The sequence below is a fragment of the Pristis pectinata genome, chromosome 4, assembly GCF_009764475.1.
Source record: "Pristis pectinata isolate sPriPec2 chromosome 4, sPriPec2.1.pri, whole genome shotgun sequence".
Classification (NCBI taxonomy): Eukaryota; Metazoa; Chordata; class Chondrichthyes; order Rhinopristiformes; family Pristidae; genus Pristis; species Pristis pectinata.
The window spans coordinates 58,607,034-58,679,122 of NC_067408.1; the positions used below are offsets into that span (position 1 = coordinate 58,607,034).

The 72,089-nt window shown below is 44.6% G+C and overlaps 1 protein-coding gene across 1 annotated transcript; it reads left to right on the top strand.

Moving 5' to 3' along the window:
• The first annotated feature begins 16,126 nt into the window (after window positions 1-16,126).
• LOC127569636 (hexokinase-2-like) lies at window positions 16,127-58,337 on the top strand. The gene is given in 11 exon segments (XM_052014436.1): window positions 16,127-16,312; window positions 21,363-21,534; window positions 26,325-26,473; window positions 36,168-36,284; window positions 36,418-36,513; window positions 43,943-44,042; window positions 44,374-44,523; window positions 44,526-44,562; window positions 50,790-50,887; window positions 50,890-50,941; window positions 57,928-58,337. Coding segments are annotated over 11 exon segments (1,455 nt in total). The 3' UTR covers window positions 58,226-58,337.
• Window positions 58,338-72,089: the final 13,752 nt, after the last annotated feature.

Sequence of the window (72,089 nt, forward strand, 5' to 3'; positions counted from 1 at the left end):
GAAGCCGTACTGCTTGCAGACACATCCACTGAGTCCTGCGCCAGGACGCTCATCGCAAACTGGATCGCCAGGTTCGGCCTCCCTAGGGACATCACCTCTGACAGGGGAGCGCAGTTCACGTCTGGTTTGTGGACAGCACTGGCGCAGCTCCTGGGCACCCAGCTGCACCACACCACAGCATACCACCCCCAGTCCAACGGTTTGGTCGAACAGTTCCACCGGCATCTCAAGTCGGCCTTAATGGCACGCCTCAGGGGCCCCAGCTGGACAGACGAGCTTCCCTGGGTTTTACTGGGCATCCACACAGCCCCCAAGGAAGACCTGGGCACCTCCTCGGCGGAATTGGTCTATGACGCTCCCCTGACAGTCCCGGGCGAGTTCGTACTAGGGGCCCGAGGTCCGGAGGAAACTCCAGCAGAGGTGCTCACGAGGCTGCAGGACAAGGTAGGGACCCTGGCACCGGTCCCGACCTCCAGGCTTGGTCCCACACCAGCCTTCACCCCTAAAGACCTCCGGGACTGTGAGTACGTTTTTATTCGCAGGGGCATGCACAAGTCACCTCTACAGCAGCCGTATGAAGGACCCTTCAAAGTGATCCGGCACAACGGATCTACGCGTGTCGTGGAGGTGGGTGGCCGGGAAGAGACTTTTACGGTGGACCGCCTCAAACCGGCGCATTTGGACATTGGTCAGCCAGTGAGGGTACCTGCACTGCGCCGGCATGGCCAGCCACCTGGGCAAGCCACATGGACTGGGGGCTCCACTCCCCCGATGGACGCTTCTGGGGGTGGGGGGGGGGGGGGGGGGTGGTGTGGTGGCCCGCACACACAGGGTTCGAACCGCCATCGGGAGCCGCGGGCACATGCGCGGAAATGCGTTTTGAACAACCCGCTCGGGGTGGACCTTCTGGGAACGGTCTGACGTCACGTTCACTTCATGGATCGTGAGGGTTTTTGATTAGAGAGTTTGGCGCGCTTTTTGGTGTGTAAGTAAAGAGTCTTGAGTTCAGCACTCGCTGCCTCCGTGTCGTTCTTCGTAGTGCGTTGCATCCAGCTACAAACTGTCATTATTGTTATCCCGAGCTCTTTGTATTTTATGTATAATTATTAATATTATGTACATCAATTTGAATTAATTTGAAATTCAATAAAAAGATTGAAAAAGAAAGAAGAGAGAGGGTAGTGGTTGATGGGACATTCTGGCTGGAGATCCGTGACTGCTGGTGTTCCACAGGGTTCCATACTGGGACCTCTTATATAAATGAGTTGGAAAGGCAGATGGGTGGGTTAGTAAGTTTGCAGATAACACAGAGATTGGTGGCATTGGTGGACAGTGTTGAAGATTTGGGGGGAGAAACGGCAGGTGCAGTTTAATCCGGGTGTGTGAGGTGTTGCATTTTGAGAGCTCAAATGTAAAGGGATCACTGTTAATGACAAGACCCTTAACAGTGTTGATATACAGGGGGATCTTGGGGTCCAAGTCCATAGCTGCCTGAAAGTGGTCACACAAATTGATAGGGTGGTAAAGAAGGTGTATGGCTTGCTTGCCTTTATTAGTCAAACCACCTTTGATAACCTTCCTCACTACTGACAACTCCACCAATTTTATGTCATATGCTAACTTGCATATGACACAAAATAGTGCTTCTTCATTTTTGTCCAAATCATTTATATATATCACAATCAACAGAGATCCCGGCACTGATCCTTACTCTGAGAGCTCATGAACACAAGAAATTTCATTGCAATAGTCACAGACTCCAGTCAGAATAATACTACTCCACCACTACCCTCTGTCTTCTATAGCCAAGCCAATTTTGAACACAATCTACCAAGACTCCATGGATCCCATGTGCCTTAATCTTCTGGATCAGCCAACCATGAAGGACCTTGTCAAGTGCTTTATAAAATCCATGTAGACAATATCCACAGCTCTACCCTCATCAATTATCTTTGTCACCTCCTCGAAAAACTCAATTAAGTGAGTAAGACACGACTTGTCCCACACAAAGTCATGCTGACTGTCCCTAATAAGTCCATGCTTAACCATAAAAATCTTCTTTCATAATTTTCCTGCCTCTATGTAAGGCATACCAGCCTATAATTTCCTGGTTTGTCCCCATCACCCTCCTTAAACAAAAGAATAACATTGGCCTTTCTCCAATCTTCTGGGACCTCACCTGTGGCTAAAGAGGACACAAAGATCTCTGTCCAAGCCCAGCAAACTCCTCTCTTGCCTCTCTCAAAAATCTGGGGTATATCCCATCAGGCCCTGGGGACTTATCCACCTTAATGTTCTTCAAAAGACCCAACACTACTTCCCCCTTGATATTGACATGCCCTAGAATATCAGCATATCCCTCCCTGATATCACTACCCTCCATGTTCTTCTACTTGGTAAATACCGATGTAAATCGCTTGTTTAGTACCTCACCCATTTTTCCGGCTCCAGGCATAAACTCCCTCTTTTGTCCTTGAGTGGTCCTACCCTTTCCCAGGTGACCCTCTTGTTTCCAATGTATGTATAAAATGATTGGAAGTCTCTTCAATCCCACCAACCAAATGCTTAAATAAAGCAACAACACTAGCTACTCGCCAGTCCTCCGGGACCTTGCCTGTGGCTAGAGAGAACACAAAGATCTTGGTCAAGGCCCCAGCAATCTCATCTCTTGCCTCTCTCAATAACCTGTGGTATATTGCATCAGGTCTTAGGGAATTAACCACCTTAATGTTCTTTTAGAGAACCAACACTACCTTCTTCTTTATCTCAAATGCCTTCACATACGAGCATGCTCCACACTGATCTACCTATCCTCCACATCCTTCTGCTTATGGCCCCTTAAGCCTGTGCCCTCTACCTCTTGACTCCCCAACCCTGGGAAAAAGATTGTGTGCATTCACCCCTTAATGATTTTATACACATGTATACACATCTCATGTATGAGATCACCCCTCAGTCTCCTACACTCCAATGTACAAAGTCCCACCTGATCAACCTCTTTCCAGAACCCAGTCCCAGGAGTCCAGCAACATCTTTGTAAATCTCCTCTACACTTTTTTTTCAACATAATGACATCTTTCCTATAGCAGGGTGACTAAAACTGAACACAATATTCCAAATGTGGCTTCACCAATGTCTTGTACTCCTAGATGCCTACTGTTCACTGTGGAAATCCTACCTTGATTTGTCTTCTCAATATCCAATTCCTCTGAAAACTTACAGAGTGATGATCACTGTTTCCAAAATGTTCTCCCAATGAAACATTCATCACCTGGCCAGGCTCATTTCCGAATACAAGTTTAGTTTGACCCTCCTGGATGCACCAAACAAATTCTGCTCCATGTAAGCCTTTAACACTAAAGAAATACCAGTAACTATTTGAGAAATTAAAGTCACCCACTACGACAACCCTGTTGCATTTACATCTTTCCACAATCTGGCTTCATATCTGTTCCTCTATTTCTCACTGGTAATTGGGAGGTCTATAGAGTGATTTCACCTTTCTTATTGCTCAACTCTACTCATACTGCCTCAGTGGATGACCCCGACAGGATGCACTCTCTGAGTGCAACAGTGACATTCTCCCTGATCAATAATGCAACTCCTCCCTCCCACCCCCCTCTTTTATCTCCCTCTTTATCACATCTGAAACTTTGAAACCCTGACAGAACCTTGAGCTGCCAGTCCTGCCTGTCTCTCAACCAAGTCTCTGTAATGGCCACAACATCATTGTTCCATGTACTGATCCATGCTGTAAGTTCATCTGCCTTACCTGTAATACTCTTTGCAGTGAAATAAACACACTTCAGCTATCAGTAACACCCTGGTCATTAACCTGGCCCTGCATGTCCTTTCTTTGAGATTTACTTGACCTAACCTCCACCTTCCCCTCAATCCCTCCACTTGCTGAACTACTGCTCTGGTCCCCATATAAAAGCAGATTGAATATCCTTAGATATTTTAAAAAAGGAAGAGTTAACAAACTGAGAATTGGTCCAATAGAAAGTGCATATGGGGAATTAATACGGAAAATCAGGAGGTTGCAGGTACATTGAACAAATATTTGTTATCAGTCCTCATTCTATGGGATACCTTACATCCTAGAAATAGCTGTAAAGTGGGAATTAGCGGGGAGGGAGGAAGTCAGGAAAATGTCAATCTGGGGGAAGTGGGACTGAGTAAATTATGGCGGCGAAAGTGTGACGAGGAATTGCAGAGCTGTGTAACGTTTAGGGATTGGGGTTTACCACTGTACGATTCACTAAAGGCTGGAAGCAGGTGGGGCAGATCAGTTTCAAATGTCTGACCTCTTATACTGAGAGCATATTTCTTCATTTTCCAGATGAGGATAACGCCTCCCGACTGCAATGAGGTTACAACAAACACCATTCAGCAGAGGCTGATCTCACTCCATCTCCCCTCTCAGAATATCAGCCGAGGTGCACACTGACCTGCTCCAGGTGAACCCTCCTTTGGGACCAGAGACTAAAACTCACACATTACACCAAAGGCCGGTGAAATCGAGCAAGAGCTGGATGTTCTGGCGGAGCCTTGTTTATTCTCCTCAGAACCATTTCCCCTTCCCACTTTGCACATCTACTCATCTCTCACCACTTAAAATACAATTCTTCGTCAATTCTACTCAATTTCGCGACTGTCTAACACGCCAATGAGCTGTTGCGGGTTCTCTCTGCCGTCCCACCCGCTGTTCGTGCAGAACCCGGGCAGATTACCTTGGGAGGGGCGAGTCTGTTCGATCGCCGATAAATGAAGTTGCAGTCAGTGGAGTGGAAGCTCAGACAGATCCAGGTAAGGTTCGTTCACCCCCGGTCCTCGAGTTTGACCACAGCCTTGGTTTTGCATTAAATGGCGCCAGTCACAGCCACAGGCCGCGCTGTGGACGTCACAGGTGATCCCGGGTTCCGAGCACCCGCCTCTTCCGCCTTCTGGCTCTGGCACGGCCGCCCGCCCACTGTCCCCCACCCCTCAGCTCTCTCCCGGCACTGCCTGTGCGGGTCCCCCGCAAGGCACAGGGACACCTCCCCCGGGGCCACAGCCTCAGGGTGTCCCCGGGACAGAGCGGGGCTCCCTCGGCAGTGCCCCGCAGTAGGGATCTGCTGGGATTCCGCTGCATCCAGCAGTTATTGCCAAAGGACGGGGTTAAACAGCAATAACTGCCCTACATTGGGAGCTCGGCATCACACCCTGCCCGGTGCCCTCCGCAGAATGGGAAGGCGCAAAGTTCGACAGGGAGGGTGCGGAGAGGGTGTTCTCAGCTCAGATCCCCGGACACGATGTCAGAAGGACGGCACTGAGCGGAGGAGACATTTCCCACTCAGGGTGGGTGAAGCTTTGGACCGACACAGAGACAGTGGGTTCCTGGACCTGGAGGGGATTCAGGGGTGTGGGACAGTAACACGTCACACAACACTCGGACAACAGAGTTCATATTTCAACTGGAAGCTCCGCAACTCCTGGGATCAAACCGGGAAGAGATGAGGAAATGACGTTGAAGACTGGGAGAGTCAGTTCATGAGCTGCCTATCCGCTCCTGCCCCGTGTCTTGTGTGGTGACGCATCGCCAATGTTACTGGACTGAGAATTTATTCAGCTGAGGCAAGAAACACACAGCTGGAGGGACTTCGCAGGTCTGGCCGCATCTGTGGAGGCAGAGGGATGGTCGACATTTCGAGTGGAGTCCCTGCATCAGGACTGTTCGTATTTTGCTGATCTGGAGTCTCTTATGTCTCCAGCTGAATGCACTTGAAAGTTAATCAGTTTCAGATCAGTGCGAGGCAATGGAGGAGAGTCCGGGAGGTCAGGGTAAACCTCGAGTTGCATAGACAGTCGGTCAAGGCAAACAAGGGAAGCATTTCGGACACCGGGATCCTAACACAGAACATAGAGCGGTACAGCACAGGAACAGGCCCTTCAGCCCACAATCTCTTTGCCGACCATGGTGCCAAATTAAACTAACTCCGTTTGGCTGCACGTCGTCTACATCCCTTCATTTCCTGTAAGAGAGGCATAGATTGACAGCCAGTATCTTTTATTCCCAGGGTCGAAATGTCTAATACCAAAGGACATGCATTTAGGGTGAGGGGGGGTAAGTTCAAAGGAGATGTGCCGGGCAAGTTTTTTTTACACAGAGTAGTTGGTGCCTGGAATGTTCTGCCAGGGGTAGTGATGGAGGCAGATAGGACAGAGGTGGTTAACAGGCTCTTAGATACTTAGATACATGAATGTGCAGAGAATGGAGGGATATGGACCATGGCAGAAGGGATTAAGTGTCACTAGCTTAATTAGTTCAGCACAACATCCTGGGCTGAAGGGCCTGTTCCTGTGCTGTACTGTTCCATGTTCATGTGCTTGTATAAATCCGTCTTAAGCTCCATTGCCATGTCTTTGTGCTATCCACTTGTGTTGCCTTTTTCAGGGAGCGATGGATTTGGACCCTAAGATCCCTCTGTACATCAATGCTCCGAAGGGTTCTTATATACTTTCCCCTTTACATTTGACCTCCCAAAGTGCAACACACCTCACACTTGAATGTATTGAATTCCATCTGCCACTTCTCTGCCCACACCTGCAACTGATCTACCCTCTGAGTGAAGAAGTTTCCCCTCAGATTCCCCTTAAATATTTCACCTAAACTTATGTCCTGTAGTTCTAGTCTCACCCAACCTTACAGAAAAATGCCTGTATGCATTCACCCTATCTATACCCCTCATAATTTTGTATACCTCTATAAGATCTCCCCTCACTCTCCTGCGCTCCAGGGAACAAAGTCCTAACCTATTCACCCTTTCCCTATAACTCAGGTCCTCAAGTCCCAGCAACATCCTTGTAAATTTTCTCTGCACTCTTCCAAGCTTATTGATAATTTTCCTGTAGGTAGGTGACCAGAACTGCACACGATACTCCAAATTCGGCCTCACCAACATCTTGTACAACTTCAACATAACATTCTAACTCCTGTACTCAATGCCCTGATTTGTGAAGGCCAAAATGCCAAAAGCTCTCTTAATGACCCTACCTACCTGTGATGTCACTTTCAAGGAACTATGGATCTGTATTCCTAGGTCCTTTGTTCTACTGCACACCTCAGCGCCCTGTGTAAGTCTTAACTTGGTTTGTCCTCCCAAAGTGCAACACCTCACACTTGCCTGCGTTGGATTCCATCTGCCATTTTTCAGCCCATTTTCCTAGCTGATCAAGATCACACTGCAAGCTTTGATAGCCTTCCTCGCTGTCCACTATGCCCCCAGTCTTGGTGTCACCCACAAAATTGCTGATCCAGTTTACCACATTATCATCTGAATCATTAATATAAGTGATAAACAGCAACGGACCCAGCACCAATCCTTGCAGCGCACCACTAGTCACAGGCCTCCAATCAGAGAGACAACCATCTGTTACCACACTCTGGCTTCTCCCACTAAGCCAATTTTGAATCCAATTGGCTACTTCACACTGAATGCCAAGCATGCGGGACTTTGTCAAAGACCTTGCAAAAGTCCATGTAGACAACGTGGACTTTTCTTCATTGACCTTCTTGGTAACCTCCTCAAAGAACTCTATAAGATTGGTTAGACATGACCTACCACGCACAAAGCCACATTGACTATCCCTAATCAGGCCCTGTCTATCCAAATACTTATATATCCTGTCCCTTAAATTACCTTCCAATAATTTACCCATGATTGACGTCAGGCTCACTGGCCTATAATTTCCTGGCTTAAACAACGGAACAACATTATCTATCATCCAGTCCTCCAGTACCTCACCCGTGGCTAAGGACATTTTAAATATCTCTGCCGGGGCCCTTGCAATTTCTGCACTAGCCTCCCACGAGGTCCGAGGGGACACCTTGTTTGGCCCTGGGGCAGCCAGCACCTCCTCTTCTGTAATCTGGATATAGTGCATGACCTCACTACCCTTTTACCTCAGTTCTATGGTCTCTGTGTCTGTATCCAGAGTAAATTCAGATGCAAAAAATTAATTTAAGATCTCCCCATCTCAGCTCCATGCATAGATGGCCATGCTGATATCCAAGAGGACCAATTTTATCCCTTTTGCTCTTAATATGGCTATAGAAACCCTTGGGATTCTCTTTCACCCTGTCTGCCAGAGCAAAATCATGTCCTCTTTTTTTGTCTCTCCTGATTCTCTCTCAAGTATTTTCTTGCATTTCTTATATTCCTCAAGTGCCTCATTTGATCCTAACTTCCTGTACCTGATATTTTGCCTCCTCGTTCTTCTTTACTAGGGCCTCAATATTCCTCGATAACCAAGGTTCCCTAAACATGTTAGCCTTGCCTTTTATTCTTACAGGAACATACAGATTCTGCACTCTCAATATTTCACTTTTGAAAGCCTCCCACTTACCAAGCATCTCTGCCTGCCAGATTCCCTTATGATGCCATCAAAATTGGCCTTACACCAATTTAGAATCTCAACCTGAGGACCAGTCCTATCCTTCTCCATAATTATCTTGAAAGTATATGGAATTATGACCACTAGATCCAAAGTGTTCCCCTACGCACACTTCTGTCACCTGTCCTGTCTCATTCCCAAAGAGGAAATCCAGTAATCATGCTCTCTCTAGTTGGGATTTCTCCATATTCATTGAGAAAACTTTCTTGAACACATTTGACAAACGCTATACCATCCAATCATTTACAGTATGGGAGTCCCAGTCAATATATGGAACGTTAAAATCACCTAATATTCACAACCTTATTTTTCTTGCAACTGTCTGCCATCTCTCTGCAAATTTGGTCTTCTAACTCCAACTGACCTTTGGGAGGTCTGTAATATAGTTCCATTAACGTGGTCATCCTTTCTTATTCCTCAGTTCCACCCATATTGCCTCAGTAGACAAGCCCTCCAGTATGTCCTCTGTGAGCACTGCCGTGACATTTTCCCTGATGAGTAATGCCACCCCTCCCCTTTAATACCTCCCTCTCTATCATGTCTAAAACATCAGATCCCCAGAACATTGAGCTGCCAGTCCTGCCCCTCCTGCAACCAAGTCTCACCTTATAACTCATAATTCCATGTGCTGATCCATGCTTTAAGTTCACATGCCTTACCTACAATACTCCTCGCATTGAAATAGACATATATCAGAATATTAGTCCCACCATGCTCATCAACCTGTCGATTTCTGTCTTTGGTTGTAGGCTTAACATCTACTTTCCCCACAGCCACTCCACTTTGCTGTCCTGCCGCTCTGGTTCCACCCCCTGACACACTAATTTAAACCCCCGCCAAGCAGCATGAGCAAATCTTTCTGCAAGGATATTGGTCCCCCTCCAATTCAGGTGCAAACCAATGATCGAAAAATCTGAAGCCCCCCCCTCCTGCACCATCTCATTAGCCACATGTTAAACCGGACTATCTTCCTACTTCTTGGCTCACTAGCACATGGCGGGGGTAGCAATCCTGAGATCACCCCCTGGAGGTCCTGTCTTTTAACTCAGCTCCTAACTTCCTGAACTAGCTTTGCAGGACCTCATCACCCTTCCTACCTATGTCATTGGTACTGATGTGGACCACAATTTCTGGCTGTTCACCCTCCCCATGAGCAAACTTACTAATCCACCCATCTACATTTTCATCCAAGTCATAACAGCAGAGGTCCCAGTACTGACCCCTGTGGAACACCACTGGTCACAGACCTCCAGCCAGAATAACACCCTTCCACCACTACCTTCTGTCTTCTATAGCCAAGGAATTTTGAATTGAATTTATCAAGTCATCATGGATCCCACTGCCCTCCACTCTCCCTCTGCAGACTACCATGAATGCCTTACGAAAGTCCATGTAGACAACATCCGCAGCTCTCATCTATCACCTGCGTCACCTCCTCAAAAAACTGAATCAAGTTAGTAAGACACGACTTGCCCTGCACAAAGCCTTGCTGACTATCCCTAATAACACCATGCTTTTCCAAATGTAAATAAATCCTATTCCTGAGAATCCTCTCTAGCTTCCCTATCGTTGATGTGTGGCTCACTGGCCTATAATTCTTTGAATTATCCCTATCGCCATTCTTAAATGAAGGAACAACATTAGCTACAGTCCTCTGGGACCTCACCTGTAGCAAGAGAAATCTTGGTCAATCTCATCTCAATAACCTGGAGTACATCCCATCTGGCCCTGCGGTCTTATCCAACTTAATGTTCTTCAAGAGACCCAACACTTCCTTCTTCTTGATATTAACATGCCCTAGAACATCAGCACACCCTTCCCTGATCTCACTATCCTCCAGGTCCTTCTCTTTGGTAAATACCATTTAGGACTGCACCAACATCTGCTGACTCCAAGCAAAAATTCGCTCCTTCGTCCTTGAGTGGTCTTAATCTCTCCCTAGTTATCCTCTTGTTTTTAATATGTATAAAATGCCTTGGGATTCTCTTTAATACCACTTGCCAAGGACATTTCATGGCCCCTTTTGGCCTTCCTAATCCCCTGCTTGAGCACATTCCTCCTTTTTTCTAGATTCTTTAAGCGCCCTATCTGATTTCGTCTTCCTTATCCTTACATATGTTTCCTTTTTCTTTTTGACCAAGTTCATTACCTCTTTCATCATCCAAGGTTCCCAAATCTTGCCATCCCTGGCCTTCCTCCTTACTGGAAACATACTGTCGTGAATTCTGACTAGCTGGTCTTCAAACATCTTCCACATGCCAGATGTGGATTTGCCAAATACAGGCACTCCCAATCTACTCTCCCCAGCTCCTCCCTAATATTGTTGTAACTTGCCTTCCCCCAATTTAGCACTTTCCCCTGAGGTCCAGTCTTATCCTTAGGCACTGAAGAAATTCTGGCCGTCTAAGGCTCTTACATGAAGGAAGTCCCAGTCAATATTGGGGAAGTTAAAGTCATCCACTATGACAACCCTGTTGCTTTTACATCTTTCCATAATCAGCTGATATTTCTGTTCATCTACCTCCCTGCTGTAGGAAAGATGCCATTAAGCTGGAAAGAGTGCAGAGGAGATTTATGAGGATGTTGCCAGGACTCGAGGGACCAAATTATGGAGAGAGGTTGAGTAGGTTGGAATGAGGAGTGATCTTATAGATGTGTATAAAATCATGAGAGGCATAGATAAGGTGAATGCCACACAGTCTTTTTCCCAGGGTTGGGGAATCAAGAACTAGAGAGCAGAGGTTGAAGGTGAGAGGGGAAAGATTTAATAGGAACCTGAGGTGCAACTTTTTTACACAGAGGATGTTACGTATATGGAATGAGCTGCCAGAGGAAATGGTTGAGACAGGTACAATAACAACTTTGAACAGGCAGTTGGACAGGTACATGGATAGAAGAGGTTTAGAGGGATATGGGCTAAGTGCAGGCAAATGGGACTAGCTCAGATGGGAATCTTGGTTGTCATGGACCAGTTGGGCTGAAAGGCTTGTTTCCATGCTGTATAACTCCTGTCCCTCTCACAACCAAGTCTCTGTTCTGGCCACAACATCATAGTTCCATGTACTGGTCCAGGCTCTAAGTTTATCTGCCTTATCCATAATACTCCTTGCATTGAGATAAACACACCAGCCCATCAGTCCCTCCATGTTCATTAACCTGTCCCTGTCTGTCTTTACCATCAGTCTTACTTTTCCCAACCTTCCCCTCAGTCTCTCCACCTGTTGCCCTGTTGCTCTGCTTCCCAACCCCCTGCCACACTAGTTTAAACCAAATAGCACTCATGAACCTCCCTTTGAGGATATTAGTTCCCCTGAAGTTTAGTGCAACCTGTCCTTTGAGTCATACAGTTATACAGCATGGAAACAGGCCTTCCTGCACCAGCTTCTTAGCCATACTACTTCTTGCCTCAGTAGCATGTGGCGTGGGGAGTAATCCTGAGATTACCACGCTGGAGGTCCTGTTTTTTCAAACTTTCCACCTAACTCCCTAAATTTTCTTCGAAGGACCTCATTTCTCTTCCTGCCTGTGTCGTTAATACCAACATGGACCACAACTTCTAGGTGCTCATCCTCCCCTTTTAGAATGTCCTGTGCCCACTCAGAGACATCCTTGACCCTGGCACCAAGGAGGCAACATACCTTCCTGGAGACTTACTCGCGGCCACAGAACTGCCTGTCTGTGCCCTTGATTAAAGAGTCCCCTATCATATCACTTGCCTAGATTTTGCCCTCCGCTGCTGTACAACAGAGCCAGTCATGGTGCCACTGATCTGGCTGCTGCTACCATTATCACCTGAGAGGCTATCCCCCCAACAGCATCCAAAACAGTTCACTTGTTTGAGAGAGGGACAACCACAGGAGTCTCCTGCACTACCTGCCTGCCTCTCCTGGCAATCACCAACCTACCTGACTGAACCTGTGGTGTGACCACCTCCCGAAAACTCCTATCTATAACACCTTCTGCCTCCTCTAAGCTCCTCAGAAAGTTCAACTGCCGCTCCAACCGATCCATGCAGTCTGAGAGGAGCTGCAGCTGGACACACTTCCTGCAGATGTACTCGTCAGGGACACTAGACTGCTCCCTGATCTCCCACATCTGTCAGTGGAGCAGACCACTCCACTGACTGACATTGCTGCCTACTTTAATAAACTACTGATCTTTGGAGAAAATGAAAATCCTTACCCCACTGCTGCTCACTTAAGCCCAGTATTCACCAAAGTCCACACTCTAGCTTACCAGCAGCACTTCCAACCTCAACACAGCCCTTCAGAAAATGGCCGGTCCAAAATGGCCGCTCTGCTATAGCCTGCTTCCACTTTTGTTCACTGTTAGGGCAGCTGCTTGTGAAACTAACTACTTACCTGCAATGGACTGTTTAAATCGGTAATTGGTAATTGGGCGGCACGGTAGCGTAGCGATTAGCGCGATGCTATTACAGTGCCAGCAATCGTGGTTCGATTCCCGTCGCTGTCTGTAAGGAGTTTGTACGTTCTCCCGTGGGTTTCCCTCGGGTGCTCCGGTCTCCTCCCACATTGCAAAGACGTACGGGTAGGTTAATTTGGGTTTAAAATGGGCGGCACGGACTCATTGGGCCGGAAGGGCCTGTTACCACGCTGTAAATAAAATTTTAAAAAAATTTAAAAATTTAAAATTTAATTGTCACATGTACCAAGGTACAATGAAAAGCTTTTATTTGCATACCTTCCAGACAGATTATTCCATACATCAGTACCTTGAGGTAGTACAAAGCAAAAAAAAAATGTAGAATATAGGGTTACAGTTAGAGAGAAAGTGCAGTGGAGATAGACAAACGCCAGGCACGGGGTCCCTAATGTCAGACAGGGGGATCCTAACGTCAGACACGGTGATCCTAATGTCAGACACCAGGGTCCTAACATCAGACACTGGGGTCCTACTGTCAGACACTGGGGTCCTAACATCAGACACAACATGAGCCACCTTTCAGAGATACCCACTGTGTTGTTTGGTGATGCACTTGAGGCGGTTCTTGTACAGGCTGTTCCCGCACACTGTACACTTCTTTGCCCTCATCTGCCATCCGAACACACAGTGGTGGTCCGTTTTGCCATGTGGCAATGAGGGAGGTCCTCAGTGGAGGTCTCTTTACACGGGAGTCCTCCCCCTTTACATTGGGGACCTGGGGTGGAAAGTGTTGCATAGAGCTGAACAGTGTAACAGATTCCTAAATCAGTATACAGACTCCCCAGCCACCTGTCATCTCTGTGGCCAGGAGGAGACAGTGTATCATGTATATTTGGAGCGTGAGAGGTTGCAGCCTGTATTTGAGTATCTGAAGGGACTGCTCTTCAAGCTTTGGATGCACTTCAGCCCCACGTTCCTGATCTTTGGTCACCCAGAGCGGAGGGAGGTGGGTCACTCGGGGGATCTCCTGGTTGGTTTGTTCCTGGGCCTGGCCAAGGTGGCCATTCATAGGTCTAGGCAGTGGGCGGTCGAGGGTTCTACCAGAGCTGATTGCCTGCCCCTCTTCCAGGGTTACGTCCATGCCTGTATGTCCCTGGAGACAGAGCATGCAGTATCCATGGGTACACACGGTATCCACGGGTATTCATAATGGCTTTCCAGGACAGATGGGTGCCACAGGGGCTTGAGCGCATTCTGGATAGTGATGACTGTGTTATAATTTAAAACTGTAAATGGAGTGAATTGTGGAATACTGTAATATTGTAATAATGTGATGCTGCTTTCACTGAATAAACCTTCTTTGGAAAAAGAGGAAAAAAGGGTCCTAACATAAAACAGCAAGGCCCTAACGTCAGACACCGGGATCCCAATGTCAGACAAGAGTACAGAGTACATCCCTCTCAGACTACATCCTGGTATCAGTTAGGGAGATGGGCTGAGGAATGGCAAATGGATTTCAACTTAGGTGATGCATTTTGGACAGTCAGACCAGCGTAGAACTTATACAGTGAATGGCAGGGCACTGACAAGTGTTGTGGAACAGAGGGACCTGGGAGTACAAGTGAACAGTTCGCTGAAAGTGTCCTGCGCAAGTAGACAGGGTGGTGAAGGTGGCATTTAGTACGTTGGCCTTCATCAGTCAGGGCATCGAGTTTAGGAGTAGGGACATTACTGTATGTTGCATTTATACTAGTCGTTGGTGAGGCCACACTTGGAGTATTGTGTACAATTTTGGTTGCCCTGTTATAGAAAAGATATTGTCAAGCTGGAGGGGCTGCAGAAGAGATTTACGAGGATGCTGCCTGGACTAGAGGGCCTGAGTTATAGGAAGAGGTTGGCCAGGTTGGAGGTTTCCTTGCCCATGTTTCATCTGATGCCATGAGGGCTGCTTCCTCCCAGCTGTACTATAGATTCACAGAATGGTACAGCACAGAAACAGGCCCTTCAGCCCACCTCATCCATGCTTACCATGATGCCTACCTGCACTAATTCCATTTGCCTGCATTCGGCCTGTATCCCTCTACTCCTTTCCTATCCAAGTACCTGCCAAATGCCTTTTAAGCACTGTAATTATATCTGCCTCCACTACCTCCTCTGGCACCTTGTTCCATATCCCCACCACCACAGTACTACCCCATCTGATGGGTCTGCCCTCCTAATGGACCAGGATGTACCCAGGGATTGTGATGGAGGAGTCTGGCACATTGTGTGTGGGCTATGGTTCTGTGAGAGTGGGTATGTCAGGCTGTACATTGACCATTCTGTGGGACAGCTCTCCCAGTGAAGACTCCAGTCCACAGATGTTAATAGGGAGAACTCTGCAAGGTTCGGTGTGCTGGAAAACCATTGCTGAGCCTGAAATTTTCTCTGGATAGATTCGAGGGGACATTTATTGTGAGAGGATTTGAGTCCAAGAGTAGAAACCTATTACTTCAATTACATGGATGAGAAGGGAAGGTGAACCATTGGAATTCTCTCCCTGGTGTGTGGAGGAATTCTCTCCCTGGTGTGTGGAGGAATTCTCTCCCTGGTGTGTGGGGAAATTCTCTCTCTGGTGTGTGGGGGAATTCTCTTCTCGGTGTGTGGAGGAGTTCTGTCCCTGGAGGTGTGGGGGGGAATTCTCTTCCCAATATGTGGAGGAATTCTCTCCTCGGAGGTGTGTGGAGGAATTGTCTCCCTGGAGGTGTATGGAGGAATTCTCTCCTAGGTGTGTGGAGGAATTCTCTCCCAGGTGTATGGAGGAATTCTCCTCCTGGTGTGTGGGGGAGTTCTCTTCCCAGTATGTGGAGGAATTCTCTCCTTGGAGGTGTGTGGAGGAATTCTCTCTCTGGTGTGTGCGGAGGCTCAGTTACTGAGTTCATTCAAAACAGAAATTGACAGTTTCCCAGATATTAAGGGAATCGAGGGATATGGGTAAGATATAGGACTGAGATCCATGGATGGCTGACTCCTGCTCCAAATTCTTGTTGTGTTCTACAGTAAGGGAAATGTTCAACAGACCAATAAAAGATAACCAAACTGTTAGCCAAGCAGGCATTGCACAAGTCTCATGTGGAGATAGTAGAGGTAATGTTACACATTACTACAATTCAATAATTTGTTGAGGAAAAATAGTGCCCTGGAGGACTTGTCAGATGTCACCTGGTTACAGACAGGAGATGTAGCAAGCCTAACTAATGTACCTGCCTCAACCATTCAGTACAGAGTAAAGTTGTTGCTGCCATGGAGTTGTCATGGAGTTGATATCATGAAAAGAGATTCCATGGTATCTGAGCAGACAGAGAAAAAGATCCAAGGATGTACTCAAAGAAATGCAGTGGCCCCACTGCCTCCTGCCTTACCTGTGGCCCATGACTACTTAAAGTGGAGAAGGAGTGTTCAGGCTGGTGTGAGGGACCTCAAGCCCATGCACTGGGGCAGAGAGGAGATTCAAGTAAGTGGCAGAAGGTGACACCAGCTCACCAAGTACCCACATGCCCACCTCATCAGGCACCTCCTGCCCCATCTGTGGAAGTGGCTATGGGTCCCACACTGGTCTCATCAGTCACCCTTGAACCCTTGAAGCAAGGCATTCTGATCCCAAGAGATTGTCTGACAAAAGGAATAATTCAGGGTAGCTTCTCAGTTGGAATAGAGGATTGGCTGACCAATGGCTAAGTGAGTGTTCAGATTGGTGAGCTGTAACCAATGAGATCAGTGAGGGGCTCCAACTGTTCCCCACCTGTGATGAAGGGAGCGGGTGTTACTGAGCCAACCTTGTTGACGATGTCACACTCAGAGGTGGGCTGGTGAGAGGAATACTTCCTCACATCATCAAAATGAGCATCTGAATCACCAAGGCACAGGAGGTTGTGGAGAAAGTGCTGAGCAATGGCACATGTGTAAATGGGTATTTGATAGTTGACATGGACGTGGTGGGCTGAAGGGCCTGTTTCTGTGCTGTACACTCAAACATAGAAAGAGACCATTTGGCTTATTGAGTCATGTACCCTATATTTTTCCATGTACCCTATATTGCCCACATTCTCATCAACTCTCCCTAATTCTGCCACTCACCTACATAACTACCTACTGTCCTGCACATCTTTGGGGTGTGGAAGGAAACCAGAGCACCCATGGGAAACCCATGCAGTCACAGGGAGAATGTGCAAACTCCACACAGACAACACCCAAGCTCAGGATTGAACCCGGGTTACCGGAGCTGTGAGGCAGCAGCTCTACCAGATGAACCATTGTGCTGCCCTATGCAAAGGAAGTTAGGAGTCTGCAGAGGGAGATGGATCGCTTTAGTGAGAGCGCAAAGTTTAGCTGATGGAACGTAATGTAGAACATAGAACAGTACAGCACAGGAACAGGCCCTTCGGCCTACAATGTTGTGCTGGACTAATTAAATTAGTAATCAAATGCTCAACTAAACTAACCCCTTCTGCCTACACAATGTCCATATCCATCCACTTCCTCACATTCTTGAACACCTCTATTGTATTTGCCTCCATCACCACCCCCAGCAGCACATTCTAGGCACCTCCACTCTCTGTGTAAAAAAACTTGCAACTTGCTCCTTTGAACTTACCCCCTCTCACCTTAAATGCATGCCCTCTAGTATTTGACATTTCGATCCTGGGAAAATGATACTGGCCATTTACTCTATCTATGCCTCTCGTAATCTTATAGACCTCTATCAGGTCTCTCCCGAGCCTCTGCTGCTCCAGAGAAAACAACTCAAGTTTGTCCAACCTCTCCTTATGGCACGTGCCCTCTAATCCAAGCAGCATCCTGGATAACCTCTTCTGCACCCTCTCCAAAGCCTCCACATCCTTCCTATAATGGGGTGAGCAGAACTGCACACTATATTCCAAATGTGGCCTAACTAGAGTTTTATAAAGCTGCAACATAACTTCCCAACTCTTGAACTCAGTTCCTCGACTAATAAAGGCAAGCATGCCATACACCTTCTTTACCACCCTATCAACTTGTGTAGCCTTTTTCAGGGAGCTATGGACTTGGGACCCCAAGAATGTTATGATATCCATTTGGTGGGAAGAATAGAAAAGTAGAAAGCAAATAGAAAAGAGGTCGGCATGGACGTGGAGGGACAAAGCTGAAGGGCCTATTCCTGTGCTGTATGACTGTGATCCATGTCTCTTCTGTGCTCAACCACCCCATAAGAACAGAGGGATCTGCATACCTGAGTGCATGAAACACAGAAGGTTGGCTGCCAGGTCCAGTAAGTAATTAGGAGATCTATGGACCATTGGCCTTAGATGCAAGAAGTATGAGTATACAGGTAGGGAAGTCTTTGGTGAGGCACACTTGGAACACTGTGCATAATCTTAATCTTACTTAATTTTAAAAATTTTTTTAAATTTTAAATTTATTTAAATTTTATTTACAACATGGTAACAGGCCCTTCCGGCCCAACGAGTCCATGCCACCCACTTTAAACCCAAATTAACCTACCCGTATGTCTTTGCAATATGGGAGGAAACCGGAGTTCCCGGAGGAAACCCATGCAGACACGGGAGAATGTACAAACTCCTTACAGACAGCGATGGGAATCGAACCCCAATCGCTGGCGCTGTAATAGCATCGCGCTAAGAAGCAGTGAGAAGATGGTTCTCTTGATTTCCTGGAATTCAGGAGCTACCTTTCCAGGGAGGTTGAGGTACACTGCCTGGAGGTTAGAAGAACAAGAGGTAAGCTCACTGTAAGGTTCTACTGACAATGAAGGGTAAAGGTAAGGAGATGTTTTCCCCTCTGGGATATCCAGAACCAGGGGTGCAATTATAGGGCATAGGGTCACCTGTTGTTGAGGAAGAATTTCTTCTCCCAGGGGTGGTGAACATTTGAATCTCTCTACTGTGGGAAGTTACAAAGGCAGACGCAATGAATATGTTCATGGCAGATGGTCAGGGATTCCAGGGAACTGAGGTCAATGTCAGGTCAGTCACAATCACACTGAATGGCATCCTTTTATATCGGGTTACTTTCACTCCACTGTTGATGAAAATCAAAGAACTTACATCTTGTTGTAATAATGCAGGAGGCCACAGACAGAAAGGTCAGTACTGGTCAGTGAGGGTAAATTAAAGGAGCAGACAACAGGGGCATCATGCAGACTGAGGACGGGTGCTCTGCAAAGTGAAACCAGCCAAGCATTTGGTTTTCTCCCACATAGAGGAGGCCACATTATAAACACTGATTGCAGTACATGGATTGGAAGAAATGCAAGGGTTGTCCAGGCCCCTGGATGGTGGGAAGGGAAGCAGTGAAAGGACGGGTGTTGTATTTCCTGCACTGGTAGAGGGTGAAGAGAGTGCATGTAAGCTTAAGGAAAATCCTAAGACATTTTCTAAGTACAGTATATTAAGGGCAAGTGGGTAGCTGTTGAAAGAGGACGGTCGATTAGAAACCAAAGTAGCAATCTGTTCATGGAGCCAGCAAAGTGGGTGGGTCTTCAATGAATTCTCTCTGACAAAGGGTCCCCAACCTACAATTATTGACTGTTTCTCTTCCCATAGGTGTGGCCTGACCTGCTGAGTATTTCCAGAATGTTTGGTTTTTATTTTGATTTCCAGCATCTGCAGTCTTTTGACTTTCATTAACTTCTCACTTGTATTCAGTGAGGACAAAACAGATTGTAGCTGGCAAATTCAGGGAGCTACATGGTGAAGTTCTAAAACAGGTTACCATTGGAAAGGAAGAACTAATAGATGTCTTTGCGAGTTTAAGAGTTTAAAAGTGGATAACTGCCCAGGGTCTGATGAGATGTATCCCAGGGTACTATGGGAGAGGAGACAACTTGGGCCCTGACAGAAATGTCCCAATCTCCTCTGGCTGTGGATGAGGTGCCATATGACTGGATGACAGAAAATGTGGTTCCTTTGTTCAAGAATGGAAGCAGGGGTGAGCCAGGGTGAGTGGTAGGGAAGTTTCTGGTGATAGTGCTGAGGGACAGGATTAATCTGTATTTGGACAGGCAGGAATTCATCAAAGATAGTTTAGCTTGGCTTTGTTAGGGGAAGATCCTGTCTGACCAATTTGATAGAATTTTTGCAAGAAGTAACTGATGTTGTCGATGTAGTCTAACTGGAAGGTGCTGACAAGGCCCCATGTGAGAGATTGGTCCACAAGGTTAGAGACCATGGCTATTCCCCAGCCCCACCACCTCATCTTTAGTCAATTTTTAATCTTGTCCCACTGAACTTATCTCCTCATACCTCAACTCTGTCCTGTCCCCCCTTGTCCAGTCCCTTCTCATCTACATCCTGAACACCTTGCTGTCCTCCACTATTTGACAATTTCCAATTCCCCGGCCCCACCACATCATCTGCACTAAATTTTGCATCCAGATTACAGCATCTGCTATCTCTTGCGTCTTCAGCACTCTTTCAGATCTGCTTCTGTACCAGTGCAGCACTCCCTCCGATCTGCCCATGCACCAGTGCAGCACTCTCTCAGAACTGTCTATGCACCAGTGCAGCACTCTCTCAGCTGCCCATGCACCAGTGCAGCACTCTCTCAGAACTGCCCATGCACCATTGCAACACTCCCTCAGGACTGCCCCTGCACCAGTGCAGCTCTCCCTCAGATCTGCCCATGCATCAGTGTAGCACTCCCTCAGAACTGCCCATGCACCAGTGCAGCACTCCCTCAGAACTGCCCCTGCATTAGTGCAGCATTCACTCAGATTTCCATGATTTTAGTTGGCCTTCCTGGCTTTGGACTTTGGTGCTCACTCTCACTGGAATGTGAAAGTTTAATTTTTTTGAGATTGAACTTATTTTGAGTTTAAAAATTATATTAGTATTGTCAAAGTATGATAATTATGATAAAGAAAACTGAACATAAATTAAATGCAAATCTGGGCAACGTCGACAAGTAATTATGCCTTCCCTGAGCTGGTGTTGAGGTGGACCATCTTCTACCCCACTGTAATAAGACTATTGAACGGTGGGGTAAGACTATAGGATGAGATGGACTATGATCCCACGATCTACCTTATTGCACTGCACTTTCTCTGTAGCTGTGACACTTTATTCTGTATTGTTATTTTTACCTGTACTACATCAATGCATTCTGTACTAACCCAATGAAACTGCACTGTGTAATGAATTGACCTATACGATCGGTATGCAAGACAAGTTTTTCGCTGTACCTCGGTGCAAGTGACAATAATAAACCAATACCAATACCAATACAATGGCTGTGGGCTCAAAGCCCTGCCCCCAGACCCAGGCACAGAAGTTTCTCCCTGAACTCAAGGTGATACCTTGGGCTAGAACTGATGGAGATTCTTTCCTCAGACCATTTTTATGTCCATATTCCTCGCAGCTTTCATCTTGAAGTGCTACCTTGATTTTGAACCTTTCTCTGCCTTGGTCTTGTACCAGATTCTCAGAGACTGAGACAAAGTGATGATGTAAATTTCTCATCTCCAGGGAAGTACATGGAATACATTCCTCCGCAATGGATGAGGACAGTGCAATGCAATTCAGCAGACTCTCAAGCCATTCAGATTGAGCAAGGAGCAGTTGCTGGAGGTGATGCGCAAGATGAGGGAAGAGATGGATTTGGGGCTAAGGAAAGACTTGCCCCCTGATGTCTCAGTCCACATGTTGCCCACATATGTCTGCTGTCTACCTGATGGCACGGGTGAGCTGTTGTGGATGTCAGATGCAACAAATATTTGTGAACAGTTCAAGGCATCAGTGGTACAACTACTGAAGCAAGTTAGGGCACCAGGAACTGAAGCAGTCAGCTTCCAGCAGACTTCCAGTGCCAGCTAACTCCTGTTAAACGATGTTGGCTCAGGAACCATGAGGGTAGAGTGGGTTGGGGGGGAGGGATTCTGTTTTACAGAAGCAGCTCGGCAGCTGTTGGAGCAGCAGGTCCCTTTCATGTCCGGTGAGTGTATTTAAAAAGTTGTGTGTTTCGCGGGCTTTTCTTTTACAGAAGTAGCCCCAGCAGCCATTGGAGCAGCAGGTCCCTTTCAGGTACAGTGAGTGTATTTAAAAAGCTTAGTAAGTGGAGGGTAACTGAAGGGTTAAACAGAGTGTTGAGTGCTTGATTAGACGGAGTGTGTACTTGAGATAATTGGCAGGGACAAATATAAGGAGGAGTAACTGAAGAGGAGCGGCCAGTGAGGAGCGGCTCAGGGTAGGAGTGGAGCTTGAGGCTTTGGCTCAAGAGGCTGAGGAAGAGCTTGCTCCCTGAGAGGTAAGGCCAGTAAGTTCCTTTAATTTAGTTAATGTAGGAGTAGGTAATGAAGGCAGCAGTTACAGCAGTCGTGTGCTCCGTATGCAGTATGTGGGAAGTCAGGGACAGCACACTTGTCCCTGATGACTACACCTGTAAAAGATGCATTCAGCTGCAGCTCCTGACAAACTGAGTTGGGGAACTGGAGCTGGAGCTGGATGAACTCCGGATCATTCATGAGGCAGAGGCAGAAATAGACAGGAGTTTCAGGGAGATAGTCACCCCTAAAAGTCAGGAGGCAGGTAGCTGGGTGACTGTCAGGAAAGGGAAGGGGTATAGACAGAAAAAGCAGAGCACCCCTGTGGCTGTTCCCATCAACAATAAGTATACCATTTTGGATACTGCTGGTGGGGACGACCTACCAGGGACAAGTTGCAGTGGTCGCGTCTCTGGCACCAAGATGGGACCCTCAGCTCAGAAAGGAAGGAGGGAAAAGGGGGAGAGCAGTAGTGATGGAGGATTCGATAGTTAGGGGGACAGATAGGAGGTTCTGTGGGAGAGATCGAGAATCCCGGATGGTCTGTTGCCTCGCTGGTGCCAGGGTCTGCAATATCTCGGATCGAGTTCTTGAAATTCTCAGGAGGGAGGGTGAGCAGCCAGATGTCGTGGTCCACCTAGGGACCAATGACATGGATAGGAAGGAGGAGGAGGTCCTGCAAAGAGAGTTTTAGGTGCAAAGTTGAAGGACAGGACCTCCAAGGTTGCAATCTCAGGATGCTACCCGTGCCATGAGCTAGTGAGGCTAGAAATAGGAGGATCATGCAGCTAAATACGTGGCTAAGGAAATGGTGCGGGAGGGAGGGCTTCATGTTTCTAGACAATTGGGCTTTGTTCCAGGGAAGGTGGGACCTGTTCCAACAGGATGGTTTGCACCTGAACTGGAGGGCGACTAACATACTTCCAGGTAGGTTTGCTAGTGCTGCTCCGGGGAGTTTAAACTAGATTTGCAGGGGGAGGGGAACCGGAGTGTTAGAGCAGATAGTGAGGTGGAGGAGGATAAAGGTCATGAGAGGACTGCAGGTATAGACAGAGATCAAAGGTTTGTACGTGATAGAAATGTTCTCAGGTGCATCTATTTCAATGCAAGGAGTATTGTAGGTAAGGCAGATGAGTTTAGGGTGTGGATTGGCATGTGGGATTATGACATTATTGCTATTAGTGAGACTTGGATGCAGGAGGGGCAGGACTGGCAGCTTAATGTTCCGGGGTTCTGTTGTTTCAGACGTGATAGAGGGGGAGGGATGAAAGTGGCATTACTAGTCGGAAAATATCACAGCTGTGCATAGACAGGACAGCCCGGAGGGCTTGTCTACAGAGGCCATATGGATTGAGCTGAGGAACAGGAAAGGTGTGGCCACACTAATAGGGTTGTATTATAGACCGCCCAATAATCAGAGAGAATTGGAGGAACAAATCTGTAGTGAGATAGCAAACAGATGTAAGAAACAGAAAGTTGTAATAGTAGGGGATTTTAGCTTTCCACATATTGACTGGGACTCCCACATTGTGAAAGGGCTGGATGGCTTGGAATTTGTCAAATGTGTTCAAGAAAGTTTTCTAAATCAATATATAGAGGTACCAACAAGAGAGAATGCAATACTTGATCTCCTATTAGGGAACCAGACAGGTCAGGTGACAGAAGTATGTGTAGGTGAGCACTTTGGGTCCAGTGACCATAATGTCATTAGTTTCAAGTTAATTATGGATAAGGACAGGTCCTGGTCCTCGAGTTGAGGTTCTAAATCGGAGAAAGGCCAATTTTGTGGAAATGAGAAAGAATCTAGGAAAAGTGGATGGGATAAATTGTTTTCTGGCAAGGATGTGTTCAGTAAGTGGAAGGCCTTCAAAGGCAAAATTTTGAAAGTGCAGAGTTTGCATGTTCCTGCCAGGATTAAAGGCAAAGTTAATAAGCATAGGGAACCTTGGTTTTCAAGGGATATCGGCGATCTGGTTAAGAAAAAGAGAAAGGTGTATAGCAGGTATAGGCAACTAGGAACAAATAAGGTACTTGAAGAGTATAGAAAAGTAAGAAAATATTAAAAAGGAAATCAGCAAGGCAAAAAAGAAGACATGAGGTTGCTTTGGCAGATAATGTGAAGGTAAACTCGAAGGGTTTCTACAAGTATATGAAGAGTAAAAGGATAGTAAGGGACAAAATTGGTCCCCTAGAAGATCAGAGTGGTCGTCTATATGTGGAGCCTCAGGAGATAGAGGAGATCTTAAACAGTTTTTTTGCATCAGTATTTACTCAGGAAACTGCATAGTGTATATGGAAGGAGGGGAAACAAGCAGTAGTGTCATGGAAACATATAGAGATTAAAGAGGAGGAGGTGTCTTGCTGCCTTACAGCGAATAAAGGTAAATAAAATCCCCTGGGCCTGACAAGTTATTTCCCTCAGACCTTGAGAGAGACTAAGTGTAGAAATTGCAGGGGCCCTGGCAGATATATTAAATGTCCTTAGCCACGGGTGCAGTGCCGGAGGATTGGAGGGTAGCTCATGTTGTTCCGTTTTTTAAGAAAGGATCTAACCAGATAATTACAGGCCAGTGAGCCTGACATCAGTAGTAGGTAAATTACTGGAAGGTGTTCTGAGAGATCGGATATACAAGCATGTGGACAACCAAGGGCTGATTAAGGATAGTCAGCATGGCTTTGTGCGTGGTAGATCATGTTTAATGAATCTTGTAGAGTTTTTTTGAGGAGGTTACCAAGAAAGTAGATGAAGGAAAGGCTGTGGATGTTATCTACATGGACTTTAGTAAGGCCTTTGACAAGGTCCCACATGGGAGGTTAGTTCAGAAGGTTCAGTCACTAGGTATCCATGGAAAGGTTGTAAACTGGATTTGAAATTGGCTGTGTGGGAGAAGACAGAGTGGTAGTAGACGATTGTTTCTCAGAGTGGAGGCCTGTGACTAGTGGTGTGCCTCAGGGACCTGTGCTGGGGGCCATTGTTGTTTGTTGTCTATATCAATGATCTGGATGATAATGTGGTAAATTGGATCAGCAAATTTGCTGATGACACTAAGATTGGAGGTGTAGTGGACAGCAAGGAAGGCTTTCAAAGCTTGCAGAGGGATCTGAACCAACTGGAAGAATGGGCCAGAAAATGGCAGATGCAATTTAATGCAGACAAGTGTGAGGTGTTGCATTTTGGAAGAACAAATCAAAGTAGGACATACACGGTAAATGGTAGGGCACTGAGGAGTGCAGAGGAACAAAGGGATCTGGGAGTTCAGATACATAATTCCCTGAAAGTGGCGTCACAGGTAGACAGGGTTATAAAAAAGTCTTTTGGCATCCTGGCATTCATATATCAAAGGATTGAGTATAGGAGTTGGGATGTTATGGCGAGGTTGTATAAGTCATTGGTGAGGCCAAATTTGGAGTATTGTGTGCAGTTCTGGTCACCTAACTGTAGGAAGATTGAAAGAGTGCAGAGGAGATTTACTAGAATGTTGCCAGGTCTTCCGGAGTAGAGTTACAGGGAATGATTGAACAGGTTAGGACTTTATTCCTTGGAGTGCAGAAGAATGAGGGGAGATTTGGTAGAGGTTTACAAAATTATGAGGGGTATAGACAGAGTTAATGCGAGTAGGCTTTTTCCACCTAGATTAGGAGAGAGAAGTATGAGAGGGACATGGCTTTAGGGTGAAAGGGGAAAGGTTTAGGGGGAACATTAGGGGGATCTTCTCACTCAAAGAGTGGTGGGAGTATGGAATGGGCTGCCATCTGATGTAGTAAATGCCGGCTCACTCTTAAGTTTTAAAAATAAATTGGATAGATACATGGACAGAAGGGGTCTGAAGAGTTATGGACTGGCGCAGGCAAATGGGACTAGCGGAATAACACTTCGGCACAGACTAGAAGGGCTGAATGGACTGTTTTCTGTGCTGTAGTGTTCTATGGTTCTATGGATAGGGCCATGAACGTGCCCACGATAGACCCAGCCAGCATTAGATGGACTAGCCCAACAAGTACTGGTTGTGAACTTCACCCTCAGTTTGTGTGGTAAGTGCAAGGAAATGAAGGAAAGGCTGTGGATGTGGATGTTGGGGCAAATGCAAGGAAATGACTGTGTTATGGCAGGGGTTTGGGATGAGGGCTATGATGTTGATCATGAATGGGGCCATGAACTGGGAACCAGACTAGGCTGATTTAAATGTGTTCATTTGATTTGGATCTGCAGAAAAAGGCACCTTCCTGGCCCTGGACCTTGGTGGCAGCAATTTCCGAGTGTTTTTGGTGAAGCTTGGCGATGAGACTGAAAATGGATATCAACAGGAGAGTCAGACCTACAGCCTGAGTCAGGAGGTGATGCAGGGGACTGGAGAACAGGTAGTGCACCAGAGAAGTCCACCTCACTCCCAACATCCTCCACCTAAAGGGACATTTGTCAATGAGAAGGATAAAAGAAACACATCTTTGTGCCTTTTAAATCCCATCCAGTGCATTGCAAAGATTTTAGAGTCTAGGAGATAGTTGTAAAGTATTGTAAAAATAGTTGTAAAATATATTGTAGGAAATGGGTGTGTGGTCTCCTATACACATAAGAATAACAGCATAATATTTCTTCTCTGAATAGAATGAGAGATTAATGATGACCAGGGCACTCTGATTAACCAGCAGGTTATTTCTTGGAATAGGTCCGGAATGGAACTTAAATTGAGATTGAGAGAACATGGATGGATGACTCTCCCAATCATCAGTAGTTGCGATGGACTGACGTTCCATTTGTAAACCTTCGGTTGAACTGAGATCCCAATAACGGCATTTACCATCAGCCATAATTTACCAACATCACAGCTGATCTCCTTAAATTGGCCATTGTCACATCTGGAGACTAAATTCTAGACCATAATCTGAGTGGCTACAACTGACCTGGGTCCTTTCTGCAGTTCCTGGTTTGCTTCCAGCTTCCTTTGTGCACAGTGTATTGTTCTGCAGCATCGGGCCTCCTCCTGTGGAAGAGAGTTACACATGTCAGGCCCTGATGTGACTCCTGAGGGCTGGGTGCTAATCCTTGGTCCTGTTCACTCCATCACTGGCCTGGCCTCTGTTAGATCTGGAGATGATGTTGTCCAGAAGGTTTTTCGAAACAGCCTCCACCCACCTTGAGAACTTGTCCACTATTACCAGAACATTTGAGTATCCTTGGCATTCTGATAGCATAATGTAATCCACTTGTAGGTGGAAAAATGGTCCAGGTGGGGCTGGGGCACTTAATTGTGGTAGCTTTACTGCTGCTCCTGGGTTTGTTATCTGGCATATCATGCATCTTTCCAATGTTTGTCGGGCTTGTGATCTAAACTTTGGATTTCACCACCACTGGGAGAATCTGCTGGTCATCATTTCCACTCCAATGTGTCCTAGGAGGTGTATCTGCTGTGCTAAACAAGGAAGCAATGTGGTTGGGGCTGCCAGTCTGTGACTAGTATCATATCTCTATCCTCTGTCATCGTTCAATTTCCCACCATTCTCTACCCTGGACCACTTTTCATTGTTAGAGCATCAAGCTTGTATTTCTTGAATATCCTGTATGTTTATATGTGACAGAGAATTCAAGTTTGTTCTCACAACTTTAGTTGGTGGATTCTCTTTTTTTTGTTTTATCCCTTTCATTCCTTTCATTGCTTCCCGTGTTGCCCTTTTTGCTGCTTCATCTGCTAATGTATTTCTGCGAATTTCAACTATGACAATTTTGGAGTGGCCTTGACGTTTCAATACAGCCACTTTTGAGGAAATTGTATAACATCCATTAATTCTTGCAACAACTGGCCATTTTTGATTGGGGTTCCTACAGCCGTAAGAAATTCTCTTTGCCTCCATAGATTTCTGAAATCGTGAACAACACCAAAGGCATATCGGGAGTCTGTGTAGATGTTAGCTGATTTTTCTCCTACCGTCTTACAGGCCTCAGTCAGGGCTTTTAGTTCTGCCTGTTGTGCAGAGGTACCAGGAGCCATACATTCTGATACCAGCACTTCGGTTTCAGAGACAAGTCTAACAGCCAATCTAACTCCTCCTTCAATCATCAAGGAGCCATCTGTGAACAGGATCAGATCCGGGTTTGGTAGAGGCATTTCTTTGTGGTAGTTTGCATCTTTATGGCATGTCATTATTTTTGCGCAGTCACGGTCATTTTTGTCTTTCAACCATATTGGGTGGTTTGTTAGTTCAGGTTTGACCAACTTCATTAGATTCCAGGCAACCTTACCCATCACAAACTTAAGGGTGGAGTTTACGGTCAACGGAACATCCATTCTAAGGAGGGGTTGCGAGATGTCTCCCATTCAAAATTGTGTTTTTTGTAGATGAGGACCAACCTGCACTTCAACTGATCTGGTTGTGGTTCAAGTAACTTTCTGTCCTCCAGCACCATATGCATATCTGCAAATATTGGTCAGTGGTACTTTGTATTTTTGGGCAATGGTTTTGGTTACACATGTTAGCTCAGCTCTGGTATGTAATAAGAATTCAACACAATCAGCAGTGTAACATATAAACCGTCTGTTTTATAGCTTTATCAGGGCAAGCAAAAGGCTGCCGGAAAGGAGTTTGTCATTTTTTTGAGCTTGAGACTGCTTCCAAAAGTTGCTTTTATTGATCAATAGTCAGTTGATGAAACTGTACTGTCAGGTCAGGGTCTTCTGACACTGGTGGAGCCGATGGTTGAGCCTGTTTCCATTGACTACCTTGTTTTCTGGCCCTACAACTTTTAGCCCAATGTCTAATTCTACCACAATAGTGACATGCTCCTTTAGGGACTTGGTCTCGCTTCTGTTGTTGGTCAATGAGTTGCCCCGCCTGTAATGCTCTTAATGGAACTTCCATGTCTCGTTCCACTTTGGTTAGTGATATCCACTAACTGGCTTCATTCAAATTTGATTTTGTTACCCTAACCATCTGGCAACATCTGGCTTCAGGCCATCCATAAAAGTTGACTTCAGTGGACCATAGACAAATCGCTCTATGTTATCTTCATTTACCGTTGGAACTCCTAAGTGGTTCAACCACACTTTTCTGAAGCATTCCTCATATTCAGGGACATCCTCAGGGTTCTTCTGCTTGTGGCTGATGACCTTTCCCCAGTCTGTTGGTGTTGGGGTTTGTTCATGCAACTACATCTTAATAGCATTCCAACTACCTTGCAGAATTTGCTTATCCTCTCCGATGTCCGCATCTAACTTGATGAGGAGATAACATAGTGGCCAGAATTTGGATGCCATCATATGGGTGCAGGTCATATATATTCTTAAAACACAGAAGTTCAGTCCAGATCTTTGAACGTCCTTTTGTAGGATGTGGGACCTCTTTGGACCATCTATGAATCTTCTTAGGTTCAGCAGATTTGTGAGAAAACACTTGTCTTCTTTCATAGGATTTGCTATCATTCCTGCGCAGCTTCACTTGCTTGGTCTTTGATGGAGTCAGTTGAGGCCTGGCTGCCAGTCCTATTTTCTCATTGTTGTCATCGTCACTTAAATCACTAGAGATCGCTGTAGCATCTGTGTCGTGTCCATTCTGCAATCCTGCTAACTTCGGATAGAGGCACTGCTTTGGATTGGTGCAGGAGGTGTATCCCAAAGAGGAGGATCAGTGACAGGACCACACCTCTGAGAACCTCGCTGTGCCTCTCCACACTGTCTCAGTTTGTCTCTGAGCTTTGTATACTTCACTTTGATCCTATCACACTTCTTTTGTTTTCTCACTTGTTCAGTTAGTGTACAGATTTGCTCTTTAGACATTTCACAGTCTTTATTATGCTGACTTTGTAACTGAACAGGTTCTCTCTTTTTTAGTTGTGATAAGACTGCTAACATGATCCAGTTTTCTTCTCTCCCTCACGCATTCTCTAGATCTTACCCCATGCCTTTTTAATATCATCGAACAGCCAAATTCCTTTAGACTCAGCAATGATGGTATATTTCATTCTGATTTCTTCACCTGTCTTATCCAGTTGGAATACTTTGTTTAGATAAGAATACAAACTCAGTCATCTGTTCATATGTAGCAACTGGAGGTTCAGTTCCCTCTTTTCTCTCTTAGCTTTTCTTCTCTAATTTGACCATGGCTTTGATTCTCCTCCTCCTACATGTGTAGATATAGAACAATTGTTTGCTTACTGGTGGCTGGTAGCCTGAATCAATAGATAATACAATTGAAATTCAAATGAACTGTACACAGCCAAATAGATTATGCCAAATCATCAAATTAATAGACCGTGCACAGCCAAACATACTGTTTAACTTCACCTAAGATAGAGCAGAGTAGAGGAGCTGATCCCCGGGTTTTAACTTCACTCTTAGACTTCCTGTAAATAGTGTATTGAGGCAAGAACTAGGTGCTTCTTTGACGATTAGGAAAGTAAGAAGGAAGGTCTTAACTCCTGTTAAATATGCACACTAGAATGTTCTATCTTTTCCTGATGCCAAGTTGTTAGATCTGAAGATGATGTTGTCTAAAGGTTCTTCAGAAGTAAAGAATGAGGAGTAAATCTTATGGTTACGGCCATTTTATTAGACGTTCATCACTAGACAATAGACAATAGGAGCTGAATTAGACCATTCGGCCCTTCGAGTCTGCACCGCCATTTTGAGATCATGGCTGATCCTCAACAATCAATATCCTGTTCCTGCCTTGTCCCCATATCCCTTGATTCCCCTATCTATAAGAAACCTATCTAGCTCCTTCTTGAAAGTGCCCAGAGAATTGGCCTTCACTGCCCTCTGAGGCAGTGCATTCCACAAATTCACAACCCTCTGGGAGAAGAAGTTTTTCCTCACCTCTGTCCTAAATGGCCTAGCCCTTATTCTTAAATCATGCCCCCTGGTCCTGGACTTCCCCAACATCTGGAACATATTTCCTGTCTCTATCTTGTCCAATCCCTTAATAATCCTGTATGTTTCAATCAGATCCCCTCTCAATCTTCTCAATTCCAGCGTGTGCAATCCCAGTCTCTCCAACCTCTCAGCATAAGACAGTCCCGACATCCCCAGAATTAACCTCGTAAACCTACGCTGCACACCCTCTATAGCCAGGATATCCTTCCTTAACCCTGGAGACCAAAACTGTACACAATACTCAAGGAGTGGTCTCACCAGGGCCCTGTACAAATGCAAAAGAATCTCTGCTTTTGTACTCAATTCCCCTTGTAATACAGGCCAACATTCCATTAACCTTCATCACTGCCTGCTGCACTTGCTCATTCATTTTCAGTGACTGATGAACAAGGACTCCTAGATCCCTTTGTATTTCCCCCTTACCTAACTCCACACCATTCAGATAATAATCCGCCTTCCTGTTCCTGCTCCCAAAGTGGATAACCTCACACTTATCCACATTAAACTTCATCTGCCAAGTATCTGCCCACTTAGCCAACCTATCCAAATCACCTTGAATTCTCCTAACTTCCTCTACACATGTCGCATTGCCACCCAACTTTGTATCATCAGCAAACTTGCAAGTGTTATTCACAATGCCTTCATCAAAATCATCAACATAGATCGTAAACATCTGCGGTCCCAGCACCGAGCCCTGTGGCACCCCACTAGTCACGGCCTGCCATTCTGAGAAACATCCATTCACCCCTACCCTTTGTTTCCTATCCACCAACCAGTTTTCTATCCATGTTAATACCCGACCACCAATTCCATGAGCCCTAATTTTACCCACCAATCTCCTGTGCGGCACTTTATCAAATGCCTTCTGAAAGTCGAGGTATTCAACATCCACTGAATCTCCCTCGTCTATTTCCTGGTTACATCCGCAAAAAACTCCAGTAGATTAGTCAAGCATGATTTGCCCTTGGTAAATCCATGTTGACTCGACCCAATCCTATCATTGCTATCCAAATATGCCGCTATTTCATCCTTAATAATGGACTCTAGCATCTTCCCCACCACACATGTTAGGCTAACTGGACGATAGTTCCCCGTTTTCTCCATCCCTCCTTTCTTAAAAAGTGGGAAAACATTGGCCATTCTCCAATCCTCAGGAACCGACCCCGAATCTAAGGAACATCGGAAAATGATCACCAATGCATCCACAATTTCTAGAGCCACCCCCTTTAGTACCCTGGGATGCAGACCATCTGGACCTGGGGATTTGTCAGTCTTCAGCCCCATTAGTCTACCCATCACCATTTCTTTCCTAATGTCAATCCACTTCAGTTCCTCTGTCACCCTCTGCCTTTTGTCCATCCTTACCTCTGGGAGATTTCTTACATCTTCCCCCGTGAAGACAGATCCAAAGTACTTATTAAATTTGACTGCCATCTCCTTGTTTCCCATAATAATTTCACCCGATTCGGTCTTCAAGGGCCCAACATTGTTCCTAACTAACTTCTTTCCCTTCACATACTTAAAAAAGCTTTTGCTATCCTCCTTAATATTCCTGGATAGCTTGCCTTCGTACCTCATTTTTTCTTCACGAATTACCTTTTAAATTCTGCTGCACCTTAAAAATTTCCCAATCTTCTATCTTCCCACTCCGCTTGGCTCTGCCATACTTCTTCCTTTTTAACACAATGCTATCTCTGACTTCCTTTGTCAGCCACGGTGGCCCCTTTCCCCTCTTTGAGTCTTTCCTTCTCTGGGGAATAAACTGATCCTGCACCTTGTGCATTATTCCCAAGAATACCTGCCATTGCTGTTCCACTGACAATTCTGCTAGGATGCCCGCCCAGTCAACTTTAGCCAGCTCCTCCCTCATGGCTCCATAGCCTCCTTTGTTCAACTGCAAAATTGACCCTTCTGATTTGCCCTTTTCCCTCTCCAATTGCAGATAAAAACTTATCATGTTATGGTCACTACCTCCCAATGGCTCCTTTACTTCGAGTTCTCTTATCAAATCCTGCTCATTACACAGCACTAAATCCAGAATAGCCCTCTCCCTGGTTGGCTCTCGTACCAGCTGCTCTAAGAATGCATCCCGGAGGCACTCTATAAACTCCCTTTCCTGGGGTCTAGTACCAGCCGGATTTTCCCAGTCCACTTGCATATTGAAATCCCCCATAATTACTGTGACATTACCCTTGCCACATGCCAACATTAACTCACCATTCAGCTTGCACCCAATATCCACCGATCGGAGGCCTGTAGATAACACCCATTAGGGTCTTTTTGCCCTTACAGTTCCTCAGTTCTGTCCACACTGACTCTACTTCTCCTGATTCAATGTCCCCCCTTGCAAGGAACTGAATTTCATTCCTCACCAACAGGGCCACCCCACCCCCTCTGCCCACCTTCCTGTCCTTGAAAATTCATTTCCCAGGTCTGATCTCCCTGCAGCCATGTCTCCGTTATCCCAGCAACATCATACTTACCCATTTGTATCTGAGCTTCAAGCTCGCCTACCTTATTCCTGACACTCCTGATCATCGTACAGGTCAGAGTGGGTCAGCCTGTACCAGCAAGCTAGGCAAGTAAAAAGAAGTAACAAAGAACTGGACCACATGCCCTCCCTTTAGTGGCCTTCTCTACATTGGTGAGACCAAATGCAGACTAGGTGACCATTTCACAGAATACCTGTGCTCTGTCCGTAACTGCAACCTGCATCTTCCCATTGCCAATCTCTTTAACTCCCCCTCCCATGCTATCATTGATATGACAGTCCTCAGCCTCCTCCACTGCTGGGAGAATTCCAAGTGCAAACTGGAGGAACAGCATCTCATTTGCTGTCTTGGAACCTTGCAGCCTAATGGCATGAATATTGAATTCTCCCACTTGAGGTAATCCCCACCCCCCCTTCCCCACAACCCCCCACCATGCTTCTTCTCTTCTTCCCTTTCCTAGCCTTTTTTACCTCTCTCTTCTTACCTTTTACCTATCCCCTAGCGGATCTGCTTTCCCCTCCTCCCCCACAACTGACTATCACTATCTCCTACCTACATCTACCTGTGCCCACCCGCCTCCCTCTTTTGTCCACCTATCACTGCTCTGCCTTCCCCTCCAATATATTGGTCTTCCCCTTTACCTATCTTCAGTCCTGAAGTCAGGTCCTGATCCGAAAAGTTGACCGCCTGCTTTTCTCCATGGATGCTGCCTGGCCTACTGAGTTCCTCCAGCATCATCGTGTTTTTCATCTGGATTCCAGCATCTGCAGTCCTTTATTTCTCTGCTCTCCTTTATACTGCAAACTGGTCTAAACTTGTTTAGATAAGGAAACCTGTGAACAGGTACTGTCTGAGTCACACTTCAGCTTTGCAGACAAACAATCTACAGTAGAACCAAATATACTGCAAGTTACCAAAAGCTTACAGACAAACAGGTGATTATACAAACATATTAGCAAGCATAAAGAAAGCTAAAACTACAAGGAAAAACACAATAAAACAACAATCTGGACACTAATCCAACACCTCCATCCACTGGGAATAGTTTTGCTCTCTTTTTACCAAAACTGATTTCCTTAATATCTTGAGTCATTAATTAAATCCCCCTTATCCCAAGTTCAAGAGAGCACCATCCTACTTGTATAATTCATTAGAGATTGGTAAATCAATGCTATGGCCCAACTGAGGGGAATATGACCTCCCTCAGCCATTGTCTCAAAACTGCTCATTGTCTGCAGCCTAATTCTAATTCCCTCTACTCAGCCCACCAGTGATAAGCCCTCCACTAGCTTCAGGGTGAGGGGGGAAGGTTTAAAGGAGATGTGAGGGGCAAGTTTTTTACACAGAGAGTGGTGGATGCCTGGAATAGGCTGCCAGGGGGAGTGGTGCAAGTGTGATGGATCTTCACTATCCAGGCCCTGGAGGCTTACCTCAGCCTTGTTACAAGTCACTGTCCAGGGATCAAGGAGCTTATTAGTCGAAGAAACAGTTCCCAAGAATTAGTGTGCCTTTCAGCAGAAACAAACAGTCCAAGGTTTTTGTCGCTAAATAATTTGAAGTCCTAATTTGTGCTCTTTGCTCATCCCGTTTATCTAGTCTTAGTGGGAGCTGTCTTGTGCCATGTGAGGTGGGGCAACTGGGCATCGGGGGAAGCAGGAGCATATATTTTCTTTGCTCACTGTTGGTTTCTACCCTGACATAAATTGGTAAATTGGTTTATTATTGTCACAAGTACCAAAGTGCGGTGAAAAACTTTGTTTTGCATGTGATCCATACAGATCATTTCATCACATCAGTACATGAGGTAGTACAAGGGAAAACAATAACAAAATGCAGAATAAAGTGTTACAGTTGCAGAGAAAGTGCAGTGCAGGTAGATAATAAGGCCATAATGTGAGTTCAAGAGTATATTGGGTGCTGAGCAAATGAAAGCGCTCCATTGGCTCTACTTCTTCAGAAGGCTAAGGAAATTTGGCATGTCTCCATTGACCCTCACCAATTTTTATAGATGCACCTATCCAGATGCATCATGGCTTGGTATGGGAACTGCTCTGCCCAAGATCTCAAGAAATTGTGGACACAGCTCAGCACATCATGGAAACCAGCCTCTCCTCCATGGACTCTATGTACACCTCTTACTGCCTTGGTAAAGCAGCCAGCATAATCAAAGACCCCACCCACCCCAGACATTCTCTCTTTTCCCCCTTCCCACCTGGAAGAAGATACAAAAGCCTGAAAGATGCTCTCTTGACCTCACAATCTACCTCATCATGGCCTTGCACCACTGCATTTTCTCTGTAACTGTAACATGATATTCTGCATTCTGTTATTGTCAGAGTCAGGATCAGAATCAGGTTTATTATCACTGGCATATGTAGTGAAAGTTGTTGTTTTGTGGCAGCAGTACAGTGCAAGACATAAAAATTACTATGTCACGTTACTTTGGGAGGTGCACACAAAACAGTGCCTTTTTTTGTGTTCCCTTGTACTACCTCAATGTACTTATGATATGAAATGATCTGTATGGATGGCATGCAAAACAAATTTTTTCACTGCACCTCGGTATATGTGACAATAATAAAGCAATTACCAATTCTCCTTCCTCCCACTGCCTGGTCCCCAGAGCTCCTGAGCTGCTCCGATGTTTTGTTCCGTCCGATGGTTCTGAAGGAAGCTCTAACCTTTGCTGTTTTGTAGCTTTTCGATTATATTGCAGACTGCTTGGTGAGGTTCCTGCTGAAGAAAAAGGTCAGGGATCACCTTCCCCTGGGATTTACCTTCTCCTTCCCCTGCCATCTGACCAGTTTACATCAGGTGAGACTTAAGCTGTTCATCATTCCAATCCAGCCAGCATTGTTCAGTTTTTTGCTCTGTCTGGCAAACAAATTGACTCAGTAGAATGGTAACGTGGCCATATTTGATCACTGCTTATGGTTTTGCCCTGCAGGGCATCCTGTTGAAGTGGACCAAAGGATTCAGTGCTTTAGATTGTGTTGGACGAGATGTGGTGCAGCTTCTGCAAGCAGCCATTCAACGCAGAAAGGTAACACATCTCAGCCCAAGAGTTGCAGTTTAGAGACACAGCTGATTGATCCCTGTCACCTGGAAATGCTCTCCAAAGCCCAAGCAATGTGGTCGACATTTTCCAGGGCTTGGAAGCAGCCAGCAAGCTTCTCTGGCCCAGGCAGCCCTGGGTGAGACTCTGCTCCATGCCTAGCCTGACTTTGTCGCCTGCAACTGCCACCCATATGGGATGGACCGTGCAGGTTCACTTGGTGACTGTGTAACGCACAGAAAAGAGAATGTTGTAATGGAGGTGGAACCAATTGAGAGGTGTACCTTATAATGAAAATGGAACAGTACAGCACAATGTCTGTGCCGACCATGATGCCACTTTAAAGTAATCCCATCTGCCTGCACATGGTCTGTGTCCCTCCATTCTCTGGCTGTTCATGTGTATGTCTAAATGCCTCTCAAACATTGCTATTGTATCTGCTTCCACCACTGTCCCTGGCAGCACATTCCAGGCACCCACCATGCTATCTGTAAAATAAAACTTACCTTGTAAAGGCATGACAGAGGAGGGGGAGTTGCCTTTTGATGAAGGAGAACATAACAATGGTCCTCAGAGAGGATATTCCTGGGGGATCATCCAGTGAGGCCGTATGGGTAGAAATTAGAAACAAGAAGGGGATGGTCACTCTGATGGGACTGTATTAGAGGCCTCCCAATAGTCAGGAAGAATTAGTGGAACAGATGTGCAGGGAAATCACAGGTAGCTGTAAGAACAACAAGGTAGCATTAATGAGAGATTTTAACTTCCCAGTATTGATTGGGTTCCATAGTGCAAAGGGCTTGGATAGGGTGGGATATGTTAAATATGTCCAAGAAAGTTTCTGTAATCATTTATATATATATATATATATCTATATATCTATATCTATCTATATATATATATATATATATATATATATCTATCTATATCAATCTATCTATCTATCTATCTATCTATCTATCTATCTATCTATATATATATATATATATATATATATATATATATATATATACATATATATAAAAAAGGGCCCTGGTAGAGAGGGTGCAACAAGGTAGCTCAAGTGACTGAAGAGTCAGTGGGGGAGCACTTTAGGTCCAGTGACTGTGATTCTATTAGTTTTAAAATAGTTATAGAGAAAGATAGGACTGGTCCTAAACCGGGGCAGGGTTAATTTTGGAGGCATTAGATGGGATTTTGCAGAGGTCATTGGGTGAGACTGTTTGCAGGTAAAGGATGACTGGTAAGTGGAGGCTTTTAAAAGTGGGATTTCAAGAGTCCAGGGCAGCCTGCTCCTGTTAGGGTGAAGGGCAAGGCTGGCAAGTTTAGAGAACCTTAGTTGATGGGAGATATTTAAGCTCTGGTCAGGAAAAAGGAGGCATACATCAGGATTAGGTAGTCAGACCAAGTGAATCCCTCAACGAGTATAGGAAGTACAGGAGTACACTTAAAATATAAATCAGGGCAAAAAGAGGGCATGAGATGGATATGACAGGCAAGATTAAATAAGATCCAAGAGATTCTGCAGGTATATTAAGAATAAAAGAGTGGCTAGGGAGAGATTAGGTCCCCTTAAAGATCAACATGGCTGTCTATGTGTGGAGTTAAGGTGCTTGTTGAGATTTTTAATGAATATTTCTCTAAGTATTGGCGGTCCTAAAGCACATTAAGATGGATAAATCCCCAGGGCCTGACCAAGTACGTCCTCGACCTTGTGGGAAGCTAAGGAAGAAATTGTGGAGCCCTTACGGAGATATTTGCTTCAACTTAGCCACACGTGAAGTTTCTGGAAGACCAGAGGGTGGCTAATGTTTGTACCGATATTTAAGAAGGGCAGCAAAGACAAGCCTGGGAACTACGGCTAGCCAGCTGACATCGGTGGTGGGTAAGTTACTGGAGGGGATTGAGGACAGGATCTAACAGCCATTTGCATAGGCAAGGTCCCGCATGCAAGTCTGGTCTGGAAGGTTAGATCGCATCGATCCAGGGAGAGCTAGCTAAGTAACTACATAATTGACATGATGGTTGGAAGCAGAGGGTGATTGTGGAAGGTTGTTTGTCGAACTGGAAGCCTGTGACTGGTGTGTTTCCCAGGGGTCGGTGCTGGCACATTACTGTCTGTCATTTATATAGATGATTTGGATGAGAATATACAAGGCATAGTTCGTAAGTTTTCAGATGATTTATTTCCAGAGTTTAAAAGCTGCAACATAACTTCCCGACTCTTGAACTCAATGCCTCGACTAATAACCAAGCATGCCATACACCTTCCTTGCCACCCTATCAACCTGTGCAGCCACTTCCAGGCAGCTATGGACTTGGACACCAAAATCCCTCTGTACATCAAGGTTGTTAAGGGTCTTGCTGTTAATTGTATACTGTCCCTTTACATTTGATCTCCAAAGTGCAACACCTCATACTTGTCTGGATTAAACTCCATCTGCCAATTAACAGGTAGTGCAGGAATTCCCCTTGAAACAAGCATACCATTTTGGATACTGCTAGTAGGGCGGGGGGGATGACTGTTCAGGAGAAAGCAGCAGCAACCAGGTCTGTGGCACCAGGATTGGCTCTGAAGCTTAGCAGGCAAGGGTGAAGGCAGACAGGACTATTGTGAAGGGGACTTGATAGTTAGGGGGACAGGGGTTCTGTGACCACAAAAGGGACTCTAGGATGGTGTTTTGCCTCTCTGGTGCCAGGGTTGTGCACGTTGGCACAAATGGCATTGGTAGAAAAAGGGATGAGGTTCTGTGGAGTGGATATAGGGAGCTGGGAAGAAGTTAAAACCAGGACCTCAAGGGTCATAATCTCTGAATTACTTCCAGTGCCATGTGCCAGTTACAGTAGGAATAGGAGGATATGCATATGAAGGTGTGGCTGAAAAATTAGTGTAGGGGTCAGGATTCAGATTTTTGGATCATTGTCTCTTCTGGACAGAGGTGACCTGTACAAGTGCGACGGGTTGCACCTCAAATGGAGGGGGACCAATATCCTGGCAAGCAGATTTGCTAGATGGGTTTAAACTAGTTTGGCAGTGGGGGTGGGATCCCAAGCATTAGGGAGGCAAATCGGAGGCTGGAAAGTGATGGAGAAATGAGTGACAGCAAATTGAATAGGCAATGACAGGCAGTGGAACAGCAGGGAGCGAGGAAAGTCTATTAGATTAAATTCGTTTATTTCAATGCAAGAATTCTGACAGGTAAGGTGGATGAACCCTGGGCCTGGATAGCTACGTGGGACTGGAATATTATGTCCATTACCAAACATGGCTAAGAGAGGGACAGGACAGGCAACAAAATGTTCTAGGGTACAGGTGCTGTGAGTGGGATAGAGGTGGAGGAAAGAGAGAAGGAGGAGTTGCATTTTGATTAAGGGGAACATCAAGGTAGTAGTCAGAGATGAAATTACTGAAGGATCAATTTGAGGGCATTTTTTTACATAAAAGGTGGTATGTATGTGGAATGAGCTGCCAGAGGAAATGATTGGGTCAAGTACATAACAACTTTTAAAGACAGCTGGAAAGGTTCATGGATTGGAAAGGTTTAGAAGGTTATGGGCCAAACACTTGCAAATGGGACTAGCTTGGATGGGCATCTTGATCAGCATGGACCATTTGGGCCGAAGGGCCTGCTTCTGTGCTGTATGACTCTATGAATCCTTAACTCCCTTACCAATCAGTCACTGCCTTAAATGCACCCCTGTCTTGACCTCCACAGTCCTCTATGGTAACCAGTTCCACAGATTCACCACCCTCGAGCTGAAGAAATTCCTCCTCATCTCAGTTGTAAAGGGACATCTCTTTTCTGAGGCTGTGCCCTGGGATCCTGGACTCTGCTACTAATGGAAACATCCTCTCCATTTTGACTCTATCCCTTGGAGCACAGGGAACTGAAGGGTGATCTTATAGAGGTGTATCAAATCCTGAGGGGCATAGATTGGGGTGAATACGCACAGTCTTTTTCCCAGGGTTGGGAAATCAAGAATTAGAGGGCATCGGTTTAAGTGAGAGGGGAGAAATTTACTCGGGACCTGAGGGGTATATGGAACGAGCTGCCAGGGGACGTGGTTGAAGCAGGTACATTAACAATATTTAAAAGACATTTGGAGAGGTACATGGATAGGGAAGGTTCAGAGGGGTTATGGGTCAAATGCAGGGAAATGGGGCTTGATAAGATGGGAATCTTCGTCAGCATGGACAAGTTGGGTCGGAGGGTCTGTTTCCATGTTATATGACTCTAAATCTCTTTTAATGCTCCTACAACTCAACTGAAAGCTGTGCCTCTATTGTTTTCCCACTCTGGGGAAAAAAGACTCCGGCTATCTATACTGTCTATACCTTTAATAATTTTACATAGTTCTATTGGTCACCCTTCAGCCTCTGACGCGCCAGAGAAAACAATCCAAGTTTGTCCATCTCTCCTTATAGCACATACTCTCTAATCTGGGCAGCATCCTGGTGAACCTCTTCTACACCCTCTCCAAAGCCTCCACATCCTTCCTGTAATGCATCCACCAGAACTACACACAATACTCCAAATGTCCTTACTAAAGTTTTATTCAGCTGCAACATTACTTCCCAACTTTTATACTCAATGTCCTGATCAATGAAGACAAATATGCCATTAGCCTTCTCGCTACCCTATCTACTTCTCTTGCCACTTTCAGGGAACTATGGGTTTGCACCACAAGATCCTTCTGTACATTAGTGCTCCTAAGGGTTCTGCCACTTACTCTATACTTTCCTCCTACATTGAAGCCCAAGTGCAACACTTCACACTTGCCTGGATTAAACTCCATCTGTCATTTCTGTCCCCATATTTCCAACTGGTCTATATCCTGCTGAATTCTTTGATTACCTTTCTGATATATATCACAAACAACTGGCTCCAAGCCTGATCCTTGCAGAACATCACTGTCACAACCTCCAGTCAGAATAACACCCTCCCCCACCACCCTGCCTTCTGTGGCCAGGCCAATTTTTGGGACATCAACTGGGATGTTGCAGGACTAGAGGGTTTGATTTATAAGGAGAGACTTGGATAGACTAGGACTGTTTTCCCTGGAGTGAAGGAGGCTGAGGTGTGACCTAATGGTGTTTATAAAAACATGAGGGGCATAGATAAGGTGGATGGTCTAAAACTGGAAGGCATAGGTTTAAGTTGAGAGGGAAAGATTTAAAGGGATCTGAGGTGCAAATTTTTCTCACAGTCTGGTGGGTAATGGAACTAACTACCAGAGGAAGTGGCAGTTCCCTCCCGCATATTTCTCTATCATTCATGTGTCTAGAGTCTCTTAAAGTCCCTAATGTATCTGCCCCCACAACTCTGCTGGCAGTGCGTTCAAAGCACCCACCACTCTCTGTGTAAAAAAACTACCCCTGACGTCCCCCTCTATCTTCCTCCAATCACCTTAAAATTATGCCTCCTCGTGTTAGCCATTGTCACCCTGGGAAAAAGTCTCTGACTGTCCACTCGACAGTCTCTTATCATCTTGTACACCTCTATCAAGTCACCTGTCATCCTCCTCCTCTCCAAAGAGAAAAGCCTAGCTCACTCAGCCTATCCTCATAAGACATGCTCTCCAATCCAGGCAACATGCTGGTAAACCTCCTCTGCACCCTATAAAGCTTCCACATCCTTCTATAATGAGCAACCAGAACTGAACACAATACTCCAAGTGTGGTCTAATCAGAGTTCTGTAGAGCTTCAACATTACCTCATGGCTCTTGAATTCAATATCCCGACTAATGAAGGCCAACACTCCATATGCCTTCTTAACAACCCTATCAACCTCGCGGCAACCTTCAGGGATCTCTGGATGTGGACCCCAAGATCCCTCTGTTCCTCCACACTGCTAAGAGTCCTGCCATTAATCTTCAAATTCTGCCTTCAAATTCAGTCTCTGGAAGTGTATCACTTCACACTTATCCAGGTTGAACTCCATCTGTCACTTCTCAGCCCATGTCTGCATTCTATCAATATCCTGTTGTAATCTACAGCAACCTTCTAACACTATCCACAACACCACCAACCTTTGTATCATCAAACTTGTACACCCCTCCACATCCTCATTTAAGTAATTTATAAAAATCACAAAGAGCAGGGGTCCCAGAACAGATGCCTGCGGAACACACACTGGTCACTGACCTCCAGGCAGAATACACTCCATCTACCACCACTCTCTGTCTTCTATGAGCAAGCAATTCTGAATCTAATCCTGAATTCCTGCCTCCTGACTTTCTGAATGAGCCATCCATGAGGAACCTTATCAAACACCTTACTAAAATCCATGTACACCACATCCACTGCTCTACTTTCATCAATGTGCTTTGTCACATCCTCAAAGAATTCAATCAGGCTCGTGAGGCATGACCTGCCCCTCACAAAGTCATACTGACTGTCGCTATGCTTCTCCAATGCCCATAAATCCTGTCTCTAAGAATCTTCTCCAGTAATTTGCCCACCACTGGGCAGGTACATGGATAGGAACCGTTTGGAGGATATGAGCCAAACGCAGGTAAATGGGAGTACATCAGGTAAGCACTTGGTAAGCATGGATGTTGGGCTGAAGGCCTGTTTCTGTGTTGTATGAATCTATGGCTCCATGACCAAGTCACCATGGATCCATGTGCTTTGATCTTCTGGATTCTCCTGATATGAGGGACCTTGTCAAATGCTCTACTAAAGTGCATGTAAACAGCATGCACTGCGCTAACCTCATCAATTGTCTTTGTCACCACCTCAAAAATGTCAATCAAGTTTGTAAGACATGACCACACCCACACAAAGCCATGCTGACTGTCCATAATAAGTACAAATGCAAGTAGATCCTGTCCCAAAGAATCTTCTCCAATAATTTTGCTACGCCAGTGATGTAAGGCTCATTGACCTCTTATTTCCTGGTTTGTCCCTATTGTTGTTCTTAAACAAAGGAACATCATTGGCCATGCTCCAGTCATCTGGGACCTTGCCTGTGGCTAAAGAGGACACAAAGATCTCTGTCAAGGACCCAGAAATCATCTCTTGCCTCTCTCAAAAACCTGGGATAGATCTATCAGGCCCTGGGGACTTATCCACCTTAATGTTCTTTTAGCGACCCTACAACTCTTACTTTTTGATATCAACATGCTCTAGAATATGAGCATGTTGCTCCCTGATCTCGCTATCCTCCATGTCCTTCTCCATGGCATGTAATGGGTGTGCAACTGAGAGAGGGGTGTACTGTGTAACGGAGGTGTGACTGAGACAGAGGTGTACCATGTAATGCAGGTGTAACTAGGAGAGGTGTATTGTTTAATGGGTGTGTAACTGAGAGTGAGGTGTTCTGTGTAATGGGTGTGCAACTGAAAGAGAGGTGCACTGTGCAATGGACATGTATTGGAGAGAGAACTGTACTGTGTAATGGGTGTGTTTTGCAGGAGTTATCAGTGGAAGTAGCGGCCATTGTCAATGACGCTGTGGGAACCATGATGTCATGTGCCTACAACAATCCAAGATGTGAAGTTGGCCTCATTTGGGTGAGTGGTTCCCATCAGGGATTCAGGGACATGTGAAACTCTGCACTTCAATGGTTGGTCAGGTGGCAGGATTCTCACCCGGGATCACAGGGACTCTGGCCCGTAATGTGCTAGACTCATTGCAGATCCTCTGTACTGGGATCACAGGATGTTGAGATTGTCAATTGCTGGGATCGCAGGTTTCTGGAATCGTGAGTTTTCAGGATCAAGGATTTCTGGGATGGTGGGTTTTTGGGATGGTGGTGTTTGGGATCATGGGTTTCTGGATGGCGGGTTTCCGGCAGTGCAGAACCCTTACCATCTACCACACTTATTCTTTCCTTGTATCTGCAGGACTGGCTCCAACGTGTGTTACATGGAACAGATGAAGAACATTGAGATTTTGGAGGGCAATGATGGGCAAATGTGCATCGACATGGAGTGGGAGGCATTTGGAGAGGGTGTGAGGCAACCACTCAGTGGGGTTGTGACAGAATTTGACAAACGAGTGATGAAGACTCCATGCACCCAGGAAAACAAATGTAGGCATTGGCTTAAGACCAAGCATCCTCATGTGTACAATGTTGAACAGATTTGCTTGGCGTCAACCTCCTCCCCCACTAGTACAGAGTCACAGAGTCATACAGCATGGAAACAGGCCCTTTGGCCCAACTCATCCATGCTGACCGTTTGCCTGTATTTGGCCCTTATCCTCTAAAGCCTCCTATCCATGTACTTATCTAATGTCTTTTAAATGTTTAATGTACCTGCCTCACCACTTCCTCTGGCAACTCATTCGATATATTCACCAGCCTCTGAGTGAAAAGGTCCCTTTTAAACCTTTTCCCTCTCACCTAAATATCTATGCCCCTTAGTTCTGGACTCCCCTACCCTGGCTGTTACCCTGACTGTTACCATCCACCTATTATCTATGCCCCTCATGATTTTATAAACCTTTAAAATGTCACCCCCCCATTCTCCTACATTCCAAGGAATAAAGACTAGCCTGGCCAGCCTCTCCCTACAACTCAGCCTCTCTAGTCCTGGCAACATCCTCATAAATCTTTTCTGCACTCTTTCCAGTTTAATCGCATCTTTCCTATAACAGGGTGACCAAAACTGTACACAGTGCTCCAAGTGCGGCCTCACAATGACTTATACAACTGCAACATAATGTTCCAACTTCTATACTCAATGACCTGACTGATGAAAGTCAGCATGCTAAACGCCTTTTTCACACCCTCTCCATCTGTGACGATGCTTTCAATGAACTATGCACCTGTACTCCTAGGTCCCTCTGTTCCATTACAATTCCTAGTGCCCTACCATTCATAGTATAAGTCCCAGATTGGTTTGCCTTACACTTATTTGTATTGAAATCCATTTGCACACCTTGGCCCACTTACCTAACTGATAAAGATCTCCCTATATTCTAAGATAACCTTCTTCACCATCACAACACCTCCTAATTTCGTGTCATCTGCAAACTTGCTGATCAAGCCTTGTGCCTTCACATCCAAATCACTTATGTAAAGAACAAATAACCAGGGTTCCAACACCGACCTCTGCGGCATACCACTAGTCACCGGCCTCCGTTCTCAGAACAACCTTCAACCACCACCCTCTGCTTCCTACCTCCGAGCCAATTTTAACTAGCTCTCCCTGTATTCCATAGGAACTAACCTTCCCGACCAGCCTGCCATGTGGAACCTTATCGAAGGCCTTGCTAAAGTCCAAATAGACAACATACACTGCCTTAACCTCATCTACCCTTTTGGTTAACTCTTCAAAGAACTCTAAAAAAAATTCATCAAGCATGACTTCCTACACACAAACCATGCTGACTCTGTCTATCCAAAGCTGTAGATCTTGTCCTTCAGAATTCTTCCTGTACTCCCACTCTACTGATTTCAGGCTGACGGGCCTGCAGTTCCCTGACTTGTCCTTGATACCCTTCTTAAACTGTGGAACAACATTAGCCACCTTCCAGTCTTTGGGAACTTCACTAGTGGCTAACAATGAAGCAAATATCTTTGCAAGAGCCTCTGCATTTCTTCTCTCCCTCCCACAAAGTCTGAGGTTGTACTCGGTCAGGCCCTGGGGATTTATCCACCTTAATGCGCTGTAAGGCTGCAAATACCTCCTCCCTGGTAATAGAATGTTCTCCAGAACATCTCCACTTGTTTCCCTCATCTCTTGAGCAACCATGATTTTCTCCTCAGTAAACAAGGAGACATACCCATTAAAAATCCCATCCATTTCCTGCAGCTTGAGATATAGGCTGCCCTCCTGATCTCTAAGGGGACCTACTCTCTCCCTAGCCACCCTTTTACTCTTAATATATTGATAGAACCTCTTGGGATTTTCCTTAACCTTACCTGCCAGATCCATCTCTTACCCTCTCTTTGCCCTCCTGATTTCCCTCTTAAGTGTATACATAATCATAGTCATCAAGGGATTTTCTGTCCCTGACTTCCTGAAACCAATTTATGCTTCCTTCTATATCTTGACCAGAGCCTCAATATCTCTCATTAGCCAGAGTTCCTAAACTTGCCAGGTTATCCTTCGCCCTAACAGGAACATTCTGCCCCTGGCCTCTTGATATCGCATCTTAAAAGACTCCCACTTTCCATTTGTTCCTTTCCTTCAAACAGACTCACTTTATTGACCTCTGTTAGATCCTTTCTAATCCGTTTAAGGTGAGTGGAAGAAAGTTTAGGGGAGCTGTTGGAGTTAGGTTTTTTACACAGAGAGTGGTGGTGCCTGGAATGCACTGCCAGGGGGTGGTGGTAGAGGCTGATACAATAGGGAAATTTAAGAGACCATTAGATAGGCACATGGATGTAAGAAAAATGGAGGGTTTTGGGCTGTGTGGGAAGGAAGGCTTAGATTGATCATGGAGTATCTTATATAAGTCAACGCAACATCGTGAACCAAAGGGCCTGTGCAGTGCTGTATTGTTCTATGTAATTCCCTCAAAATTAGCCCTGCTCCAGTTTTGGACTCTAACCTGGTGAGCTGTCCTATCCTTTTCCACCACGATCTTAAAACTATAAAAAATTATGGTTGCTAGAGCCAAAGTGCTCAGACTGCCACTTCAGTTACTTGCCCTGCCTCGTTCCCCAAGAGGAGGTCCAGTGTTGCACCCCTGAGTAGGTCCCTTTATATATTGACTCAGGAAACTTTCCTGGACACATTTCACAAATTCCACCCCATCTAGGCTCTTAACACTCTGCGTGGCCCAGTCAATATGGGGAAGTTAAAATCTCCCCACTAATGCAACCCTGTTATTCTTACAACTATGAGAAATTTCTCTACACACCTGGTCCTCAAGTTCCCACTGATTGTTGGGGGATCTATATTACAGTGCCACTGAGTGACCCTCCCCTTCTTGTTCCTAAGTTCTACCCCTATGGCCTCACTGGATGATCTCTAAGAATGACATCTCTAAGCACTGCTGTTACATCCTCCCTTGTCAAAAAGACAACACTCATTCCTCGTTTACCTGTACCTCTGTCACGCCTGTAGCAACTGTATCCTGGAACATTGAGCTGTCAGTTCTGCCCTTCTTTCAGCCATGTTTCTGTTATAGCTATAATATCCCAGTCCTCAGAGCCAATCCACACTTTGAGTTCTTCTGCTTTATCTGTTAATCCCCATGCATTGAAATAAATGCAATTTAACTGGGTATTCCTTTCCCTGCCTTTTACTGTGCCCCTGGATATTCTGATTACTAAACTTGTTCTCACTGGCTACTGCTTTATCCCATGACTTGCTTCTGCTCAGAGTCCCACTCCCCTGCCAATCTCATTTAAATCCTCCTGTGTAGCACTGTTCCTCTGTTGTACAGAACTTCCAGGCCCTACCATTCAATGTGAAAGTCCCACCCTGATTTCACTTCCCAAAATGCAACACCTTGTACTTACATGAATTGAAAGCTATTTGCATTCCTTGACCCACTTAGCTAGCTGATCAAGGTTGCTCTGTAATTGTGGATAACCTGCTTCAGTGTCTATGCTACCACCTATATTAGTGCCATCGGCATGCCTTGTACATTCTCATCCAAATCATTGATATAGATGATGAACAATGAGGCTTTCATATCTCATGATGAGGCTTTCCATTCCAGGATATCTAAGATGTCCTCTCTTTTTCAGAAAATTGGGTTTCACCTCACAGCTATCAAAGCAGCCCTCACCCACATCTCTTTTATTCCCCATCTACCCTCACCCCATCCCCCCAGACATAACAGGAATAGAGTCCTCCTTGTCCTCACCTACCACCCCTCAAGCCAACTCTTCTGACATACCATTCTCTGCAACTTCCGCCATCTCCAATAGGATCTCACCACAAGGATCATCTCCCCTCCCCTCCCCTCTCTGCTTCCACAGGGATTGCTCTCTCTATGTCTCCCTTGTCAGCTCGTCCCTCATCACTGATTCCCTCTCCAGGCCCTTATCCCTGCATCAGCGCTAAGTGTTATGTCTGCCTCTACACCTTCTCCCTCATTACTATTCAGGGCCCTAAACAGTCCTTGCAGGTGAAGCAGTCCTTCACATGTGAATCCATCGTTCGCATTTATTGCATCCAGTACTCCTGGTGCTGTCTCCTCAGCATCAGTGAGACCCAATGTAGATTGGGGGATCTAACAGCCAGGTGTGGCCAGCTATTTTAATTCCACTTCCCATTCCCACTGACATGTTTGTCGATGGCTTCCTCTACTGCCAAGTTGAGGCTAGACACAGATCAGAGGAACAACACCTCATATTCCACCATGGTAGTCTCCAACCTGACAGCATGAACTTCGATTTCTCTAATGTCCGGTACCCACTCCCCTCTGTCCCCCATTTGTTTTCCCTTATCCCACTGGCCACAATGTCCTTTCTCTTTCCTCTCCTGCCCTTTCGATCTGCTCATCACCCACATGTTCTTTCCTCCAGTTCCCTCTCACCTCCTTCCCTTATTCCATGGCCCTCTGTCCTCCCCTATCAAATTCCATCTCCTTCAGCCCTTTGTCTCTTCCACCTATCACCTCCCAGCTACTTACATCATTCCACTCTCCCCCTCTCCCACTCACCTGGATTCACCTATCACCCTCCAGCTCTTGCTCCACCCCTCCTGCCACCTTTTTATACTGGCTATCTCCCTCTTTCTTTCCAATCCTGATGAAGGGTCTTGACCTGAAACATTGACTGTCCATTTCCCTCCATAGATGCTGCCTGACCCACTCAATTCCTCCAGTATTTGTGTGTTGCACTAGATGATGAAAAACAAAGGTCGCAGCACCAACCCCTGTGGGACACCACTGGACACATGCCTCCAGTCTGAAAAATGACTTCCTACCATTGAGTCACTTCGTATCCACATTGTTATCTCTTCCTGGATCCCATTCGATCTAACCTTCCAGACCAGCCTTCCATGCAGGACCTTGCCAAAGGTTTTGCTAAAGTCCAGGTAGACAACGTACTCTGCCCTGCCTTCATGAATCCTCTTGTTTACCTCTTTGAATGATTTTGATGCAAACATCAGGGCTGCAAGGCCTGTTCCTTTGCTGTACTGTTCGATGTTCTATGATTTCCCACTGACTAACCCTAATTAGACCTCGCCCATCCAAATGTTGAGAGATGGAGTCCCACATGACCTGAGCAATCATCCCCATTTCTCCTGAAACCCATAGTGACCATGACTAGACATTTGGGAACTGTGCTATAGGCAGGATATAGGGCGGACTTCCCTTGGCTCCCAGCCAACTCTCAAAACCATGTCATCACAAATCCATAATAAATTTGGGGTCCAAAATGTACTGGTCTCTGAACAATGGTCTGGCACAATCCAAGGCTCAGCAACATGGTCTAGACTGTGCTAGGGACACAGTCGTAAGGATCAGGTGCAGTTTCAGGGCCATCCTGGCACAAGTCCCAGTGTACACCCCAGTGGTGGGGATGGCTCTGTACATGTATAAACCCTGGGGTACAGTACTGGTGGGGATGGGTTTGTCATTGATTAACACTGAGGTACAGTACTTTTGGGGATGGGTCTGTCACTGTGTAACCCTGAGGTGGATACTAGTGGGTTTGTCACTGTATAACACTGGGGTACAATACTGGTGGGGACAGGTCTGTCACTGTATAAGTCTGGGTACAGTACTGGTGGGACTGATCTGCCACTGTATAACCCTGGGTACGATACTGTTGGAGTCATGTCTGTCACTGTAGAACACTGGGGTACAGTACTGGTTGGATGGGTCTGTCACAATAAAACAGTGGGGTATAGTACTGATGGGGATGGGTTTGGTCACTGTGTAACACTGCTGCAGTACTGGTGGGGATGGGTCTATCACTGTGTAAGACTGGGGTACAGTACTGGTGGGGACGAGTCTGCCACTGTACAACTCTGGGTTACAGTGTTGGGGATGGGTTTGTCACTGTACAACTCTGGGTTACAGTACTGGTGGGGACAGGGCTGTACATTTCTGGTGGGGAATGCTCTGTCTCTCCATTCGCTATACCCATCTCTCTCCACTTACTTCTCCCCTCTCTCTCCCTCTGTCCACTGGCAATGTTCCCTCCCTCTCTCTCAGCCCCTCTGTCCTTGCTCCACTCCCACTCTCTCTTTGCTTATCTCTCAGTTTGCCCTCCCTCTTTGCTCTTTGATCCTATCTCTCGCCACTCCCCATCTTTACCCTCCCCCTCCACCTGCACTCCACTGTGGCACAGCCCTGTTCTGATTGGTGGTGGTCTCTCTCACAGTTTGCACCCGTTTTCTGCAGCTATGAGAAGATGATAAGTGGAATGTACCTCGGTGAGATTGTTCGCTATGTATTGCTACACCTGACTGAGAGGGGCCTGTTGTTCAAAGGGACCGCATCGTTCTTAGGGTCTGTGATGTCTTCAAAACAAAGTTCCTGTCCCAGATTGAGAGGTAGGCCACAATCCTATTGAGCCTAGGTCTCAGAAAACCTCCTGTCTCATTTAGACCAGAAGACCATAAGACAAAGGAGCAGTAGTCAGCCATTTGGCCAATCGAGTCTGCTCCGCCATTCTATCACGAGCTAATCCATTCTCCCATTTAGCCCCACTCCCCACCTTCTCACCATAACCTTTGATGCCCTGGCTACTCAGATACCTATCAATCGCTGCCTTAAATCATTCAGTGATTTTGCCTCCACAGCTGTCCGTGGCAACAAATTCCACAGATTCAACACTCTCTGGCTAAAGAAATTTCTCTGCATCTCTGTTTTGAATGGGCACCTTTCAATCCTGAAGCCATGCCCTCTTGTACTAGACTCCCATACCATGGGAAACAACTTTGCCACATCTACTCTATCCAGGCCTTTTAACATTCGAAGTGTTTCTATGAGGTTCCCGCTGATTCTTCTGAACTCCAAAGGAATACAGCCCAAGAGCCGTCAAACGTTCCTCATATGTTAACCCTCTCATTCCTGGAATCATTCTAATGAGTCTTCTTTAACCCTCTCCAACGTCAGCACATCCTTTCTTAAATAAGAGCCCAAAACTGCACACAGTACTCCATGAGGTCTTACCATTGCCTTATAGAGCCTCAACATCACATTCCTGCTCTTCTATTCCTCTAGAAATGAATGGCAACATTGCATTCGCCTTCTTCACCTGGAGGTTAACTTTAGGGTATCCTGCACGGGGACTCCCAAGTGCCTTTGCATCTCTGAATTTTGATCTTTTCCCATTTAAATAATATTCTGCCCGTTTATTTCTTCTACCAAAGTGCATGACCATACACTTTCCAACATTGTATTTCATTTGCCACTTCTTTGCCCATTCTCCTAGTCTATCCAAGTCTCTCTGCAGACTCTCCGTTTCTTCAACACCCACCACCCACCTCCACCTATCTTTGTATCATCAGCAAACTTAGCCACAAAACCATTTATTCCATAATCCAAATCGTTGATATACAACATAAAAGAAGCGGCCCCAACACGGACCCCTGTGGAACACCACTGGTAACTGGCAGCCAACCAGAATGGGATCCCTTTATTCCCATTCTCTGTTTCCTGCCAATGAACCAATGCTCTATCCATGTCGTAACTTTCTTGTAATTCATGGGCTCTTATCTTGTTTAGCAGCCTCATGTGCGGCACCTTGTCAAAGGCCTTCTGAAAATCCAAATACATAACATCTACTGCATCTCCTTTGTCTAGCCTGCTTGTAATTTCCTCAAAAGATTGCAATAGGTTTGTCAGGCAGGATTTTCCTTTAAGCAAACCATGCTGAGTTCGGCCTGTCTTGTCATGTGCCTCCAGGTACTCCGTAACCTCTTCCTTGACAATCGACTTCAACAACTTCCCAAGCACCGATGTCAGGCTAAAGGTCTATATTTCCTTTTTGCTGCCTTACACCCTTCTTAAATAGCGGAGTGACATTTGCAATTTTCCAGTCCTCTGGAACCATGCCAGAATCTATTGATTCTTTCTTTCTTTTTCAATCTTTTTAATAATTTTCAAATTAATACAGAATAATAATATAACATTGGTAATTATACATGTAATACAAAGAGATCGGGAGGACAATCGTGACATATATAGTCATAAGAATAAAAATATATATTCTAGGCCCCATGGTTTCTTAGTAAATGATATATTACAAAAAAAAAAAAAAAGAGAATGAAAAAGATTTATTATATAAAAAACCCAAATCGAAAAAAATTGTAAGTAATAAAACAAAACAAACTAAAAAAAATTTCAAAAGGAAAAAAAACTGGACTGATATTTCCGATGAACAAAGAGCATTATTATGTCGTCAACTCCGCTCTTCTAAGTTCAAAGATTATTGAAAAGGGATCTATATCATATGAAAATATTGAATGAATGGACTCCAAACTTCCTCAAATTTGAGCGAAGAATCACAGTGCCACTCCTAATTTTTTCTAAGTTTAAACATGATATAGTTTGAGAAAACCATTGAAAAGTAGTGGGAGGTACTGGATCCTTCCATTTAAACAAAATGTAGCAAAGGCAATCATATGACAAGCAGCAGCAGATAAGTGGCCAGATTCCATCATTGGTAGCCCAAAAATTGCAGTGATTGGGTGAGCTTGTAAATCATATTCAATACAGTTGAAATAATGTTAAAAATGTCTTTCCAATATTTTTCCAAAAGAGGACAGGACCAAAACATATGTGTCAGGGAAGCCACCTCCGAATTACATCTATCACAAATAGGATTTATATGGTGATAAAATGGGCTAACTTGTCCTTCGACATATAGGTCCTGTGAACCACCTTAAATTGTATCAAGTGTGTCTGGCACACATTGAGATGTATTAACTAATTGAAGAATTTTCTTCCATGTCTCTGTGGGTAAAAGTATCTGGAGTTCTCCTTCCCATTCATTCTTAAAATTTTTTTCCGTAATTTCAATTTTATATGGAGTTGGAATAGGCATAGTAACTTTTAAAAAATTTCTAATCTCTAAGTATTGAAAAGTGTGACCTAAGCAAATTGTATTTATTAGACAACTGTTCAAAAGATTAAAAAACAGTTATCAATGAATAAATCACGGAAACATGTTATTCCCTTCATTTTCCATAAAGAAAAAGCTGAGTCGATTCTGGATGGTTGAAAAGAAAAATTTAGATTGAATGGAGCTTGATAAGTTAAATTTATTCAATCCAAAGAATTTATGAAATTGAAACCATGTTCGTATTGTATGTTTAACTAGTCATATGTTAGTTAATAGTTAGTCATATGTTTACTCAATTTAGTAAGTGCAAAAGGGAGGGGATGGATTCCTCCGGGTTAGAAATATAAAGTAATAAGTCATCTGCATATAGAGATACCTTTGAATCCCCTGTCCACAAGAGATACCAAATATGTTAAAAGAATCCCGAAGGGCAATTGCCAAGGGTTCCAAAGCAATATCAAATAATAAAGGACTTAGAGGGCATCTCTGTCTAGTACCTCTAAAAGCCTGACCAGAGGGATCTCTGATTATTTTTGTAAGTATTGAAGCCATAGGATAAATCAATTTGATTGCAGATATAAAATTGTGACTAAAATTAAATTTCTCAAGTGTATTAAATAAATATTCCCATCGACTCCATCAAATGCCTTTTCAGCATCTAATGAGATAACACATCCTGGAATTTTAGATGAGGGGGTAATATAATATTCATTAACCTCCTAATGTTAAAATGCAAATAACAATTCTGGATAAATCCTATCTGGTCATCAGAGATAATTCGTGGAAGAACCTTTACCAATCTAGAAGCTAATATTTTGGAAAATATTTTGGAATCCACCTTTAATAAGAACTGGGTTTATAAGATGCACATTCAGTGGGATCTTTATCCTTTTTAAGAATTAAAGAGATAGTAGCTTCGTAAAAGGATTGTGGTAGTTTACCCACCGATAGGGCATCTTCAAAAATTTTTCCTAGCCAGAGCGAAAGAAGATCAGAAAGAATTTTAAAAATTTGACTGTATACCTATCAGGACCGGGTGTTTTACCCGAATTCATTGAAAAGATTGCTTTCTTTATTTCTTCATCCAAAATGGGTGCACCTAATATTGAACGTTCATTACATGATAAATTTGGAGTCTTCAGGTCACTTAAAAATTCATGTATTAATGTAGAATCCTCAGGGAATTCTGATTGGTATAAAGAAGTATAAAATTCTTGAAAAGATTTATTAATTTGTTCATGGTCCACCATATAGTTACCATCTGGTTTACGAATTTTAATAATCTGACGTTTAGTTGAAGCAGATTTCAGTTGATTGACAAGCAATCTACCAGATTTGTCACCATGTATATAAAACTGACTTCTGGTTTTAAGTAATTGATTTTCAATTGTAGATGTTAATAGTAAACTATGTTGTAATTGAAGTTCTGTTCTCTTTTTATAGAGCTCCAAATTAGGAGCATCAGAATATTTTTATCGATTTCTTTAATCTTATCAGCCAATATACGTATTTCATTATTAGTTTTTTTTTTCAATCCAGCAGAATATGAAATAATTTGACGGCGGATATATGCTTTAAAAGTATCCCATATTATCCCACTGGAAATTTCTCCAGTTAAAAAGAAAAATGAAATCTGTTCTTTAATAAATTGGACAAAGTCTAAATCTTGCAGTAGAGAAGGATTGAATCGCCATTGTCTGACGCCAGAGCGCACATCTGCTAATTTAATTGATAATTTCAACAGTGCATGATCAGAAATGGCAATTGCATCACAATTACAGTCAATAATAAATGGAGCTAATCTAACATTGGTTAAAAAAATAATCAATCCTTGAGTAATTATGATAAACATGAGAAAAATATGAAAATTCTTTATCATATGGGTGTAGAAATCTCCAAACATCTAAAATTCTGGAATCGACTAAAAAGGAATTAATAAAGACAGTGGATTTGTTTAGAAGTGCAGGATTCGACACAGATCTATCCATCGGAGGGTTTAAACAGCAGTTGAAATTTGCACCCATAATCAAAGTATATTTGTTTAAATTAGGACAAGATGCAAATAAATGTTTAGAAAATTCAGGATGATCAACAATAGGTGCTTAGACATTAATCATAATGACTTTGTTATTATGAAGTAAGCCAGTGATTAATAAAAATCTATCATTCGGGTCTGAAATTATCTCATGATGAACAAATGAAACTGAGGAGTCTATAAAAATAGAGACTCCTTTCACCTTTGCTTGTGAATTAGAATGGAACTGTTGACCCCTCCAAAATCTAAAAAAACATTGATTATCCTCTCTCCTCATAGGAGTCTCCTGCACAAAAGTAATCTGAGCATTCAGTCTATGAAAAACTTTAAAGACCTTGTTGTGCTTAATTGGATTATTTAAACCGTTAGTATTGCAGGAAACAAATTAATCATCTTATCCATTTTAATCGACTAAAAAGATATGGTATGCCAAGGGTTAACCTTACTGTACAGGAGGCTCATTAACAGGAAGAGGAAAAAAAGTTCAAAGAGGAGCCGGATATGACAAGAATTCAGACATATTTGTAGTTCATCAGTCCAGAGGAAAAAAACTAACCTAAAACAGCCCCACCCCCACACACAAAAGCCCAAAATCTGGCCAATAGGCAGCCAGAAAGCTATCTACTAGTTTGAATACCCCCAACTCTATTGGTGGCAAATCTCCAAAATTGAAAAGAATGTAAACCACCCTTTGTAGTCAAAACAAACTATTGAAAAACCCAAAACAAATTTACCGAACTATAAGCAAACTTGTTAAAAAATTTAAACAAAAGCAAAGGAAACAGTCAACATTTTAAAAATACAGTTTTATAATTATTTCAAAGAAAAAAGATCAATCATTTTGTCAAGTTCTTGATTATTATTAAAACAGAGCATTAAAAAAATATTGAACTAAAAGATAATAGAAAAAGGAAGAATCATTAAGTATGATAGGTGTCCATGTTACAGAAAAAAGTACCTCCAAGTTAGGAACAGTCAAATCTGTAAGTTAATTATTACTTGATAGACCAAATAAGTATTAAATCAAGGAAGAATGCATTTCTTAACCCTCTAAAATTGAAGGCTATAGTCCATGAGAAAATCTTCGGCATCCTTGACGGAGTTAAACCATTTACGAGATTTATCGGGTAACGTAATTCTCAGCCGTGCTGGAAATAATAATGCTGGATGGTAATTGCTTTGATAAAGACGCGACATAACTAGTTTGTAACTCAGTCTCTCTTTCATAACTTCTGGGGTATAATCTTCAACCAAACAAAACTTCCACTGTTTATATTGAATCATTCCATGACGACGAGCAATTCAAATCAAATGTTCTTTCATACTTACGTAACGAAATCACAATATTACTGGCCGTGGTTTTTGCTCTGGCGGAGGCTTTGGTCTTGTTGCTCGATGAGCACGATCAAGAATAGACTGAGCAGAAAACACTTCAGAGCCAAAACATCGACCAGAAGTTTACAAAAGAATTCAATGGGGTTGCCAGTTTCAGCATTTTCTGGAAATCCGATGATTCTTACATTCATTCTCCAACTGCGACTCTCTAAGTCAATAATCCTCTGTTTTTGCTGTTCCAGCTTTTGTTTGGTCGTAATTAAATCTTTTTCAAGTGAGTTCAGTCTGGAATCTCTCTTTTTACCAGCTTGATCCAGCTCAGCAATTAATTGGTGCTGTTTAGCGTTTTCCTGAAGGAGTGTATTTTGTCTGTCTTCAATGTCCTTAAAAGTGTTTCCAAATCGGCAAATCTTCGATCCAGCTTTTTATCCAGTTTAGAAGTAGCTTCCAAAGTAGGTTGAGGGTCTCCATTATTCTTGCCATTAGCTCCAGCTTTGGATCTGGTATTCATTTCGACAGTTGAAAATCAAAATTAATCTTGTAACAGTATTATAAAAGTCTTATTCAAGGGTGTTACATGAAAGTTAGATGGAGCAGAGCCAATATATGTCTCACTCCACAAAGCGCCACCAAAAGACTCCTATTGATTCTTGAAAGTTCATTACTAAAGCCTCCGCAGTCTTTACAGCTACTTCCTTCAGAACACGAGGGTGCATTTGATCTGGTCCGGGAGATTTATCTACTCTTAGACCATTCAGCTTCCTGAGTACCTTCTCTGTTGTAATTGTGACTGCACACATTTCTCTTCCCTGACATTCTTGAGTGTCCGGTATACTGCTGATGTCTTCCTCAGTGAAGACAGATGCAAAATAGTCATTCAGTTCCTCTGCCATCTCCTTGTCTCCCATTAGAATTTCTCTAGCGTCTCTCTCACTGTCTCCTCCTCATCCACTCTCACCTCCTGCTCCCCACCTTCCCCTTCCACATCCTATACCACCTCCCCTTCTCACCACCACTTCCTGTCCCACCACCCCGCCTCCCTGCCCCTCTCTATCCACTGGCCTCCATGTGGTTTTAATCTCCCCTTCTCTTGTCCCCAGTGACGCTGAGGCTCCACAGGCTGCTGCTTCTGTGCTGCAGGAGCTGGGCCTAGCTGCCGGAAGGCAGGAATATGGGATCGTCAAGGAGGTGTGTCAGGTGGTGTCCCAGAGAGCGGCGCAGCTGTGTGGGGCAGGACTTGCTGCAGTGCTGGAGAAACTGAGAGAAGACAGAGGGCTGAATCAGCTGAATATTACCGTGGGAGTGGATGGAACCTTATACAAGTTACAACCCACAGTAAGTGCCACTGTAGAACACTCGCTCTCACCTCCATCACACAGTGTCTCCCTCCTGTGGTGACTGTTGAGACTATTGGTCTTGCAATGTGGGTTTCCTGCTCTGGTAACTACCAAGGCTGAATTCTCTCTGGTGTGATTCTGGTGTAAAGGAATGCAGAGGGTTGTGGCTGAGATTTCTGGCTACATTCTGGTTCCAGGCTCTGGAGTATCCTGGGAAGAGATGGTCATGGTCAGACCGAGTGCAAAATGAGATAAAGTGTCTGGGTGTCAGAGGCTGACGCTGATTGACGAGGTGCTCCCAAGTTTGGGCTTCCTGCGTTGATTCTAATGTCTCTCTGTAGTTATTCCAGGATCATCCATCAGACTGTGAAGACTTGGCTCCCAAATGCGAAGTGGATTATGTGGTTTCTGAAGATGGCTCTGGACGGGGAGCAGCACTTGTTGCTGCAGTTAGCTGTCACCACAGAGAGACCAGATAACTCCAGCAATAGAAAACTTAACAAGACCAGCAACTCCCAACATGCACACACAAGCAGCAATTGTGTAACACCCAGATACTTGCAACCTGTCCATGCCAATAAAGTTTGGGGCTTATAGCAAATGCCTCAATTCATATTGCAGTCATTTCAATAGAATTCTTGTTTGTGATAATAATTCCACTGATGCTATGTGTGTACACTCATTGGGTCACAGATCCACAGACACACCCTGTCCCCTCTCACTGGGTTACAAACCCACAAACACTCCTTGAACTGTGGGTTACAGACCCCTGGACATTCGCTATATCTTCTCACTGGGTTACAGCCTGACAGACGCTCTGTACAACCTCTCACTGGGTTGCAAACCCTCAGACACTTCCTGTACCCTCTCACTGGGTTAAAAACTCACAGACACTCCCTGTAACCTCTCACTGGGTTGCAGATCCATAGACAGTCCCTTGTTATGAACCAGCAACAAAAGAAACACACCGTGTCATGATTCAGTGTTAAAAAACTACTTTATTAATAACTACTTACAATAATAAGAAAAATAAAAGTAAAAATGTTAGAATGTTAGAAGTAAAAATGTTAAACCTTAAACATTAACCCCAAAACTAAACTCGTAGTGTGTGTGTGGCAAATTCCCAAAACTCCAAGTCCCGTAATGGTTCTTAAAGTTCAGTTCAGTAAGCCGTAAGGTGAAATGTGAGCAAAGGCTTCTTCAACAACCATCGTTGACTGAAGATAAGACGTAGATGCAGAGAGAAAATAGAGATACTACAAAATCCAAATGTTCCACGATGGAACCCAAACGACACCTCCGTGTTTACTCAGCAGTGACAACTCCACTGCATCTGCCTCACCCCGAAAGGCTCTCAAATTGTGGCCATCCACCCAAATACCAGTTTCCTTCTACAGGTCAACAACAAAGTGAACTCCACTGTTTCGTACCGAAGTATCTGCCACCCGAAAAGCATCTGAGACGTGGCCGTCCACACAAATACCTGTTTCCCTCTACAGGTTAACGAGAAAGTGGACTCTACCGGATTACTCCAAAAATCCATACGTGGATTGTAATGACAGGCAGTTACTGTTTTCCATCCATTGATAGAGACTAGCAGGCTGGTGTCTCTTTCTCTCTCCTCTCTCTCTCCTCTGACTGACTGCTCCAAAAACGTCATTACATCCTTTATCTTCTGTTGACGTAAGCACACCCCCCCCACACACACACACACAGCCACTGTGCTCTATCTTAAAGGGACATTCACCAATAGTAACCTAGTCTATAACACCTCCCACCTAAAAAGAATTTTTTCCAAGAAAAAATTTAACCGCACATACAGTTAGTAATGCTAGTTATTATCATTCTATAGAATTACAGAATATCAGATTAGTAAGGATACATGTCTCTCATTTAACATCGGGAAAGGCAATCAGCAATCACATTATCTTTGCCTTTAATGTGAGATTAAACTCCAGTTTAACAGCCTTCTATTTTTGTTTTTCACTCGGCTCAGAAGCACCAATGAGTTATGATCTGTATACAAGAGTCAGTGGTTTCTGAGCAGTGCAGACATATACACCAAAATGTTGCAAGGCTAAAACAAGTGACAATAATTCTTTCTCTATGCTGGAATAATTCTTTTGATGCTCATTAAATTTCTTTGAAAAGTAAGCTACAGGATGGTCAATATCATCACGGTCACCCTTCTGCAACAACACTGCTCCTGCAGCTTCATCACTGGCAAATGAAAATGGCTTTTCAAAGTCAGGTGACTTGAGCACAGGATGGTAGCATAAAATGGCTTTCAGCTTCTCAAATGCTTCTTGACAAGGATCTGTCCAAACAAACTTCACTCCCTTCTTCAGAAGATTAGTTAGGGGAAGAGCAATATCAGCAAGATTTTTACAAAATTTGCGATAATATCCAACTATTCCCAAAAATCTTCTAACGGTTCTCATACCTGTGGAAATGGGGATCTCAGATATTGCTTGAACTTTGCCTGAACAGGAGCTAACTTGCCTTGACCTACCACATAACCAAGATACATCACAGTGGCATGGCCAAATTCACTTTAGCCAAGTTAACTGTAAGGTTGGCTTTGGAAAGTCTTTCAAACAACCTTTCTAACGCAGAGATGTGATCCTCCCATGTATCATTCCCTGTCATTAAGTCGTCAATGTAAGCATCTGTATGTTTTAACCCACGAATCACCGAATTAATCATTCTTTGAAATGTTGCTGGAGCATTTTTCATTCCAAATGACAAAACATTATATTCATACAATCCAGAAGGGGTTGCAAAGGCAGAAATCTCCCTTCCTCTATCTGTTAATTTTTCTGTTACTCTACCAGTACCCTTTTAATAGGTCAATCTTTGTAAGAAATTTAGCCTTTCCCACTCTGTCTATGCAATCATCCACCCAAGGAATAGGGTAAGCATCTGACTTTGTTACAGCATTCACTTTTCTGTAATCTGTGCAAAATCTAACAGTTCCATCAGACTTAGGCACAATAACACAGGGCGAACTCCAGTTTGAAGTGGAACATTTAATAATATCATTTTCTAACATATATTCAATTCCTGGTCAAGAAGTTTACTCTTTTCCACATTCATTTGATATGGGTGTTGTTTGGTTGGTTTTGCATCCCCAACGTCAACATCATGAGTAATTATTGACATTCTGTTTGGAACATCTGGGAACAGATTTTTAAATTTTAAAATTAATTGTTTCATCTGTTGTTTTTGTGAAACTTGTAAATGGTCCAACTTTGTTTCAATGTTCTTCAGGATATTTTGGGTTTTTAGTTATGATGGAACAATATTTGGTCTAAATCGGCCTTCCCCAATACCTACATCAGATATCGTAGGAACAACATTCAAATCATCCACCATGGCCACAACTGAACTTCTCTCATAATAAGGTTTAAGCATGTTTACATGACAGAGTTGTGTTTTCTTGCGTCTATCAGGTGTTTTGATTACATATGTCAAATCAGTTACTTCAATAACATATGGTCTGGTAAAATGAGCTCGTGATGGGATGTTTTGACTAGGGAAAAATACCAACACCTTTTGCCCCACTGCAAACGTCCTTGGCCAAGCATGTCTATCAAACATGCCTTCATTGTCATCTGGCTGGTTTTCAAATTCTCTCTCTCCAGCTGGCAGACTCTCTCCAACCGAGTTTTAATTTTGAACATAGTCCAACAAACTCAAATGTACTTCCTCATTAACCCATTGTTCTCTTAACAATTCTAACGGTCCTCTGACCCGATGTCCAAATACAAGTTCAAATGGACTAAATCCAAAGGACTCCTGTACTGATTCTCTCACTGCAAACAAAAGCAAATGAACACCTTCATCCCAATCCTTTGTGTTTTCAAAGCAATATATCTTCAGCATATTTTTGAGAGTAGAATGAATCTCTCCAGAGCTCCCTGAGATTCTGCGTGATATGCAGATGATACAATCTGCTTTGCTCCCAGCTCATAGACAAGTTGCTGAAATAAATTAGACATAAAATACTGCCCTGATCAGATTGGATTCTTTTGGCAAACCAACCAAGGTAAAAAATTTTAAAAGAGCCTTTGACACAGTCTTGGCCTTAATATTTCTAAGTGGTATTGCCTCTGGAAATCTAGAAGTTGCACACATGATAGAACATAGAACATAGAACAATTACAGCACAATTCAGGCCCTTCAGCCCACAAAGCTGTGCCGAACATGTCCCTACCCTAGAAATTACTAGCTTACCCATAGCCCTCTATTTTACTCAGTTCCATATACCTATCTAACAGTCTCTTGATAAAACCCTAACGTATCAGCCTCCACCACCGTTTCCGGCAGCCCATTCCACACACTCCCCACTCTCTGAGTAAAAAAACTTACCCCTGACATCTCCTCTATATCTACTCCCCAACACCTTAAACCTATGTCCTCTTGTGGCCATCAATTCAGCCCTGGGGAAAAGCCTCTTACTATCTACCCTATCAATCATCTTATACACCTCAATCAGGACCCCCCCCCCATCCTCCATCTCTCCAAGGAGAAAAGGCCGAGTTCCCTCAACCTGCTTTCATAAGTCATGCTCCGCATTCCAGGAAGCATCCTTGTAAATCTCCTCTGCACCCTTTCTATGGCTTCCACATCTTTCTGTAGTGAGGGCGACCAGAACTGAGCACAATACTCCACGTGGGGTCTGACCAGGGACCTATACAGCTGCAAGAATACCTCACGGCTCCTAAATTCAATTCCCCTGTTGATGAAGGACAATACACCATATGCCTTCTTAACCACAGAGTCAACCTGCGCAGCCGCTTTGAGCGTCTATGGACTCGGACCCCAAGATCCCTCTGCTCCTCCACACTGCCAGAGTCCTACCATTAATACTATATTCTGCCAACATATTTGACCTACCAAAATGAACACTTCACACTTATCTGGGTTGAACTGCATCTGCCACTTCTCAGCCCAACTCTGCATCCCATCTATGTCCCTCTGTAACCTCTGACAGCCCTCCAAACTATCCACAACACCACCAACCTTCGTGTCATCCGCAAACTTACTAACCCACCCCTCCACTTCCTCATCCAGGTCATTTATAAAAATCACAAATAGTAAGGGTACCCAGTACAGATCCTTGAGGTACACCACTGGTCACCGACCTCTACTCAGAATACAACCCTTCAACAACCACTCTTTGCCTTCTGTGGGCCAGCCAGTTCTGGATCCACACTGCAATGTCATGTCTCCTCACCTTCTCCATAAGCCTTGCATGGTTAACAAATACTGATTCCCAGCTTTATACTTTGGCAATGGGCCAACACAGTCCACAATCACTTTCGAAAAGGGTTCACCAAAAGCAGGAATAGGCTTCAAAGGAGCCACAGGGGGTCTTTGATTTGGTTTACCCACCATCTGACATGTGTGACAGGTTCGACAAAACATCACCACTTTTTTTCTCAAACCAGGCCAACGGAATTGTTTCAAAATCTTCCTTATAGTTTTATTCACACCAAAATGACCACCTAAAGGCATAACCATGGGCCAGGCTTAAAATCTCATTCCTATAAACTTTAGGAACCACAACCTGATGAATAACTTCCCATTCCTCATTAACAGGGACATGAGGAGGTCTCCATTTCCTCATTAACACTCCATTTTTGACATAATATCCAACTGGCACTTTCTCAATCTTTCTCAATCTTGAGAGTGCTTTTTCTCTCAATTCAGTAAGCTCAGGGTCTGTTCCACCATAAATTCTTTCCTTGACAAAGACAAATCTTTATATTCAGGCCCAATACAAGGATTTTGACCCTCCAGTGAAGACAGAAAAGTCATCATAATTTTCCTCCTGTTTAGGGCTGTCATGGAACAACATAAGGCTGCACAGGACTATTGGCCTTGGCTAATTCTTTAGCTCTAGCTCGAGTCACTGCACAGGATGGGTAAACATCTGGATCATTCTCAGACTCATCAACCCTTGGTTTGGTCACTAACTGTACCACAGGGGACAAATTCTCCATCTGCAAGGTCATTCCCCAATAACAAAGAAACTCCTTCCACTGGTAAACTAGGTCATATCCCTATCTCGATAGGTCCTTCTACGAACTTTGACTTTAAAATCACCTTGTGCAAAGGGACGGACATAGTGTCACCTGTAACACCTCGTACTAGATTTACCTCACCAGTGTCAGTTTCTTCACCAAAATTTAAAACACTGCCCAGCAAGAGAGATTGGCAAGCCCCAGTATCTCTAAGGATTTTCACTGGAACCTGGGGTGACCCATCATTCAGTGAAACAAAACCCTCTGATACATAAGAATGGAATTCCTTCCTCACCTCCACCAACTTTTCAGCCTTTACCTCTGGCAAGGACTGATCTTTAACAACACCCCCCAAACTTTTTGATTTTCAGGTTTAATTACTTGAAAACAAGCATTGGGCATGGCTTCTTTCTTTTCTGCAAAAGGGCACAATTAGCTAACACATGACCAGGTAATGACAAGTACGCTCAGCAGGTTTCTCCAGCACTGGCTTCTTTTCATCCTTCCCTTTTTGATTACTTCCCAATTTAATCTCCAGTTTACCTGGATTGTCTTTATAACTCCTTTGAAAGGTTTTAGGTTGTCCCCATTTAGATTTATGGGTTAAAGCATAATCACCTGTCAACCTAGCAATTTCTTGTAAAGTTGCCACTTCCTTCTCATTTAAATATGTTGTTATTTCATTTGGGACACACCTTTTAAAGTCTTCTACTAAAATCAATTCTGTCAATTTATCATAATCCCCAACTATATTTTTAGCCATGCACCATCGTTCAAAACATATTCTCTTTCCATTGGCAAATTCCATTTATGTCTGACCTGCAGACTTCTCAAGTCTCTAAATTTTTGTTTGTAAGCTTCTGGTACTAATTCATAAGCCTTCAACACAGCTTGTTTTACCTTTGTATAATCAGCTGCGTCCTCAACAGGCAAAGCAGAATAAGCTTTTTGAGCTTTACCTTTAATCACACTCTGTAACATAAGAGCCCATCCTTCCTTTGGCCAGTTTGAACTCACAGCAACCTTTTCAAAATGTTGGAAATACTGTTCAACCTGATCTTCCTCAAAAGGAGGGACTAATCAAACCTCCATACTGGCTATAAAACCATCATCAGAATCAGAATTCTTTCGTTTCATTTCTAACTCTATCCTTTTTGTTCCAACTCCATCTTCTTCATTTCCATCTGGGCATTTATCTTCCTTTGCTCTGCCTCAGCCTCAAACTTCAGCCAAATTTGTTCTCGTTCAGCCTCTAACTCTAGTTTCCTTTGTTCTGCCTCTACTTTCCCTTGTCTCAACTCGAACTTCATTTGCGTTTGTTCTAACTCTATTTTTGCTAACTGCACCTGGCCATCAGGAATCTCTGACTCACTCCCAGGAAAGTGTTCAAACTCTTCCTCCTCCAACTCCTCCAACTCTACTGGTTGAGAAGTCACATCAGAAATCACTGGTTTAATCTCAGGAAACTCGGCTACCTCACTCACCTCAAACACTTCCTTCTTCAAATAATAGTCAACTATCATTCTATGAATAACTGCTTTTTTCATAGACCTAACATACTGCTTTAAGGTTTAGCCTTGTAGCAATTTTTACCTTTCTCGCCACCTCCAATCCCTCTAGGGTTGGTGACTCCAAAAGTGCATCAATAGCCATTGCTGCTGGTTTCCACACACACAAGCCAATTTAAAAGAATTTATCAGACCAACCACAATCAGTCGTGCACTAAGACCCCAATTTGTCCAAACTCAGACCTCCAGTAGCAGTCTTGAGTTCGACTTCAAACCACCCTCGTCAACCTTGGGATCGATTCCGGACGAGCCCCCAATTTTGTTACGAACCAGCAACAAAAGAAACACACTGAGTCATGATTCAGTGCTAAAAACTACTTTATTAATAACCACTTACAATAATAAGAAAAATAAAAGTAAAAATGTTAGAATGTTAAAGTAAAAATGTTAAACCTTAAACATTAACCCCAAAACTAAACTCATAATGTTGTGTATGGCAAATACCCAAACTCCAAGTCCAGGAATGGTTCTTAAAGGTCAGTTCAGTAAGCCGTAATGTGAAACATGAGCAAAGGCTTCTTCAACAACCACCGTTGACTGAAGATAAGATGTAGATGTAGAGAGAAAATGGAGATATTAGAAATCCAAATGTTCCACGATGGAACCCAAACGACACCTCAGTGTTTACTCAGTAGTGACCACTCCACTGCATCTGCCTCACCCCGAAAGGCTCTCAAATTGTGGCCGTCCACACAAATACCTGTTTCCTTCTATAGGTCAACAACAAAGTGAACTCCACTGCTTCGTTCCGAAGTATCTGCCACCCTGAAAAGCATCCAAGACGTGCCCATCCACACAAATACCTATTTCCCACTACAGGTTAATGACAAAGTGGACTCCACCGGATTACTCCAAAAATCCATACGTGGATCGTAGTGACAGGCAGTTATTCCATCGATAGAGACTAGCAAGCTGGTGTCTTTCTCTCTCTCCTCTGACTGATTGCTCCACAAACATCATTACGTCCTTTAGCTTCTGTTGACGTAAGCACACACACACACACACACACACACACACACACACACACACCACAATGCTCTATCTTAAAGGGACATTCACCAATAGTAACCTAGTTCATAACACCCTGTACACTCTCACTGGGTTATAGATCCATAGCAACTCACTGCACCCTCTCACCTGGTTACAAACCCACAGATACTCCATATACCTTCTCACATTGTTACAGACTCACAGACACTCCCTACACCCACTCACTGGGTTACAGATCCACAGACACTCCCTGTACCTTCTCATTGGGTTACATACCCACAGACATATCTCTACCCTCAAAATTGGGTTACATACCCACAGACAGTCCATTTAACCTCTCACTGGGTTAAAGACCCACAGACGCTCCCTGCGCCCTCTGACTGGTTTACAGACTCTTGTGTATCATCTCACTGGCTTGCAGACCCACCAACACTCCCAGTACCCTCTCACCGGGTTACAAACCCCCAGACATTCCCTGTACCTATGAGTGTGAGAGAGTGTGAGTGTGTGTGAGAAAGTCACAGAGTCATAGATCAATAAAGCACAGGTGCAGGCCCTTTGGCCCAACAAGTCAATGCCGACCACAGTGCCCACCCAGCTGGTACCAATTTCCTGCATTCAGCCCATATCCCTCTAAGCCCTGACCCTCTATGTTGCCTCTTAAATGATAATATTGTACATGCCTCAACCGCTTCCTTTGGCAGCTGGTTCTATGTACTCACTACCCTATGTTGAAGATATTCAGCCTCAACAACAATAATGATTAGGCACAGAGGGAATCTGTATTAACTGACAAATACATTGAAAAACACGATGATGCTGGAGGAACTCCGCAAGCCAGGCAGCATCCGTGGAGAAAAGCAGGTGGTCAACGTTTCAGGTCAGGACCCTTCTTCAAGACTGAAGGTAGAAAAGGGGGAAGCCCAATATATAGGAAAGAAGCAGAAAAGGAGGGATAGGTGGACAAAAGAGGGCAGGCAGGGTGGGCACAGTGAGGTTATAGGGAGATTCAGTTAAGAGATAGTGACAGGCAGGTGCAGGGGACAGGAGAACAGATCCATTCGGGGATGGGTAAAAGGTAAGAAGAGAGAGGTAAAAAAGGGGCTCGGAAAGGAAAGAAGAAGCGTGGTGGGGGAGGGGGTGGGGATTACCTAAAGTGGGAGAATTCAATGTTCATGCTGTTAGGCTGCAAGGTTCCAAGACGGAAAATGAGGTGCTGTTCCTCCAGTTTGCACTTGGAATTCTCCTGGCAGTGGAGGAGGCCGAGGACTGTTATATCAGTGATAGAGTGGGAGGGGGAGTTGTTCTGTCTTGGTTCCACAGCCATGTGACCTTCCTTGCTCTGTGTCTACACCGCCATCTTGTTCCACGTGGATTCCAGGTCCATTTCCAGGCCTCTCAGTTCAGCTCTCGCCTGGATCTCCAGTACGTTCACTCTATCCATCATTGCTCTCTCCGGTTCTCCCTCTTTGCCTTCCGCTCTACTCTCTATGCTATGCACCGATACCTTCTGGCCCTCTCCCTTTCTCTTCCACAGCTCTGTACTTTGCTCTCCAAGCAACTCCCCCTCCCACACTATCATTGATATGACAGTCCTCGGCCTCCCCCACTGCCAGGAGAATTCCAAGCGCAAACTGGAGGAACAGCACCTCATTTTCCGTCTTGGAACCTTGCAGCCTAACAGCGTGAATATTGAATTCTCCCACTCTTTAGGTAATCCCCACCTCCTTCCCCACAACCCCACCCCCCCTCCACCATGCTTCTTCTCTTCTTTCCTTTCCTAGCCCCTTTTTTCCTCTCTCTTCTTACATTTGACCCATCCCCCAGTGGATCTACTCTCCCCTCCCCTGCACCTGCCTGTCATCATCTCTTACCTGCATCTATCTATCTATCTACCCTGTGCCCACCCCGCCTCCCCTCTTTTGTCCATCTATCACTGCTCTGCTTTTCCCTCCTACATATTGGGTTTCCCCCTTTCCTATTATCAGTCCTGAAGAAGGGTCCTGACCTGAAACGTTGACTGCTTGGATGCTGCCTGGCCTGCTGAATTCCTCCAGTATCCTTGTGTTGTTCATCTAGATCCCAGCATCTGCAGTCCTTTGTTTCTCCTGACAAAAATGTTTATTGGTTCAGCTAACAACAAACATACATTCAAGTCATGCAAAACTAAATATCTGTGCACACACCCACTGGGTTTCTCTGACCTTCCCTGAACAGTTAAAGAATAGAAGAGGTAATACCTCGGAATAGGAGTTCATGCCGGCCAGGTGTTCCTCTTGATCCTGACATAATATCTATGTTTCCCACATGGGGTCATCCACTTCTGTGATGATTGGTCTCCAGAGTTTTCGCTGCTTCTAAACGCGAAACCTTCCATTCTTATCCTCTTTCTTATCAGATCGAACTGTTGTATTTTGATTTTGTTGGCTCAGGCTCATCTGACTTAGCCTTGTGTCAGCTTATAATTGGATCTGGCCCAAGGCTACAAGCAATATTGCTTTATTTCTCTTTCCCTAGACTTGTGTCTCATGTCACTTTCTTTGATCTCCCTGAGGCAGACCAGTTCAAACCACTTTAGCCAGGTCAGCCAAACACTGGGCTCAGGTTGCTTCAGGTCACAGGCTGGTCTTTCCATAAACCTGCCATTTCAACCTAACCGAATAAACAGCTTCTGATTTGGAAATGATCTCTGGTTTAGCAGATCATCGGCAGGGACCTCACTGTGTCTGCCTTCAATTACTCTGATCAAACCATCCCTGAGCAAGAGGAAGTTCACAAAACAGTTCACAAAATAGTGGTTGTAAGAAGTCTCACAAAATGGCAGCCTCCATTCCTTTGACTACATGGCAAGAACAAAGGCACTTGGTTTGTCTGCTTCCACTATCCTTGGCTCATTTCACTTAGCTGATTTGGAGATTTTAATTCCTTCTGGCCAACACCTCTGTGTGAAGTAGTTGCCCCTCAGATCCCTTTTAAATCTTTCCCCTCTCACCCTAAATCTTTGCCCCTCAGTTTTGGTCTCCTCCACTCTGAGTAAAAGACCGTTACCATCCACTTTATCGATGCCTTTCATAATTTTAAACACCCTATTCATGAGGGGTGACACTAAGGTCACCCCTCAATCTCCCATGTTCCAGGGAATAAAGACCTATCCTGGCCAACCTCTCCCTGTAACTCAGGACCTCTGGACCTGGCAACATAAATCTTTTCTGCTCTCTTTCCAGTTTAATGACATCTTTCCTATAACAGAGTGACCAAAACTGTCTTCAAGACTTCAAGGACAGCCTGACCAATGATTTATACAACTGTAACATAATGTCCCAACTCCTATACTCAGTGCCCTGACTGATGAAGGCCAGCGTGCTAAGTGCCTTTTCCACCACCCTGTCTACCTGTGACGCCGCTTTCAATAAACTGTGCACTTGTACTCCTTGGTCCCTTTGTTCCATTCCACTCCCTAGTTCCCTACTATTCATAGTATAAATCCTACGCTGGTTTGACTCTCCAAAATGCATCACCTCACACTTATCTGTATTGAAATCTATTTTCCACCCCTCAACTCACCTCCCTAACTGATCAATATTCCACTGTAATCTATGATAATCTTCTTCACTATCAACAACACCTCCTAATTTCATGCCATCCACAAACTTACTGATCAAGCCTTGTGCATTCGCATCCAAATCATTTATATAAATAATGAATAACAAGTGCCCCAACACCGACCCCTGCATCATACCACTAGTCACCAGCCTCCATTCCGAGAAACAACCTTTCATCACCACCCTCTGCAGTTCACTACTCTCGCTGGGTTACACATCCACAGACACTCACTGTACCCTCTCACTTGATTACAGACCCACTGACACTCCCTGTAACCTCTGACCGTGTTACAAACCCACAGACCCTCCCTGTACCTTCTCAATGGTTTACAGATCCACAGACTCTCCATGAAACCTCTCACTGGGTTACTGGTCCACAGACATACCCTGTACCCTCTTACTGGGTTACTGAGCCACAGATATTCCCTGTAACATATGACTGGATTACAAACATACAGTCAATTGCTGTACCTTCTCACTGGTTTACAGACATACAGACACTCCCTCTACCCTCTCACTGGATTTCAGACTCACAGACACTCACCACACCAGACCACTGGGTTACAGATTCACTCCCTGTTTCCTCTCATTGGGTTACAGATCCACATTTATTCCCTGTAACCTCTCACTGGGTTAAGGACCAACAGACACTACCTGTAACCTGTGACTAGTTTACAGACACACGGACACTCCCTATACCCTCTCACTGGGTTACACACCCTCCCACTCAATGTACCCTCCCACTGGCTTACAAACCCACAGCCACTCCCTGTACCCTTTCCCTTGGTTACAGACCTATTAACACTTCCTGTAGCCTCTCATTGGATTACAGACCCACAAACAGTCTCTGTTGACTCTCACAGGGTTACAGCTACACAGATACTCCCTGTCCCATCTGAATGGGTTGCTGACCCACAGACACTACCTGTACCCTCTCACTGGGTTATGGATCCATAGACACTCCTTTTAACCTTTCATTGGTTTACAGTTTCACAAACATTCCCTGTACCCTCTAAATCAGTTACAGAGCCATCACAACTCCCTGTACCCTCTCACTGGATTACAGACCTACAGAAAATCCCTGCACCCATTAACTAGTTACAGAACCACAGATACTCCTTCAAACATCTAACTGGCTTACGGATCCACAGACTCTCCCTGTGTCCTCTCCCTGACATAGACACTTCCTGTACCCACTCACTGGGTTACAGACCCACAGGCACTCCCTGAACCATCTCACTTGGTTAGAGATCCTCAGATACTCTCTGTACCCTCACACTGGGTTACAAATCCACAGACACTACCTGTACCCCCTCACTTGGTTGCAGATCCAGAAAAACTCCCAGAAACCATTCACTGAGCTATAAATCCACGGACACTCCTTATACCCTCTCATGAGGCTGCAGATCCACAGACGCCTCTTGCAACCTCTCACTGGGTTACAGACCCACACACAATCTGTGGATCCTCTGATTGGGTTACAGATGCACAGACACTCCCTGTACCCATTCACTGGCTTATAGTTCACAGATAGTCCTTATACCCTCTCATAGGTAATGGACGCATGGACAGTATCTGTTTCCTCTCACTGGGTTACAGACCCACAGAAACTCCCTGTACACTCTCACGTAGTTAGAGATCCACAGACACTCCCTGTATTCTTTCACTGAGTTACAGATCCACTTAAAATTCCCTTACCCTCTAACTAGCTTACAGACCCACAGAAATCCCTCTAT